This window comes from Diceros bicornis, chromosome 3 (genome assembly GCF_020826845.1).
Source record: "Diceros bicornis minor isolate mBicDic1 chromosome 3, mDicBic1.mat.cur, whole genome shotgun sequence".
In the NCBI taxonomy this organism is placed as follows: Eukaryota; Metazoa; Chordata; class Mammalia; order Perissodactyla; family Rhinocerotidae; genus Diceros; species Diceros bicornis.
The window spans coordinates 54,758,569-54,830,100 of record NC_080742.1 but is presented as its reverse complement, the minus strand read 5'-3'; the positions used below and the strand labels follow the sequence as shown (position 1 = coordinate 54,830,100).

General features: G+C 44.4%; 2 protein-coding genes across 3 annotated transcripts in view; both read left to right on the top strand.

Annotated features, from left to right (window-relative positions):
- The window catches only part of GGCT (gamma-glutamylcyclotransferase), a 7,017-nt gene extending 2,634 nt beyond the window's left edge, over positions 1–4,383 (top strand). Inside the window, exons 2-4 of the mRNA XM_058527697.1 lie at positions 1,266–1,411; positions 2,360–2,495; positions 3,626–4,383. Of these exons, the coding sequence (XP_058383680.1) occupies positions 1,266–1,411; positions 2,360–2,495; positions 3,626–3,769 (426 nt within the window). The 3' untranslated portion in view covers positions 3,770–4,383. The remainder of the gene's footprint in view (positions 1–1,265; positions 1,412–2,359; positions 2,496–3,625) is intronic.
- A 10,062-nt stretch (positions 4,384–14,445) lies between these two features.
- On the top strand, positions 14,446–71,330 carry NOD1 (nucleotide binding oligomerization domain containing 1). Of its 2 annotated transcripts, none has more exons than XM_058527690.1 (12): positions 14,446–14,520; positions 36,630–36,950; positions 38,032–38,206; positions 41,380–43,201; positions 46,572–46,655; positions 47,953–48,036; positions 49,135–49,218; positions 51,876–51,959; positions 52,868–52,951; positions 55,815–55,898; positions 66,431–66,514; positions 70,176–71,330. In XM_058527690.1, exons 2-12 carry the CDS (start codon positions 36,750–36,752, stop codon positions 70,246–70,248), a joined length of 2,859 nt encoding a protein of 952 aa, XP_058383673.1. In that variant the 5' UTR covers positions 14,446–14,520; positions 36,630–36,749; the 3' UTR covers positions 70,249–71,330. The 2 variants fall into 2 exon arrangements, with proteins under 2 accessions (XP_058383673.1, XP_058383674.1); XM_058527691.1 differs by lacking the exon at positions 70,176–71,330 and adding an exon at positions 66,673–66,741.
- The last annotated feature ends 202 nt before the right edge of the window (positions 71,331–71,532 follow it).

The following is a 71,532-nucleotide window of genomic DNA, read 5'->3' as shown; positions in this document are numbered from 1 at the left end:
CCAACATTTAAAGACCAGGCAGTGGAGGACAAGTTGACAAAGGGAATTGAGGTCATGGAACAGCCTGAAAGGAAGGAAGCAGATCAAGACAGGGTGGTTAACTATGTCAGAAGCAGCTGAGAAGTGGAGCAAGATGAGGAATGGAAATTGTCTGTTGGATTTAGCATTCGACAACCAGTTCCCAGTGTAGTTGTAACTTTTATCAGATCTGCTGATGTCCTGCCGGGGGTACTTGGTCCTAGAACATCCAGTAAACCAATTGGAGGTACTGGTCACTCAGACTAGCCTTTTTCCTGAAATGTCTGACAAGGTTTTTAAGAAAATAAAGATGACAAGAGTAAAATACAAACCTTAGATTTATTATCTGGTCCGACTTTTTTAACTTTATTATTTAGTAAACTGAGCTCTGGAAAGATGGAAGGAAATCTTCCTAGACCAAATAGCCAAGTAATGATTTTTAATCTTCCCCAGGACTCTGTCCTCTGATTACCCATCTCTGTGAGAGAAGAAGCTAAACTAGAAACCTGGCTCCATTACTTACTAGTTGTGAGACCTTAGGCAAGTTGCTTCATCTTTGTAAACCACAGTTTTTCTTGCTATTAAATGGGTATAATAAAGTTATTGGCCGGATGAAAATAAGAGTCCATATAAAGCTCATAGCACAGTGTATAGAACCCACTAATTTTCCAGTAAGTGTTACCTGCTCTTATGATTATTATAGATATATTAGTACAATTCATGAATATGAGATTAATGTTCATAAGTATACAAATCACCCTCCATTCCTAGCTCCTTTAGGACATTGTGATGTATGCTAGTAGGATACTCTCTACGTACATAAAAGTAGGGAGAATGTTATAACCTCAATGTAGCCATCACCCAGCCTCAACAATTATGTACACTATGATTGCCTCCAAGTTAAAATCTATGTGTAAGTAAGTAGACTGGGAAGTAATTTTCAAAAATGAAAATAGTTGTGTTAAGGCTTTGGGATTATGGGGTTTTCCCCCCTTAAACCTTTCGTTTATGGTAAGATACGTATACACATTCAGTATACATTTCATTTTTAAAGAAACATGAAAAAATACAGTCTTGAGATCTGGGTCCTCCTTTATCTTTGTATTTTCCACAGCTTCTTACGCATAGAAGGAACTCAAAGTTTATGTTTTAATTGCATGGAGTTCAAGGTAAATCTTTTTTTATTTTGAGGAGGGAAATTTTGGTTCAAGTGGATATTGATCATATCACTTTGGTTTCCTTTGTAGGATTTTAAGCTTGACTTTGGCAATTTCAAAGGCAAAACAAGTGAAACTTGGCATGGAGGTATAGCCACCATTTTTCAAAGTCCTGGCGATGAAGTATGGGGAGTAGTATGGAAAATGAACAAAAGCAATTTAAGTTCTCTGGATAAGTAGGTGGCTTCTAATTATAAGTTAAATAATTGCTAATTCAGAAAGTGGATTATATGCAAAGATGTGTATATATGTGCTGGTTTTTCAAAACCATATACTACAGACATATTCTTCACACTTTACAGTTAACGTAAGTGGTATAATGTGCATTTCCTAAAGAGAAAAGCCTAGAAGGGTCACACTTTCTGATTGAGATTTGGGAGGACATTGATGATCTCTTCTACAAAAGATGGAAGTCCTTATTTTCATTCTACTTGTCTTTTATAAAAATTTCTTTGTAGTTTCATATTGTGAAAAGTCTTGAAGATTTTTGTAGTTGTTACATATTTTTGTTGATTTCAAAAGCAGTCGTTCAGTTTTTATTAGAGCCAGTTGTAAAAAAATAATTCTTTAAGGTGGCAGTTGAATCGGTAAAAAGTAATAATTTGTAAAAACTTTAACAACATATGAGAAATGCTTTGATACTTTTTACCACTGGAACTCTCAAGAGTTGTGTGGCGGAGTATTTAATCCATAGAAAGTTGGCAGAAAAGAGCAGGACTTGAGAAGAGCAGGCTACCTGACATGCCTGATACTTTACCTCACTTGCAGAGAGAATAAGCCATCCTGTCTACTTTTTCCCGAGTGGATATTTTCTTGCTGTCAGAACACAGTCCGTTTTTTGTAGCCTACAGTGCAATGTTTCAGGGGTATAAAGATTGAAATAACTCCAGTGAAGCATGTTTTTGGATAGGATAAATATAGAGATCTGTTAGAAGTATACCAGGTCTCAGGTTTTCTAATTGAGATGCTAAGTTTACTTTTGATGTGGGTAGTATTTATAATATGTTCTACTTTATCCCAGAATCCTTGAGAAGCAAATACATCCATATATAGTTAACTTTTTAATCTAGTAAACTAACTTAGCTATGTCAAGTATGGTTAAAATGTGGCCGTTCTGGTTTCAGTCAAGAAGGGGTTAAAAGTGGAACATATGACCCAATAGAAGTTAATGTTTACACTCAAGAAGGAAAAAAAATAACCTGTCGAAGTTATCAGATGAAAAGTTATGAGTGCGCTCCTCCATCGCCCCAGTATAAAAAGGTAAGCTACTTACAAAGACTGTTGGTGACACCTTTTTAATTTTCACTAAACTAAACTAAGATAAAGAATATCTTGTTTTTAAAATGCTTTGTGTGTTTTAAATTCTACATGAACAATTCATTTTAATCAAAATATTTTTTAATACAAAAATGATAGTTATTTACTTAAAGTGCAAATTCAATAATGTTCAGATTTATTTGCAATGATAGAACTATAGGAACTATGTTCCTAAAACTTTGTTTATTAAAAAAGAGCTTTTAGAAACATGTGAGTCATAATTTTAGACATGTATTTTCTTTCATAAAGTAGAAAATAACATGTGAATGTGTTTTTAGTAGATTTATTCAATACATATGCTTTTGTAATCTGTTTTTTTCCTCCACAAAACAGTGTTTCCTGAACACTAAGATTCACTTTTATAGGGAAAAAATATATTTCTTATTGCTGAAATGTTTTCCATCCCTAGATGGAGAAAAAAAGTCACACTGCCTTTCAACATCAGGGAAACCACTCCCGCGCACACAGGAAAAGGATGTGGGATAGAGACCCCAAAATCCCTTTTCAGAAACCCAAACTTAGGTACTTGTTGGCAGACCCAATCAGGACATGGCACCTGGAGTGGGTGACCCAGTTCCTGGGCCTATCTGGAATTTTCTAGTATGGAGCCTAGAGGAATTAGCCTGGTATGGATCTGGGAAGTACCACTGAACACAGTTACCATTTATTCCCTCATGTCTAATACAGAGGTAGAGTAGACTCTGGGATTAAACTAAAATTGCTCCCTATAAACTTGAAATTTTTTTGAAGAATGATGTTTTTTCTTAAAAGATCATGCAAATTCTATACAATAAGTTTTTGTCTTAATATAAAAATATTTTAAATCACATTACTGAGTAAAATTGATATTCCTTGAGGATGTACCATGTGGCTTTGAAAACTCCCTGCACATTCATGCTCAATGTGAGAGGAATGACTCTCTCTCTATTTTGTTCTCTAATTGTTTATTCTAGAGTTATCTGACAGCTAATAGTTCATACTTTGATACTGCAAGTAAAGCTGTGGTATACTAAATTAAATTATGTTGCTAACTAAGAGGGATTTTTGTTGTTGTTTATTTTAACTATTTCTAGGTCATTTGCATGGGTGCAAAAGAGAATGGTTTACCACTGGAGTATCAAAAGAAGTTAAATGCAATAGAACCAAATGACTACAAAGGAAAGGTCTCAGAAGAAATTGAAGACATTATCAAAAAGGGGGAAACAAAAACTCGTTAAGAACATAATAGAATATGTCTATGAATGTTTTCTCCATGTGCTAATATATTTTTAATGTTTAGAAAAGGGATCTGGGATATCTCTATGTTTATATATTTTCACCAGTCCTCTGAAGGGATATCTCACTTGGGTGATTCTTTGTTTTCAGACTATGAAAAGAAACTGGCTTAGCAGTTAGACAATTGAAAAGCGGGCCTTGAACACCTGACAAATGGATGTGGATATTCCTTCTGTGAACACTGATTTATTTTCTTGAGTTGATCTGAAGTGTATTCTTGCTCTGTGACAAAGGATAGATTTGCAACTTAATGATGGTGCTGTTGAATCGCTCTGCTCTGGGATTTTTTTTACCAGCTTAATAAGAGCAAGCAAACTTCAGAGACCATTGATAATAAATTTTTTTTAATTTAAAAGATGGCATACATTTGTGACAACATGGATGGACATTGAGGGTATAATGCAAAGTGAAATAGGTCAGAGGGAGAAGGTCAAATACCGTATGATTTCCTTCATTAAGTAGTAGATAATAACAACAATAAACAAACACATAGGGACCGAGATTGGATTGGTGGTTACCAGAGGGGAAGGGGGGAGGGGGGAGGGTGAAAGGGATAATTCGGTACATGTGTGTGGTGATGGGTTGTAATTAGTATTTTGGTGGTGAACATGATGTAATCTATGCAGAAATAGAAGTACAATGATGTACACCAGAAATTTTTACAATGTTATAAACCAATGTTATTGCAATAAACAAAAAATAAAAAAAAAGAATAAATATTATCCTTGCTACTTAAAAAAAAAAAAATGGCATACTATTCTTAGAGGAATGAATGTATTTGTGGTTTAGCCTATAATCCCTACTAAACTACTACATTTCATTTCATTAGAGAGACTCAAATCATCACACATCCTGGGTCTGGTCTTGGCTATACACAGTCTACACTAGAAGATTTTTGCACAGATTTTGGAACCAGACAGCCTAGGACCAATTGTCAGTTCCACCACTTTCTAACTGGGAGACTTTGGCTTATTTGACTTGGTGCCTCAGTTTCCTCACCTATAGAGGGAAGACAGCCAAAACACCTATGTCTTAGGATTGTTTTGAGGAGTAAACATATGTATGAGCTTAGAACAGAACCTGACATATAATAAGTATTAGCAATCATTAATGTTCTTGTTAAAGAATTAAGTTTGTACAGGGCTGTCCTTGGAACAGGTTTTTAAAGTAGAAGAGTCAAGATTATGAGGGAAAAATGTTTTTTGGAAGCTACAACTTGATTCTTGCCTTATCAAGAAATGGTCACCTTCTTAAATTTATTTACTGAGTAAATGGAGGAGAGAAGAGTCATGAATAAAACAATACTGGTTATCAGAAAATCTCGTGTCTCTGTGGAATGCAGTGAGCTGGACCTTCGAAACAGGTTCCTGGAATGAGAGTGAACTAGTTGCAGGAGCATACAAGATTTGGTTTGTTCTCTTGGGAAAAATGACCAAGGGACTTTCCAGCTACAGCTGCAATTCCATAGTGAAGCTGACCCATAAGCTACAGTTAGACCGTGTTTTATAGCTGTTACCCCTCCCTATTTTCAAGTATACCCTCCAATATTCTAGTTTTCTCCAGTTCTTAACTCCTCCCAAGAAGAACCAAGTTTGTCAGCGACCCAGAACCCAGTTATGGTAATATAGTGAGCGAGGCTGAGTTTTGTTCTAGATACTAAAGATTGAATATTATTCTAATAATCTATCTCACCTAAAATGACAGCTTTCATTAAGGAATTTAAAACACTAACAATAAACCTTCGTGCTTGGCCTTGTAACAAAAACCTGGTAATCACGAGGAATGCTGTTTTTCTAGTTGTTTTCAGGTAGTACTTCCAGATGTCATATGTAAGGGATTTCCATTTCACCAGTGATTTTGGCCCTCTAACCACAATACAACCAGCTACTGGATAAACTATAAGAAACATAGTTTTTGAAAAGCATTTCTGGGCTTGCAAGAAAATCTTCAAGGTGTACCAATACCTCTCCTACAAAAGAAAAAAGAACACAAGCTGAGCTGAAAGGATAGACAGTACTGGTAAACAAATGGCCACAATGTCCTTGGGTACAAATGCCAGTAATAACCCTAGAATTAGACTACTAACCCTTGAGCGTCCTGCTGCAGGACAGGAAAACTGAACCTGACAATTCTGTATGAAACCAGGACCCTTGAGGAGAACTAAAATGGTCCCCAGTTGGTAAGCCTGGTGGCACCCAGCAGAGGCAATGCAAATCTTCTCTGAAAAAAGCAATCCTAATTTAGGTCCTTAGGATTTCCACTTAAAATTTTAAAAGATAGTAATAAGGAAAATGATACATCATGAATGAGGACAGAAAAAGCAAATTTAGATCCCCAAGGTTTTAAGATACTGAAATGATCAAAAACAGGGTATAAAATAAGTAAATATGGAGACTTCGGCTTCTGGGAAGATAGAGTAAACGTACTCTTCCCTATTCCTTTAGTTAAGTACAACTAAAATTCCTGAACATTATATATAACACAAACTGAAGACTGAAAGGTGGAGAGAAAGCAGACTAGCTAGGGATCTGGGGACCCGAGGCACGACATGGTGCTGAACTCCCCTGGGTTTTCTCCTGCCTCCTACATCTCAGACTTGTAGCTGAAGCCAGCAACCTGAAAGCACCCATGAGCACGGACCAAAAAAAAAACAGAAAACAAGAAAAGCCTGCTCTCTCTAACCAAAGGACTAGGAAAGGGACAATCTAGCAAGACAGAAAACTTTTAGAAAATAAATGCTCTACTCCAGCCAGTTGTGGACCTCCCACCTACACCCATGCCAGCAAAGGCCAAGAAGGAAGCCTAGGCTTTCACCCTCGCCAGGCTGTCATAAGGCACCCTAACCCTGTCCCTCACTGCCACCAGGGTAGTGTCAGAAAAGGCTAAGCAGGGAGCCACCCAGCAGTAACAAGCCCCCTCCCCACCCTCTGTAGTGAAAGTAGAGACCATGTGGGGAGCCTGGACTTAAACCCCCATCTGGCAGCGGCAAGGTGCCCCTCCCCCTCCCTTCGGGTTGGTGTCAGTGGAGGCCACATAGTGGGCAGTAATGAGGCATTCCTATTCCTCCTAGCCAAGGAGGTATCAGTGGGAGGCCTAGTGGGGAGTTGGAACTCCCACCTCCACTCAGCAGTAAGAAGGTGCACCCTCCCTTGGATGACAACAGAAGCTGAGTGGGAATCTGAACTTCTACCTTCATTTAGCAGTATTGAGGCACTGCCCCTTGCCTTCCTCTGCTGGCATGGTTTCAGAGTAAGCCAGCTAAAATAGATTTCAAAAAGATCCAGAGTCTCATAATATAATTTCCAGAATGTCTAGGTTTCAACTGAAAATCACTCATCATTCTAAGAAGCAGGAAGACCTCAAATTAAACGAAAAAAGACAATCAATAGATGCCAAAACAGACAGATTTTAAAGCAGCAGTCATAAAAATGCTTCAATGAGCAATGAGGATCATGCTTGAAACAAATGAAAACAGAAATTCTCAGCAAAGAAACAGAAGATACAAAGAAGAACCAAATGGAAATTTTAGAACTGAAAAATATAATAACTGAAATTAAAAACTCAGTGGAGGGCCGGCCCCGTGGCTTGGTGGTTAAGTGCGCGCGCTCCGATGCTGGTGGCCCGGGTTCGGATCCCAGGCGCGCACCGAGGCACCACTTCTCCGTCCATCCTGAGGCCGAGTCCCACATACAGCAACTAGAAGGATGTGCAGCTATGACATACAACTATCTACTGGGGCTTTGGGGGGAAAAAATAAATAAATAAAATCTTTAAAAAAAAAAAAAAAACTCAGTGGATGGGCTCAACAGCAGAATAGAGGGGACAGAGGAAAGAAACAGTGAACTGGAAGATAGAACAATGGAAATTACCTAGTCTGAACAGCAGAGAGAAAACAGACTGAAAAAAAATTAACAAAGCCTCAGAGACTGTGAGACTATAACAGAAGATCTAACATCTGTGTCATGGAGTCTCAGAATGAGAGGAGAAAGGGCAGACTGAAAAAGTACCCAAAGAGATAATAGCTTAAAAGTCCTGAATTTGCCAAAAGATATAAACCTGCAAATTCAAGAAGCTGAGTGAAGCCATGACAGTTTCATGTGGTTTAATCTAACAGATACCTAACTCCCAGGTTTGTGGGTGGGATTAGCAATAGGGTACATAAAATGCCCAGCACAATGCTTGGTATACAGCTGTTGCCTAATAAATAGTAGTTAACATTTAAAAAAAAAAAGGAGCTGAATGAACCCCAAACATAAACCCAAAGAAATCCACACCAGACACATTATAGTCAAACTTCTGAAAACTAAAGTTTTCAAAAATTTCAAGAATTTCTCAAAAATTCTTGAGAGCAGTGAGTGAAAGATGACACCTTACCTACAGGAGGAAAACAATTCAAATGACACCAGATTTCTCATCAGAAACCATGGGGCCAGAAGGAAGTGGCATATTTTTCAAGGGCTGAAAGAAAAGAGCTGTCAACCCAGAATCCACTGAAAATAGTCTTTGAAAAAGAAGGGAAAAATCAAGACATTCTCAGATGAAGGAAAACTATGAAAATTTGTTGCCAGCAGACCTACTCTAAAAGAATGGCTGAAGGATATTCTCTAAACAAGAAGGAAATGAAAAAAGAAGGAACTTTGGAACATCAGAAAGGAAAAAAATAACATGGTAAGCAAAAACATGGGTAAAGACTGTAGATTTTCCTTCTCTTGAGTGTCTTAACATTGAAGCAAAAATTATAACACTGTCATTTGTGGTTCTAAATACATATAAAGGTAATATTTAAAACAATTATAAAAAGAGGGAGAGTAAAGGGAAGTAAGTTTTCTACACTTCATTGAACTGGCAAAATGACACCAGCAGACTGAAAAATTATGCGTACATATAATGTAATACCTAGAGCGACAACTAAAACAGGTATACAAAGAAATACACTTAAAAACACTACATATAAATAAAAATGGAATTCTAAAATATGTTCAAGTAACCCACAGGAAGGCAGGAAAAAGAAAACAAACAACAAATAGAACAAACAGAAAACAATAAAATGGCAGACTTAAACCCTAACATATCAATAATTACATTCAATGTAAATGAGCTGAATACACCAATCAAAACACAGAAATTGGCAGAGTGGATTAAAAACATGACCCAACGTTATGCTTTCTACAAGAAGCTCGATTCAACTATAATAACTATAACAATATAACAATATTGCTTATAACAATAAGCAGTTTGAAAGTACAAGGATGGAAAAAGATATATGATGCAAACATTAATCAAGGGAAAGAGTGAGTGGCTATATTAATATCAGATAAAGTAGATTTCAGAGCAAATAAAATTACCAGAGACAGAGAGGCATTATGGTAGCCTATACCAATTCATTTTATGTAGCCAATATTACCCTGATACCAAAACTAGATAAAGACAGTAGAAAAACCAAACAAAAAGAAACCTACAGACCAATATCCCTAATGAATATAGGTACAAACATCTTTAATGAAATATTAGCAAATAGAATTCAGCCATACGTTAAACAAGTGTACACCATGACCAAGCGGGGTTTATTCCAGAGATGCAAGGCTGGTTCAACACTTGAAAATCAATCAAAGTAATCCACTGTATTAACAAGCTAAAGAGGAAAAGTCATGTGATCATATCAATTGATGCAGAAAAGCATTTGGCACAATACAACACCCATTCATGACAAAAAAAATTCTCAGAAAATAAGAACAGAGGGCAACTTCAACAACTTGATAAGAAGCATCTATAAAATACCTACAGCTAACATTATACTTAATAGTAACAGACTGAAAGCTTTCTCCCTAAAACTGGGAACAAGGCAAGAATAACTGCTCTTCTACTCTTATTCAACATAGTGCTTGAAGCTCTAGCCAGTGCAGTAAGGCGAGAAAAAGAAATGAAACGCATACAGATTGGAAAGGAATAAATGAAACACTCCCTCTTTGCAGAAGACATGATTGTCCCTGGGATTAATCTACAAAAAAGTATCCTTTAGAACCAATAAGTGAGTTCAGCAAGGTCACAGGATACAAGATAAACATACAAAAATCAATTGTATTTCTATTCACTAGAATACATGGACACCGAAATTAAAAATATAATACCACTTACAATTGCTTTTTTTAAACTGAAACTTTTTTTATTGAGATGAAATTCACATAACATAAAATTAGCCATATTAAAGTAAACAATTCAGTGGCATTTAATACATTCACAAAGTTGTCCAACCACCACCTCTCTCTACTTCCAAAATATTTTCATCACCCTAAAAGGAAACCACATATCCATTAAGCAGTTACTCCCCATTCCTCCCTACCCCCATTCCCTGGCAACCACTAATCTGCTTTCTATCTCTATGGATTTACCAATTCTGCATATTTCATATAAAAGAAATGATACAATATGTGACCTTTTGTGTCTAGCTTCTTTCATCTAGCATGTCTTTGAGGTTCATCAACATTGTAGCATATATTAGTACTTCATTCTTTTTTATGGCTGTATAGTATTCTATTGTATATGTATACCACAATTTGTTTATCCATCCATCCATTGACAGACCTATGGAGTGTCTTTACCTTTTGACTATTGTACATAATGCTGCTATGAACACATGTGTACATATATTTGTTTGAGTACCTCTTTTCAATTATTTTGGATTTATACCTAGGAGTGGAATTGCTTGATCATATTATAATTCTATGTTTAACTTTTTGAGAAACCACCAAACTGTTTCTCACATTGGCTGAACCATTTTACATTCCTACCAGCAGTGTATACAATTGCTTTTTTTAAAAAGGAAACATTAAGTGTAAATCTTACAAAACACATGTAAGACTTGTATGCTGAAAACTTCAAAACACTGATGAAAGAAATCAAAGATCTAAAATAAATGGAGAGGCATACCTTGTTCATGGATTGGAAGGCTCAACATAGTAAAGATGTCAATTCTCTCCAATATAGGTTTAACACGATTCCTATCAAAATCTAGGCAAAATTATTTTTCTAAAATTTATGTGGAAAGTCAAAGGAACCAGAACAGGTAAAGCAATTTTGAAAAAGAATAAAATGGGAGGAATTGACCTACCCAATTTCAAGACTGTATGATATTGGCAAAGAGATAAACACACAGATCAATGAAACAGAACAGAGAATCCAGAAATAGACCTACACAAAGGTGTAAAGGTAATTTAACGGAGGAAAGATAGCCTTTTCAACAAATAGTACCGGAGCAGCAATTAGACATCTATAGGCAAAAAAAAAAAAAAAAAAAAAATTAACCCTGCCTCAAGTCTCTTCTTATACAAAAATTAACTCAAAATGGATCATGGGTTTAAATGTCTGACATAAAACTATAAAACTTTTAGGGGAAAAAAAGGAGAAAATCATTGAAATCTAGGGCTTGTCAAAAAGTTCTTAGACTTGATACCAAAAGCATGATTCGTACAAGGAAAAGCTGATAAACTGGACTTCATCAAATTAAAAATCTTTGCTCTGTGAAAGATCCTACTAAGAGAACTAAAAGGCACACTAGGAGTGGAAGAAAATATTTACAAACCACATATCTGACAAAGGGCTAGTATCTAGAATACATAAAGAATTCTCAAAAATCAACAGTAAAAGCAAACAATCCAATTAGAAAATGAACAAAAGACATGAAGAGACATTTCACCCAAGAGGAGATACAGATGGCAAATAGGCACATGAAAAGATGTTCAACATCATTAGCAAATTAAAACCACAATGATATATCACTATCACTACACACTGATCAGAATGGCTAACATAAAACATGGTGACAGGACCAAATACTGATGAGAATGCTATGCAACTGGATCACTCACACATTGCTGGTGGGAATGTAAGATGGTCCAACCACTCTGGAAAACAGTTTGGCAATTTCTTAAGAAACTAAACATGCAACTACCATATGACCCAGCAGTTGCACTCCTGGGCATTTATTCCAAGGAAATGAAAACTTCTGTTCACATATAAACCTGTACATGAATGCCTATAGCAGCTTTATTCATAATAACCCAAACTGGAAATAATCCAAATGTCCTTCAATATGTGAATGGTTAAACGAACTGTGGTTAATCCATACCATGGAATACTACACAGCAATAAAAAGGAAAGGACTACCGACACATGCAACGACTTGGATGAATCTCTAGAGAATTATGCTGAGTGAACAAAAACCAATCCCAAAACGTTACATACTGCATGTTTCCATTTACATAACATTCTTGAAATGACAAAGTATAGAAATGGGAAACAGATTAGTGTTTGCCAGGGGTTTAGGAGGGGGCGGTATGAGGGATCTTTGCAGTGATAGAAATGTTTTGTATCTTGACTTATCAATGCCAACATCCTGGTTGTGATATTTCACTACAGTTCTGCAAGATATTACCGTCAGGGGAGACTGGATTAAGTGTACAAGGATCTCTCTGCATTATTTCTTATAGCTGCATGTGAGTTTACAATGATCTCAAAATAAAGTTTAGTTAAAAACAAACAAAAAATAGCTATGTGTGAAAATTTTTTAATTTTATTGAGGTCATATTAGTTTATAACATTGCAAAATTTCAGTTGTACATTATTATTTGTCAGTCACCACATACATGTGCCCCTTTACCCCTTATGCTCACCCCCAACCCCCTTCCTCTCTGGTAACCACTACTCTGTTCTCTTTGTCCATGTGTTTGTTTATCTTCCACGTATGAGTGAAATCATATGGTATTTGTCTTTCTCTGTCCGGCTTATCTCGCTGAACATAATACCCTCAAGTTCCATCCAGATTGTTGCAAATGGGATGATTTTATCTTTTTTTAGGGCTGAGTAGTATTGTGAATTTTTTTTTAATGACGAATCAGCAAAGAACAGGAGACTATTAAACATGACCAAGAAAACTAGAACTAGAACCAAAAGACTTAGAAAGTAAATATGTTATTGTTGAAATTAAGAACTTAAATGGATGGTGCATTGGTTTCTTATTGCTGCTGTAACAACTTACCACAAACTTAGTGACTTAAAACAACACAAATTTATGATTTTAGGGTTCTGGAGGTCAGAAGACTGAAATGGGTCTCACTGGACAAAAATGAGAGAGTCAGCAGGACTGTGTTCCTTCTGGAGGCTCTATGGGAGAATCCATTTCCTCGCCTTTTCCAGCTTCTAGAAACCACCCCCATTCCTTAGCTCATAGCTCCATGCCTCCATCTTCAAAGCCAGCAAGGCCAAGTCCTTCTCAGGCCTCCATCTTTTTGGTTCTTCTACTGCCTCCATCTTTCACATATAAGGACCCTAGTGATTACGTTGGGCCCACACCAGTAATCCACCATAATCTTTCCATCTCAAGGTTGGCTGATTAGCACCCTTAACTCCATCTGCTACCTTAATTCTCCTTTACCATATACACAGGGTCCAGGTGTAGGACAGGGGAGGGTGCTATTCTGCCTACCACAGATGGGTTAAACAGAAGATTCAAATATCTACAAAATAATTGATGAATGGAGAGACAGAACTGAAGCAGTTATTCAGAACGCAGCCAGAGAAACGGGATATGGAAAAGATGAAACAGAGTTTAAAAGACATGGAAGATAAAATTCAGAATCCTATTAGAAAAGAAAAATTATCTAATTTTTCCACCAGTTTATATGAGAGTAAACTGGAGGAATCAGCATCCTTAGACTCTTCATTTTGGTGCTTACAAGTTTGCACATTGTATCCCATCAATTTTCTGTTTGCAAAGTTTCATTTTTGAGTTAGGAACATACTTTTCTTTTCTCGGAAGTCAGCTTTCATGGAAATTTAAATATTCATGAGCATATGTGGTCATATGATTGAATGCACTTTAGTGTGAAAAAGCGACAACTTTGTATAGCATCAATATGCCTTATGTAGACCTTCCCTATTTAAAACAGTTAAAAAATATTTTATTGGGGAAATTTCTTAGCAGGTTAAAAACTTCTTTACAAGTCACTACAGCATAATGTATAGGATATAAAATGCACACTGCCAATAACAGATGTACCTATACTGCCAAGAACAGAAAGGAATTTTAAATTTTAAAATTTTTAAAAGTGTAAATCGAAGTATACGCTCTGTTGTAGAAAGTTTGATTACTTTGAGCTAGTTTTCATCGGGGAGCACGTGTCACCTTTTAACAAGAGTTTCACCATCATGCCCTGGCGTTGCCTCTGGTACAAGTGCTGGCTTGGCACTTTTAGGGGGACGAGCCTGGGCTCGCGGCGGCCGTGGCCGAGCTGGCGCCAGGAGTTCCCGAGTGTGTCACCCCTGGGGGAGCTCTCGGGCCGGCCTACTCGCCCCTGCGCAGGGTTTGGCCGCTGGTGCTCGGGCAGGGAGCGCCCCTTGGGGCCGCCCGAGGCCATTGCTTGCGCGGCGTCTGCCGGCTTCCCACGCCCGGCCCGGGCGAGCGGCCGCCCCGCCGCCCCTGCCCCGTCCGCGCCCGCACGGCCTAGGCGTCTCCGCGCAGCGCGGCGAGGCTCGGGGCCGCGGCCGGAGGGGCGCGGCTGCCACTGCCGCCCGGCCAGTTCCCGTTCCGGCCGGCGAGCAGCCCGCTCCCGCCCTGCCCCTGGCGCAGCAGCGGGCACGGCGCGCGCCCGGGCCTCTCGCTCCCGGCTGCTGAGCGGTCTGCAAGCGTGCCGGCCACGTAAGTCCCAGCGACGAGGGGTTCGCGCGGGGCGGGAGTTTCTGGGGTCCTGGGCGCCGCGATGGAGGAGGCGCAGGCAGGCGGGATCCCGCGTGCGGGCGGAATGAAAAGCTGCCCTAGAACGGTTCCAAGTGGAACAAGGCGGAGAAACCGGGGAGTTTGAGGAATGTAGCGAAAGTTCAGAGGGATGAACTTGAGCGTCAGCCGAATTGTGTATCCCGCGGTGGTCCAGGCAGGGCTTCGCAGTCCTGCCTGCCCCTCAGAATCACCCAGGGCTTTTTTAAAATCCAGATGCCCAGGCTGCATCCCAGACCAATTCCATCAGAATCGCTTGGGGTGGGACCCAGCCCTCTGTATTGTTTAAACTCCCCGGGTGATTCCAATGTGCAGCCAGGGTTGGGAACCAATGACCAAAGGGTGGCAGCCCAGAGAAGGTGGAAAGGCAGGCGGGGGGCCTTGATGGAGTCCAGCCCGTGGGATAAACGAATCCGGCTGCTCCCAGTGACCTGTGTGGCCCTGGGGACCGGGCAGCGGACTTCCCTCGGGCTTCCTGAGCCGCAAAGAAGGGGAATGAGGCAATGCTTGGCAGGGTCGCCTGAGTAGCGTGTTCAAAAGAGCCTCAGATATTCACGTAGTGTTTGGCAGGTTGTGAAAAACGTACGAATGCCAGATTGCAGTGCCCTCTTGGTTCTGCTTTCTGGGAAATGCCTCTATTGTCGGCATTTGAAATTAAGTTGAGGGAACTAGCAAACTGATGGCCTTTACAACTTCTGGGTTTTCTCCTTTAAGGATGAAGCTGGATGTGCTTGCCACAGGGTCGGGTTTGTCCCTCCTAAAAGCCCCCTATTTAAGATATACAGTGTCCAGGAACAGGAACTTCACCGTGGATATTAGAGAGGAGTGGATTTCGCAGCATGGACCCTGTCCTCACCCCAGGGCAGATGCTGGGGGCCGGGAGCTGTAATCCCAGCAAGCAGGACCACTGAACGAGAGACAGACATATGCCCGCAGATAAGAAAGGTGGATTTAAAACAAACTGCAGCAGAGAAATAGGAGAAGAGAGGACTTCCCAAAGGGTCTAAGAAGAATAGGTTTTATTTCTGTGGAGTGGAGAAATAAGTTCAAGTTTTGGAGCCCATCAAACTGGGCCCAAATTCAGACTCTGTCACTTCTGTGATATGTGACCGTGGGCAAGTTATATGACCTCTCTGAGCCCCTGTCTTCTTACCTGTAAAACGGGAATAAAAATAGTAACTCTGTCCTGGCGCTAATATAGTTAAATGAGATAATGTGTATCAACCTCAAGGCAGAGCAGGTGGCACATGGCAGGTGCTCTGTCAGTGGCAGTTGTTAGGCACAGTAGCGGTGATTTGTGTACAACAGTTGTTTATTTAGTACAGCCATAGTGAGGGAGAGTGCTTATCCAGAAATTGTCTCCCTGAAACTCCATTCCCCTGCTCTTCTGCCCTGCTCAGAGGAGGGCTCTGTGGCTCCTTCCCCCGAGGGCCTCTGGGTACTTTGAGGTCTGGAATCTCAGGCCACCAGCTTCTCCGCCTAGATGGCTTACTAAGACAGTTTTACACCATGTGATAGGAATGAAATTTCTTGACAAAAGAAAGCGGTCCTTAATCTTGAGACTTCCTCCACCCACCGCCACATATATCAAAAAATGGTCTCCCCGGCCGGCCCCATGGCTTAGTGGTTAAGTGCGCGAGCTCCGCTGCTGGCCGCCTGGGGTTCCGATCCCGGGTACGCACCGACGCACCGCTTCTCCGGCCATGCTGAGGCCGCGTCCCACGTACAGCAACTAAAAGGATGTGCAGCTATGACATACAACTATCTACTGGGGCTTTGAGGGAAAAAAAAAAAAATTTATTAAAAAAAAAAAAAATGGTCTCCCGAGAAAGCTGGGCTATCTCCAGGTCTCAGAATTGATGTGAGAACACACGTGGCTCTCCTGCTGGCAGCATCCTCAGGGCACATCCTGGCTGTTCCTGTTTTGCTCGGACTGTTGGCCTAGGGAGAATGAATCCTTCTTTGATGACCAAAAAGAGTCAGGAATTTGGGGAACAGGGGACCCACATCTTACGATTATTGATGCTGGTGTCCCAGCTCAACCTTTCACCCTGGTACCTGCTGTGCATGTCATTGACGATCATTTTGATGGTAACAGCAGCACTGTTAGATTAGACATTAGAAATATGAACAGCAACATAATGTTGGTGTAACGGTCAAGTGCTTTTACAGGGTATGTGCAATCTCTGATTTTTGCCTAAATGAGAGTATCAAAGTCTTGTCTCTTTTTATTCAAAGAAAAGGGTTCACTATTTCTTCAAAACCTAAGACATAAATCTACGATTTGAGGTTTAAGTTACCAGTTTCTTGTACAATTCTTCTTTTTTGGGGAGTTTAGGCAAGATGAAATTAGAAAAGCTAAAATTTGTACTTGTGCTGAATTTTTGTCATGCAGAAGCTGTAGGTATTTTGCAAGTTTCTGGAAGTCCTGTTTTCTTTTATCTTCTGGGCAAAGTCAGTTGCATCTCACACAGAAGCCTCCTTTCATCAGTCCTCAAGGTCTGAACTTGTTTTGAGGAAAACTCTTTCGTGCATCAAATGATCATTGAGGGCAAATGTTTTTTCCAAACTTGACTCTTGTAGTAAGAAGTGAGTAATCACTGCCATTTCAGTTAATTGATGGTTTTTTACCCAGTGCTAGAAAGTGTGACAAAGCAAGACTTCCTGGATGGAATTTTTACTCTTGTGTTTTATCTAGAACTGCCACAGACCAAACTGTGGGCAGAGATTATGATGCAGAGTTGGCCAAGGCAAGCTCGCCATCACCCCTCCCTTTTGCCATCCTCCCAGCCTTTGGAGCCAATGAGCCAGCTAGGCTGGAGATGCTGTCACTCTGAGGGGATCTTGGCCTCTGATGGAGAGGAGTGCTCTAAAAAGGAATGCGCTTCTCTAGAGCCAGCAAGGAAATTTTGTGTAACACGTCATTAAAATCAATAGGGTACTCTCTAGTACACTGCCACTTTGAAATTTGTTGTGCTGAGTAGTCATTTTCCTCTAAATTATAGAAAACTGTAGTTTGAAGGACTAATAAATAGTTCAACCTGAGGGCTCAGGTAATTGCAAAGTGAGCACCAGATTAGCACCAGGTTTTGGTAGGTTAATATTTTAATAAAACATGAAAAGTCACCACATCACTGTTATATCTTTGTTCGGGATGTTGATATCCCTTGCCCTTCTATGTGTCATCACTACCATACCAGGTTAGGGGCAGAAAAGAGTTGGGAGGATGTAGTGACTTGTGTTGGAGAGGGGGAAATTCCCCCCTCTACCCATCTTGTGTTCTTATGGCTGTACTGCTAATAAAATTGACGCAAGACCAGATTAACAGGAGAAAAACCAATTTATTACGTCTGCACGGGAGATCAGAAAAAAATGATGCTCAGAGATTGAACAAAGCAGGACGTTTATATATATTTTTACGTACAAAAAACAATAAATTTGTGAGGAATTGACAGGACAAAGAAACTTAGGTTTGGGGTATGTAATTAGTGAGGAATTTAAGCAGAGTTTAGGCTTGAGGTGATAAATTAGTAAAAGTAACAAGGTTTGTTTCTGTAGACTTCTTGACCCTGAATTCCGTAGTTCTGGTGATAAGGATGTCTGTCTCCTGGCATGGGGAGGGTACCTTTCACATAGGACATTTATTTCCTGTTTTGGGGGGGAACAGAGAGAGGAGTATCAAAACTTTACCAAGTCAAAACAAGTAGATTTAATTCAAAATAACCAATATGCCATTGTGGGGTATTTTGGGGCAACCTGCCCTGGGCCCCTACACTTGGTAGATCTTTTCAGAGCCACGTGTAACTGGGTAGGACAGTCACATATTGCTAAGGAAAATCTTTATATGGTAGAAGACCTGTGAGCAGATGATGATTTCCTTGAAAAAATATTTGTGTTGTTCTGATAAATATTTCCCAAAAGATAAAAGTCTAATGACTAAGAACTCCCCATGCTTTTTTTTTAAACACATTCCCCAATTGCTGTCTAGGACCCCAAACCAAACCTTCTAGAAGGAACTGGATGGAAAGCTAGGCTTTCCTATCCTAACTCCTTATTCAGGACAACAGGTGGGCCCCCCAGCATGGAGAGGGCCATTCCTGGACTCCATTCAACAAGGCCATTGCTTTACATTTAGTATGAATTCAGGCACACTGATGATTTCAAGTGGAAATACAAGATCTGTAACAAATACCAAAAAGGCAGGACTTTAATGGAAGAAACCATAGGTTTTAGTGTCAGAACTGGGCTTAAGCCCTTGCTTTATTCCTTAACTAACTGTGTGACCTTGGCCAAGATATTTAACCTTTTCAACCCTGTGTCGTCCTTTGTAACACAGTTATAATAATTCTTTCTTTATGGAGTGGTTTTGAGTATTTGATGAGATAATTGGTGTAAAGTACTTAGCAGACCACCTGCCTTTCGGTAAACGGTAATTGCTATAAGGATAAAGATTATGATGATTACTTGAGTTCAAGCACTGGTCTTGCCATCTCCTAGCTGTGTGGCTTTGTGTAAGGTACTTAACCCTTACGAGCCTCCATTTTTATATCTGTAAAGTGGGGATGTAACTCTACCTATCTGGAAGGGTTGGTTTGAGGCTTGATGAAATGAAATGAAATAATGTGTCTGATCTGGTAGACTCTAAATGATAATAGCAAACATGTAGATTTACTATGTGCAACACTGGTCCAAGGGCTTTAGGTTTTGGGGGTGTTTTGGGCTCATTTAATCTTCCCAACAACTCTATGAAGTGGTTATCATTTCTCCCATTTTACAGATGAGACACCTGAGGTTCAATGGATTAAATAACTAGCCCAAAGTCAATGGATAGTTAAGTGCTACACCCAAGATTTGAAGCAGTGTCCTCATTCCTACTCACTGAACCAGTGCTCAGTGAGTACCCCTCCCTCTCTGCTCACCCCACCTCCCCACACCTGCATTCTGTAAGTGACTTGCAGATGTGCTTATCTTCTTTCTAGAGCTGTATTTCTGGACACAGGGCCCCAGATTCCAAAGAACTACCTGCTTGTGAAGTGAAAGTGGGTCACCTCCCCCCCTCAGATTTGCAACTTTTAAACCTCAACCATTGTTTACACTAGTTGATCTAATATCCACTGGGTGAAGTGGGGGCACCCTGATACTGGTATTGACTAGCGTTATTAGAGTGGATTATGATGTTTGTTTTGAGATAAATGTCATCTCAGTGCACTTTTTTAGCCTGGGTGTGATAAAACATACCTTCATCCAGACAGGTGTGTAGCATATTTGGGAAGACAGAAACTAGGCCTGGAAGTTCCCAGGATGGGGCTCAGGTGGACATGACAGTATTTATCAATATCTCATCGAAAGTGCAGTGGCCTGTGCCAAGTATATTACCTTTTAATAAATTCCTTACTCGTCTTCTCTCTTCTTTACACCCCAGCAGCTTTCGCCTCTTGGGGAGCTCTGGTAATCTTCCAAGAGGCCTGGGCCAGTGGAACTCAGGCCCAGGTAAGCAAATTCTCCGTTGAGTGAGTTGTGGATGCTTTAGCATTTCTGATAATGAGATGGCAATTGTTTTTCTGGCTTTCCCATGGGTACAAAGTGCTTTGCTGGCTCTAAAGCCTGGTGTTGAAGGCTGTTAGAAAGCTATTTGTAGCTCCAGGTTCCTCCTGGCTCATTGGGGCTTCAATTCTTCAACACATTAATTCAACAAATACTATCAGAAAACCTTGCTGGTGCCAGGAGTCTACCAAGTATTTGGGATATGGCAATGAATGAAACAGACCCAGCGCCTGGCTAAATGGAATTTGCAGGCTATTCGAGGAGGAAGGGGGGTAAACACACAAATAGTTACACATTGGGGTAAGTGCGTAAGTGAAAACAGCAGTATGTTATGAGACAGGGTATCCGAGCTGTACTAGTATTAGGGGAGTCTGGGATATGCCCCTCTAAGAATGAGTCTTTTCAAGTAGGACTTGGGAATGAAGAGGAATTAGAGTATGCCAGATGCAGGGAACAGCATGTTTGAAGGCTCAGAGGTGGGAAAGAACTGGGTGTGTTGAGAAGGGTGCAGAGAGAGCTAAAGAATGAACCAAGCTCAGGTCAAGCAGTCTCCTGGGCTGGGAAGGATTTGGAATTTTATTCTAAAAGGCAGTGGGAGGCCTTGAGGCGTCCCCCCCCACCACCACCTTTTTTCTATGTTAGTAATTTACAAGAAAAAGATAATTAACGACCCCTATTTATTAAGCTTTATAAATCTTGTCTTAAGGTGTGAGACAGTTCTGGAGAGGGAAATTATGGTTTTCAGTTTCTAGATGAAGGAGCTGAAGGTCAGAACAAAGCAAAAGATGACAGACCCAGGATTCGGAGCCCACAGTACACGCTCCGTGATTTTCTGGGGCAGATGTGTGTAAATGCGTGTGGGCCTCCTAGGCGTCAGCATCCTTCAGCAGGAGCCTCGATGGATGGATGAGGGGGATTCCAGTCCTTCCTGGCTCCCCGGAAACAGGAGCAAAAGGCCCCAAAGAGCAGAGGCAGGTTGGGAGCTTGGGGGTCAGAGTGTCAGGGTCGCAGGTACAAAATGCTGGGAACCCCCTGACCGAGGGAAGGAGTGTCGGACAGTTTTTCATGCTAGTCTGTTCTGCTCCCTCTCGCTTTAGCCCAAAAGCCCTGAAAGGGGTGCTTTCCCCGCCCTGTTCATCTACCGGGGAATTTGCATACAGTTAAAAGGCGCAGGGTTTGGAAAAAATAAATTCTTCTTTATTTGGAGCTTTCAGGACACAGAAAAAGCCCCCAACTGTGTGGAGCCGAGACCTCACCCTTGCATGCCTGCTTGCTTTGGGGTGTCTGCACTACCCCCTTTCTCCTCACTCCTGTGAAGTTGTCATGAGGTCACAGAATGAGAGGTGACGGCTGGCTGGGTGGGCCTGCTCCCTAAGATAGGACCACACTGGGTGATGAGGGCTCTGGAGCGGCCCAGGCCCAGGGTGTGCCGCCTCTCGGGAGAACTCGGCATCTTCTCAACCTCTCAGCACCCTTCAGGGTCACCCCACACACATCCCAGGTACCCTCTAGCTGAGCTCCGGGGTACATTTGTGTCCCAGACAGTTGCTGACTGTGGATTCAAGTTCAAGTGGGGTGAATGAAAGTCTCCAGCTAAGTCTTTTCTCTGGCAATCAGCAGAGTATTTACTCAAGGCCAGATTTCAAGTCTCAAGTCTCAAGGTGACTAACATATTTTGTTCTCATGGAATGCCTTTCATTTGAGAAGCCCCAGACACTTTCTGTGTCAGTCCTAAATGCCACCCCCAGATATCCTCCAGCTTTTGGAAGCATTTTCTTCCACATAAGCACTTAAACCCACTTACAGGGTTCCAGGTCTGGGTTTCTGGTTCAAGGCTCTGTTGTCTTCTGTTGACTTTCTTTAAGACATTTTTATTCACTGGCTCCTCAGAGATGAATACCAAGCAGGGTGTTCTTGGAACTTTGTTTTTCAAAGCCTGGATAACACCAGGAAAGTCGATCAATAATTGCATATCATCCCCATAAAGCACTATGGGTGGCATTGTCACAAAGCAACAAGTGATTATATACCGAGAGAACGTATAGACAGTGCTCTGGAAATTGAGAGCTGGGCTCTGGTTAAACTTTTTAAGGCAGCAACTAATATATAAACAACTGGAGCAATAGAAAATACTGGTGTCTGCAAATCTGAATTTTTCCACTAATAGATTTATCAAGTGACATTCCCTAAGTGAGTCTGTGAGCTTTGGAAATCTACATGTTGGTTCAATGAGCATTCATGAAGCACGTCCATAAGTGCACTGTGCCAGATTCATTCATTCGACAGTTTTTTATCTAGCATCCTCTATGTGCTGGAGATACAGTGACTAACCAGATGGACACCGTCCCTCATAGCCAAATGCTGGGCCTCAGAGATGAATCAGACAGAAGTCCTAGCCTAGCCCGCCCTCTCCTTGATCGTGATCAGTGCTTACAATGTGACCAGTGCTGTTCTCAACACCACATGTGCATTACCTCATTGAATCCTCACAGCACTGACCTATGAGGTCAGTGTTACTGTTATCTGCATTTTACAGAGAAAAACACTGGAGCACAGAAGGGTGGGGTGATTTGTTCAAAGCTAGTGATTGGAACCAGGTAGCCTGGTTTTAGAGTCTTGGCCCTTCACTGCCACCATCAATCAATGTGAAGGGAGAATTTAGGAAAGGAAAAAACTCAAGTGCCACCTCCTCTGAGAGAGGGAGGGATAAATTACCATGGGAATTCCCAGCAGGGAGAGAGGAGCTGAGGGGAAGAGCAGGGTGAGGTGGGGCCCCTGCCCTCCCCCCGTTCTGACAGGCATCAGTCAGAACTGCTGGTGGATGGGGTGAGACTCTTGGCTGCTGAGGGGGCTACTCTAACCAGAAGTAAACAAAAGAAGCATTCGCCTCTGTGCCAGGAGACCTGGGTTCCAGTTGTGGTTGATCCAGAAAAATCTCTGCCCTGCCCAGGGCTTCAGTTTCCTCATCTCCAAAATGAGAGCATTGGACAATGTTCTACTCCATTCCAAAAGTCCATGTTTCAGCAGAGAAGGGAGGGGCTGGCTCTGCATGCGTTCTCAACGGCTTTCTTGACCAGAAGAAGGAGATGCTTGGGTCTGAGTGGTGTGGAGTCAGACATTTGACTTCCCAGAAGGCCCAGGCAGCTGTGCAAGGAAGTCTGCACTCCGTCATCGTCCACTTCTGAGGGCTTACGTCAGCTCTGTCTGCATTCCTTCCTTTGTAGGCAGGGCAGCAGTGTCTGTATCTGGAAATCAAACTCTATGGTACTTGCACAAGAGAGAAAGAGAGAAAAGGAGGAGGAGGGAGAGAGGGAAAAAGACAGAGAGGAGATATTGAGAGAGACTGATTTTTGTATCTGCTTTGAAATTCGGAGGGATTAAGTGCTTTCAGATACTTAAAGTGAGTGTTAATGGAGCTTAAAGATTCAAATAATGATTGTAGCCTCATCCATCTGCTAAATTTTCTCCAGAGGGGGCTGTTAGTAGTTTTCTGGTCTGGCAGAAGCATACGGGATTGGGCTTGTTTCCCAGGTTAAGAAGTTGAAAACAAAACAAGAAAAATAAATAGACCAAAAAAAAGTACACGAGATAAGGTTTTATGGAGACCCATTAAGGAATGGTGGCTTGAGTTTGTCTAGTTTCCGAAGCCTGGAAGCATAATTAGAGCTAATGTTTTTGTGGATTCTGTAGTAGGAAGTAGGACCCAGTTTGAGTTGACCCATCTTGTGTATTCTCTGTGCAGCTCTATCAATGTTGTATAAAAATGTGCTTGGTGTTAGCTTCCTGTTGGATTGCTGTTGGGCTGGGTTAGTCCACCCACCTCATCATGGGGCAACTTGAAGAATGGCGGAGCCGTGCTGTTCACATCACCGCTTTGGATCCCTGAATATCCAAGTGGTTCACGTCAACAAACACGGTATAATTTTCTTCATCATTGTGAAATTGGTCTAAGGAGGCTGTGGATCCCATTCACCAAAATGAATCTTATTCAAGAGAAAAGTAGTTTCCTGGAGGAGAATCCAGATACAATCTTCAACGTTCGTGGTCATGTGTGTTCAAGTGTTGCTGGGGTTTACAGCCAGGTTGGTGGAGCCTACCCTATCGACATTTTGCAATCTGGGTAATATCATCTCCGAGGTAGGCAGGTACCTGTTTGTGGTAGGCAGGGAATGATGGCTTTATTTTACCTTGTCTCACATCTGAATTCAATAAATAAATATCAATTATCAATTCGATTGTCTAAGACTATGGTAGACAGAATGTTTTAGAAACCCTATTGTGCATGGCTGGTTGTGGCTTTGCCAGAGATGGTATTTGCTGGTTAAGACCTTAGTGGTAGGATGTGCTTTTAACAGAAGGGGAGAAAGAATCCAGAATGGTTTCCTTGCTAATGGTAACCATTTGGGTGGGGAGCAGATATTAGTGGGAAAGTGTGAGGTCCTTTTGGCATCATCCACCAAAATTAAAACATCAGTCAGGGTCAGAGTGTCACACAGAAGGCACTTGAGTCAATATTGGTTTGAAGTGTTCAGAGGCTTGTGTTACATGAAAGGAAGGGGAAATACAAGACAAAGGAAATGAAATACTTGGTAATCATGGAGCATTTCTTCAATATGGTATTGCTTGAGTCCCAAGATTTTAAAAATCTGCTTGAAAGTCAGTTTTGCTGCCTCTTTTGCTCTGTATTTTTTTTTTTTTTGTGGGAACTCACTTTTCGCTTTAGATTCCTTGTTTCAAACGAGGCTTTGTGGCAATATCCATGGGTTGACAGCCTCCTACTAAATTGAAGACAAAATAAAACTGTTCCCACCCACCATCCCATCAGCTTGATTGCAATGTTTCACCAAACGTGAAGAGCTTTTCGTTTCTTTACAGGAGAGAGTCGTAACATCATCTGAGTTTGGGTTTTAGTGAACCGCCATTCAGTTCAACGGGAATTGACCATATTTGCTCTCCGAGTGCAAAGTCAAAGTTCCCCAGAACTAGGTGATTGCTGTACCTGCCTCAAGGTGTCCTAAGATGCCCTGATGATTAAAAAGGCCCTAAAATAACTTTAAATTATGCAAGTATATATCCTTTTTATAAAAAATCAAGACATTACAAATAATGTAATGGTTTCATCATGGTTCCTACTGAGGATTCTGACAGAAGTGATGACAGTGGCCTCGGCTGAGATGGCCGTGGTTCTGGTGCAGGGGCACATAGCTGGGTGGAGGGAGACGACAAGATCTGGACCCACAACAAGCACATGCAGCCACCTCACTACAAATTGAGAGTATGCATGGCTTAGTGGGCCTTTTATTCTTTTTAATACATTTGCATTTTCTTTTATAGATTACTTCTAAGTCAGAGGTAGGCAGAGAATGATGCTTTAACTTATCTGAACTCTTAATTCAATAAATAAAGTGAGTTTTATGGTATCTGAAAAAAAAATTGTGGTGGCTTCTCTTTACCACAAGTGGTCTTTTGATGTCGTGGGTTTCTGTCCTGTAGAAACTGCTGTCTTGTGAAGGAAGGGAGAGGGCTGTGGGAAGCACCCGGGGGCAGACTCTTTAACAGTTCCTGCTCTGCCTCCAATCAGCTATCTGACAACTCACTTGGTTCCTCTGGACCTCAGTTTCCTAGTATGCTGAATGCTTTTCTTGTCCAGAATTACGGTATCTGTCAGAATGGGCTAGGTGGTGCTGCAGTGACAGATAACTCTAAAATTTCAGTAGCTCAAACAACAAAGGTTGATTTCTTGCTCACACTCTATGTCCATCTCAGGTTAGCAGGAGGCTCTCCTCATTGTTATTTGTGGGCCTGGGCAGACGGAGCAGCCACCACCTTGAATGTTGCTGGTCACAGTGCCAGAGGAAAAAGAGAGTTGCACACTGATAATTATGCCTTGATGCTGAAAGCTTCCTGCCCAGAGTAACTCATTCCACTTCTGCTTACATTTCATGAGTCAAAGCAAGTAACTTCAAGGGGGTGGGGAAGTGTAATCCTACCTGGTACCCAGGAGGAGAATCCAAACTATTTAATGAGCAGCATACCTCAATCACACGTGTTGTTTTTCAAGGAAGGGGTAGGAAAGCGTGCAGACACTGTCCAATGGTTCATAAAGTCATATCCTGTAAGCCAATCCTTTCTCTCTCTAGAAAATCATTGACCTTTTCCCATGGCCTCGAAGGTTCCAGAGAGCAGCAGCCTGTTTGGGAACTCACATCTTGAGAAATGAACAGACTTGGGGAGGGTGGGTCAGGATAGGAGCAGAAGCTGACGGCCCTGGGCCAGCACCTGGGTGCCGCATAGCTGGCTTGGTTTTGTTTGTGTTTGTATTTGTCTCCAGCCTATATGCTGAAAGCGTTGGTGGCAGAAATACTTGAAGAATGGCCTGACTCCATAGGGGTCACGGGGTTGTAATTCTAAGTTAGCATCTGATACATTGTTAAAGAATGTTTTAAGGCATAGGACTCAGATCTGTTAGGAATCTTATGTGCTGATATTGCAACACCAATTCGCAAAAAGCTGTATCATTTATTTTGAGATATATATATATATACACACACACACAAAAGAGTGAATAATGATTCCCAATAATTGGGTGTCTAAGAAAAGAGTAAAACTGTGATGCCAGTGTGGATGACAGGAAATGATTTTCTTGGGGTTTCTGTTGTTGATCTAGCCCGGCTGTCAGTTGGGATGGAGACCAAACTCGGTCTGCTCATCCTGGGAGTTGACGTTCATATTCACACTGTGGGCGGGGTGACCTCTGTGCTCAGGCTCTGCTGGACGATTTTGCACAGTAAGAAGCCACTGCTGAATGGACGTGTTTGCTAGTGTCTTTCAGGGCACAGGGGCACACTGAGGTTACCTCTGCTCATGGGGTTTATTATTAGGATACATGAGACAAGGGATGACATGCCTGGGTGGCCGTGGAGACTGTGTCCCTCAGCAGTGGGCAGCCTGGACCCACCACTCATGTGCTATGGGTTATTGGGACTCAGCGTCTCCCTGGGTGTCTCAGATTCAAACTCCCTAAGAGAGAGGAGCTCTAACCCCTTCTCCCTGTCACCTTCCACTGCAGAGGGCGCCAGTGGGGCCCAGGGAAGTCTTTGGGAGAGCAACAGACTGCCCTGGCTCTCTCCGTTCATTTCTCATTCCACGTGCTTACCACACCTGTAATCCCTTGTTCTGTGTCCATCTGCTCTGCTGGATCATAAGCTCTGTGAGGGTGGGGAGCTGCTTCACCTCTGTGTGCCTCAGTTTCTTCATTTGTAAATTGCCCGTAACAATGACCTCTGCCACCTACATTGTCCTGCGGATTGAATGAGATAAGAGTAAAGATTAAATGAGGTGAGGATTACTGAGTATTTACTGTGTGCCAGCCCTGCTCTGGGCACTTGGTGAATATTAACTCAGCCCTTACAGCAACACTTGGAGGTAGAGACTCTCACTTGGAGGAAACCGAGGCACAGAGAGGATGGCTAACCTGCTAACGAGTGATGGAGTCTGGATTCACACTCAGCCCGGCTGACTCCAGAGACCCCGCCCAGCCCTGTGTTATCCCACCTCTTACAGTGAGTGGAGGCATTTGATCCATGCTGGCCCCCTAGTAAAGCACCTACTCTGTGCTAGCGATGGTCACTCTGTGCCCTGCTGGGGGCCCCCACACAGTGCAGAGCTTGACCTTGGCTCTCTGGAGAAGGATGCATGAGGCCTCGGCATCCTGGAGTCTTTGCAGCATCCCCACACTGGCCCGCCCCTGGCAGCCCTTCCTCTGGTCCGGTTGATGATAGCATGTTGTTGTGTGACTGGCAGCTGGTGGAGGCTGCTGGGCAAGGCATCCAGATGTGCCCTGGCAGTTCAGGCAGGCAGGGCCCGGCCACGGAAGGGGCTACGATTTGTCATCATCTTTAATCCTGTTTGGCATGTGGAATTTCTCAGGTAATGAGACTTAAAAGAGCAGAGAGTGGTGGGTGGCTCTTACTCTTCTTTATAAAATAAAAACCAGATAAGCAAAGCATCCATCCGAAACCAGCTTCTGCCCTCAAAAGAGGGCCTTGGTGGTTACAAAGAAACATGAGATCATGGAAAAGGTACACAAATACATATAGCGTGATGCCAAATGTGTGAAAGATCCGTTTAGGCCTAGCGGCTCATGGAGAAAAGCAGACAGGGTATACTCCAAAATGCTAGTAGTGGGTGATAGGCGACTTGTTTTTTTCTCTAAACTTTCTTTTTTGCATTTCTCAAATTTTCCATAGTGAGCAGGCATGCTTTTGTACTTGGGGAAAGTTATTAAAATATAGAAAGGAACATCTATGAAGATGGAGAACATCTTTGTACAATGTTTTTTGTCTTAGCATCTCAGTTACAAGGAATGCACATTTCCTTTCAGGGTCCTCTGGGATAGTGGAAAGGAAAGAAAGAAGCAGGCCTAGGATAAATCCCTCTTTAGAAAATGAAACTGAGTATGGTTGGGGGGGGATGTGTGTGTGTGGTTTCTCTGGGGCCTGCCCGTGATTCTGGGACAGAGACAGGAGTAGAAGTCAGTCTGTGCTGGGGAGGCCCCGTTGCTCTCCAGAGGCGGGACTCCTTTCTCTGAGGTGTCCCGGCGACCTCATAGCGTGCATTCTGACAGCAGATTGGCCACAAGGCCTGTCTAATCCCGGGGCCTCACTTGTCTTCTCCAGACTTTTGGCTCACACAGACCTCCCTCTGTTCTAGAGGTCCAAGTTCACCTCATTCAGAAGTCTTTGCTTTGTTTCCTCCGCTATCAGCCTCTTCCTTTCCTTCTGTTATTTTGTTTTCTTTGCATTTGGTGATCTGGTAGGTTCCCGTTGGCCACACTGTCTGTCTTGTCTGTAAGCCCCCAGAGGGCAGGGGTGCAGTTGGCTTTATTCGCTCTATGTCCCATATGCTCCATAAATGCAGGAAGGGTGAAAATGAACAAATGAATGAACTCGAGGTCCTCCACGCTCCCGGGGGCCTCTCCCCTTCGCTGTGCTCTCCTCCAGCTGAGAAGGCTCCACCGATGACACTTTTGCACTAAGACTGCCTTGAAGTAGTGCTCTCCTGGAAGGTGTGGCTTTCTACCACTGCAGGCCCACTTCCCCTCCTGCTTCTGGTGGCTGGCCAGCAGAGAAGATTGTGGTGCCAGCCAGAGAACACAGGGACCTACGCTGCCCGAATGCTTGTTCTCATCTGCTTGTTGTTCTACACAAGTAAGCTAGTAGGATACAGACCTGGTCAACAGTACTGGCTGATGCAAGCTCAAAAACCAGTCAAAGTCTGCAGCAGCGTTTCTGATGATTAAACCCAAGCACCAAAATTATGGTTTGGGATGGGCTAAAATATTTACTTTTTTTCTCATTTTATAAATGAAATAGGCCTTATCAAAGATCATTTGGAATATGCCCCCGAAAATCTAAGTAATATAAATCGCCTGTAATCCCACTACTCAGAAATAATCACAATTAATGTTTTGGTGGATTTCCTTCTGATCTTTTTTTCTTAGTGTGTATGTGTATTTATATGAATATGTATAATGTATGTGTGTGTATATGTGTATAGAAACTGCTTGAACAGATTAGAATACCATCCATGTGATGAAATTTCCTGTATCCTTTCAAAACCTTTTCAAAGAATATTTATGACTAAGAGTAAATATCCATGGTAACATAATAAATTAAAAGCATGATACAAAATGATAGACTTAATTTTTATTTTTCTCTTCTAGTATATACATATAAGGCTATAGATTTGATTTCTCTAATCATATCTCACAAATTTTGATATGTTGTATTTTCGTTATCATGCAGTTCAAAATATTTTCTAATTTCCATTTTTATTTCTTCTTTGACCTATGGGTTTGGGGATTTTCTAGATATTTTTAAATTTTTTACTTCTAGCTTAATTCCATCATAGTCAGAGAATATATTCTGAATGATTTCAGCCCATTAAAATTTGTTAAAAACTTGCTTTATGGTCTAGAATATGGTCGGTTTTGACAAACGTTCCACGAGCACTTAAAATGCTATTGCTGTTAGGTGTAGTGTTCTACAGACGTCAATTAAGAAACTTGTTAATTGTTCTGTTCGGATTCTTCATATTCTTACTGGATTTTTTGTTTGTTTGTTTGTTTTTGTGAGGAAGATTAGCCCTGAGCAAACATCCATGCCAATCCTCCTGTTTTTGCTGAGGAAGACTGGCCCTGAGCTAACATCCATGCCCATTTTCCTCTACTTTATTTGGGATGCCGCCATAGCATGGCCTGACAAGCAGTGCATTGGTGCGCACCTGGAATCCGAACCCGGGCCACCAGCAGCCGAGTGCACTCACCCAACTGCTACGCTACGGGGCCGACCCCCTGCGTTTTTTTTTTTTGGATCTGTTTGTTCTTTCAGATATTTTGAGAAATGTATTAAAGTCCCCCACTCTGACTGTGGATTTGTCTATTTCTCCTTTTATGTCTGTCAATTTTTGCTTTATATATTTTGAAAATATGTTACTAGGTGCATACAAATTAAAATTTTTGTATCGTCCTTTAGAATTGATCATTTTATCATTATGAAATGTTCCTCTGCCTCTAGTAACATTTCTTCCCTTAAATTCTACTTTAATTTTAATAGAGCTATGCCAGCTCTCTTTTGGTTAGTGTGTACCTAGTATTTCTTTTCCCATTTGGGGGAATGAATAAATGAATGAATGAGTTAAACTGTCATTTTATTTAAGATGTGTCTCTTTAAGGCGCATGTAGTTTTTTCTGTCAAATCTGCCAATCTACGTTTTATAATTGGTGTTATTTAGTCCATTTATATTTAATTGAATTGTGAATATACAGGAGTCCCCCCTTATCCGTGGTTTCAATTACCTCTATCAACAGGGGTCCTAAAATATTAAATGAAAAATTCCAGAAATAAACAGTTTGCAGGTTTTAAATTGTAAGCCCTTCTGAGTAGCATGATGAAATCTCGTGCAGTCCTGCTCCCTCCTACCCAGGACGTGAATTGTCTCTTCCTCCAGCATATCCACTCTGTGTATGCTACCTGCCCATTAGTCACTGAGTAGCCATCTGGGTCATCAGATTGCCTGTCTCGGTGTTGCAGTGTTGTTTGTGTTCAAGTAACCCTTATTTTACTGAATAATGGCCCCAAAGTGCAAGAGTAGTGATTCTGGCAATTCGGATATGCCAAAAAAAAAGCCATAAAGTGCTTCCTGTAAGTGAAAAGATGAAAGTTCTCGACTTAAGGAAAGAAAAAAAATCATATGCTGAGGTTGCTAAGATTTATGGTAAGAATGAACATTCTATCCGTGAAATTGTGAAGAAGGAAAAACAAATTCTTGATAGTTTTGCTGTCACACCTCAAATATGTATGTGTAGGAAAAAACATAGTGTATGTCGGGTTCGGTACTATCCGCGGTTTCAGGCATCCACAGGGGGTCTTGGCACGTCTCCCCCGTGGATAAGGGGGGACGACTGTGTTTGGATTGATATCTGTTGTCTAGTTTTTATTTGTCTCACCTGTTTTGTGTACCTTTCTCTCCCTGCCTTCTTTTAGAATTAAGTGTATTTATTCTTCCATTTCTTCCTTTTATTGTCCTGTATTCTTTTACTATTTTTTTAGTGGTAAACTTAGAGATTAAAACCTGACTCTTTGAATTATTGCTGATATAAAGTAGTACTTTTGCCTATTGCCAGAAAATGCTTTGACCTTAGAACACTTTAACTCCGTCTACTGCCTTCCACCTTTTGTGTTATTGCTGTTACACATGTTACTTCTACGTATATTTTAGACCCCCTAAGATATCAATATTGTTCTGTTCGGTCAATACACTTTTATATTTACCCACATATTAAAACTTTCTGCTGCTCTCATTTTGTTTTTGTCTTGGGATCATTTTTCTTCAAGCTGACAAACTCTATTTAGTATTTATTTTAGTGTAGCTAGGCTGGCAACAAAGTCTCTCGGTTTTTATTTACCTGGAAATGTATTTTGCTTTGACTTAAAAAAAATCAACTTCATCCAAGTATAATTTTATACACTAACGTTCACAGATTTTAAGTGCACAAGTTGATGATTTTTGACAAACCATATATATGTATATATGTACGTGTGTATATATGTATATAGGTATCCATATATATACATACGCACACACATATATGTGATATATATATATAGCACTCCAATCAAGATAAAGAACATTTCTGTCTCCCCAGAAATTTCTCTTATTCTTTTGTGCAGTCAATTTCTCCCCTGCTCCTTTCCCCCTTCCCAGAACACCACTGCTCTGATTTCTAGATCAGACTTCTAGAGTCATATGAATGGAATCATATACTATGTCCTCTTTTGAGTCTGGTTTCCCTCACTGAGCATAATATCTGTGATACTCATTTATGTTTTATTAGTATTTCATTCTTATTTATTGTTGAATAGTGCTCTCCTGTATGAATGTACCCCAATTTGTTGATCTGTTGACCTGTAGTTGGCCTCTACGGGAGCCAAAAGCTACTCTATCATAGCTAGAAGTGGAAGCCCCTTGTTTAAAACAACCCACAAAACTATCAGAACCTCTGAATCTTTTCAGAAGGCAGATTTCTAGAATGTGAAGTTACTAAATTAAAACTTTTCACAGGCTTTTGATACATACTGTCAAATGGGTTTCCAGAAGGTTTCCACCAATGTACATTCCTACTTGTGGTGTATGAGAGTCACTGTCTCACTATACTATCAATAGCATTTTTGTATCTTATTTTTTTGTCTTTGTAAGCATACAGAGCTGCAAAATTACATCTAGCAGTTGGAAGGAATTTTACCTCAACTATAAACCAGTAGGTCCCCTACTTATTTTCTGAGTTTGAAGAATTATCAGTGACCTCACTTTTTTAACCACTCATGTCACTGACTTTCTGAGAAAGTCAATTCAGAGTCATTCCTGGCATCACTATTTCAGAAGGAAGAGGGGACAGGGCAGGAGCTCAGTGTCTCCCTCCCCCAGCCTGCAGTGATTCCTCTAGAGCTGCACTGTCCAGTACAGTAGCCACTGGCCACGTGTGGCTATTGAGTACTTGAAAAGTGGTTGGTCCAAATTGAGGTGGGCTGTCAGTATAAAATACACACCGAATTTCAAAGCCTTAGTATGAAAAAAATGAATGTAAAATATGTCACTGATATTATATTGATTACATATTGAAATAATATATTGAATACATTGGGTTAAATGAAATATATTTTTAAAATTAATTTCATTTGTTTGTTTTTACTTTTATTAAGGTGGTTATTAGAAAATTTTAAATTATACATGTGGTTTATATTTTATTTCTATTCAACAGTCTGCTTTGTAGTCTTACAGAATTCTTCTCTCTCTACTTCGTTTTTCCTTTGACTGTCTTCCCTCCCCCAATCCGTGTTTCATTTTCTTCAGAGAAGCTTCCCTGGATCTTCTCTTTGAGGCTGTGCCAACTTTATATTTAGTTTAGAAGATCAAATTGCAAGATGGGACATGGGCACAGATTTCCATAAGGAGCGTAAGGAGGTGGATTGACCCTGGGATTCTCTTACCTGGGAACCAAACCTCTCTGAGGGCAGATCAGAAAGCCAGGAAGAAGAGGAGTGGGTGGGGGTGCCCTCTAACCCCCTAGGCTCCCAAGGGGCCCCCTCCCTCCTCGCCAACAGGCTATACCCCACTTGCCTTTGACTCCCCTGATCTTTTCGACTTCGTCTCTCTGCTTGGCTTTCCATCTTTTCTTCTTCTGTGCATCTTGTTTTCTGGCCGCCTCCCCTGGCTTGATGTTGTCTTTGGTTGTTTCTTGGAGCTTCCCCACCAGGGTCTCCAACGTCAGTCCTCACTGCTCTGAAACACTGCCCCGGGAGAGCCCACCCATTAGAGCAGGCCCAGCTCCCCAAACCTGACTGTTGCCCAACCTTGGTCTCCTGTTTGCCTGAAAGTGCAGGTCAGACCCTCTTCACCAGCCAGACCTACCCTTTAGCAGGTGAGGAAAGGATCCCCCTCAGGGCCAAGAGATCCCTGGCTCTCTTTAGTGTTTCTTGTAACCAGATGCCCATAAACTGAATTTCTCTATGGTGTCCCATGATGTAGATCTGGTCCATCCCTGGATTCTGTTTTCTCTTCTGCCATCCACATCTTGTTAAATTCCTGCTGAATTGAGCTAACTGCAAATCTGATTAAATCTCAAACCAGGGCTTTGGAAGTTACAAAACAACAGCCTTCTTGCCAGCTGGCTGACGTGTAATTCTTTGCTTAGGTGGCCATAAATCAGGAGACTTTCCTTAAGTTTCTGCCTTTGATGGCAAGAAGTGGAGATGTCTGTGGGGGTATTATGGAGAAAGGCTGGGAAGAAAAGTCACTGGTTTTGTGGGAATCACAGGCTTGGAAGAGACAGGAGCTGTGACTAAAACGAGAACCTCATTGTAGACAGATGAGGATTAGGAGAGGAGGGATGAATTGTAACACCCTCCCACGCCCTCTAAATGGGGCCATGGCATGAAGAAACACTGAATCATGAAGTGGGAAGGTAGTTCCCTTGCCAGTTCTCTCAGATTTAGGATTATCTTAAAGAGAATGTCTCAATTTTGTGCTACAATGTCTTTAACACTTCTCAAATGCTTCTAAGAGAAAACAGGCCTTGGACCTAGAACCTTTCCAGGCAGCACTGTGAGACTCACTTATGGCTAAAAAAAGCCCAACCGTGACTATGTTGCCTGAATGACTGACATTTAGAACACACTGTCCTAGAGAAAGAAGGTACAGAGAGTACTCTGAGATTCTAGAGTCCTGGATTTAAAAATTATCCTCTTGCCAATTTCATTCATTTGTTCACCATTCGTTACAGTAGAATTTTCAAAGAAACCTTTCTTTTCTTTGATTTTCCAGAAAGAAATTGGAAACTGAATATTTAAGAAGTGAATGTTGTTTTAAAATATTCTGACTTACTTCAAAAAATGATACCAGAAACTTAAAAAGGTATTATTAACCACCGACTTAAATTTAATATTATCAACTAGTATCCCTTAACAGAACCAGTTTTCTAAAGCTATGGATCCTAAAGTGGATCATAGAATTGACCACAATAGAAAAGGCTGAATTAGCATCTAATAGATTAGCACAATTTTAGTGGAATAGTAACTAACCAACCATTTTCATCCCTTTAAATTCTGTTTGGTAAGGATCTCTTGCCCTTCTGTTTCTTAGAATGTTAAATTGTACTGTCTGTCTCTTGCTCAGTCACTCAGATCATAAAAGGAAAGTTATTGTATAGGGTCCCGCTGAGCATCTTTATACAGCTTGCAGTGTTTAGCAACTTGATGGGTAACAGAAGAAGAAATGGAAGCATGTCAAAGAGCAGGAGATTCATGTGTGACCTGGTGGAAAAAAGTATTGAGAACCACTGCGCTTGAATGTTAACAGACGTGGGCTTATGAAACACACATTAATGATGCTGACAGTGTTTAGAGGTCTATGAATATTTTTTTTTTGGAGCTCTACAAAAAAATTTTAAAACTATCTTTCTGGAACATGTGGGTTTTCCCACCTAGGTGAAGGACTAAGTAGCCAGTTCAAGGCCTTTCTACTTCCAGAATTATGATCTATTTTATATACACAAGAATGACTGGAGAAGTGGCTCAAGGATCTTATGCTATATGAAAGCAATCAGTGCAATTTGGGGGTAACTCTGATGAACCCAAGCTATTGTTTATACCCACGTAAAATAGCTTGGGCCTCTGTTCCCACCCAGACGGGAAGTTCGGCACGTGCACAAGGCTTTCCAGGACTTCCAAGGAGGTGGCATCTCCTGGTCACCTACCGCTTGGAAGTCCACGTCACCTCCCCCTTCTGCTCTTGCCCCCCCTCTGTCCTGCTTCACGCCACACACGGCCAGCGCTCCTCCTTCATTCCCCAGGATGCTTGTATATAACAGACTTTGCCGAAGGTATAAGGAACAGTGGAGCGGGGCTTCCAAAACAGAGGATCATGACTGAGACGTCACTCTTCCCAGGTTCCTGGGCTCTGGCTACCACAGCAGACTTCATGCTGACTGCCTCTCTCCTCAGGCCGTTTTGTGCTCAGACCCTCTCTCCTACCAACTCCCACAGTTCCTCTGCTCCCAATTCTGGCCCTCTCCCCTCTTAGGATATGCGGAAACCTCCAATCCCAATTAGCCTAATTATGCAAAAGAATATATCTTTCCATCTCTATCCCAGTCTAGGGTTGAGGCACACTTTTGTTTTTTTAAAAAAATAATAATAATAATTAAGAAGTGTTGCTGAACAAAAGAGTTGTCTACCTCTGGTCGTCTACCCTAGTAATGTAACCCAGGAGCAGAAGCAATTAAATTAAGATTTTTTTCTTTACTGTATCTCAGATCAATGTCTTAAGCATGACCCCTTCCTGCTCTAAGTAGAGAAATTCTAGGACCAAAGGGAGGGGGAGGAATGTTTCCATGGCTCTTATTTTGTTGATGATTTCATTTGTCTCTTCAGCGGCTGCACTGAGAGGCAGGGGCCTTGAGGGCCGGCCCTGGATCCTGACTGCCCTTCTGCCAGGAAGACACATGCAGCCAAAGATGAATTTGGGAAAAGTAGCGGCTTGCTCCTTTAACCATGGAAAAGCAGGGCTACAGTGAGATGGAAATTATCCCATCAGAGTCTCAGTCCCACATTAACTTGTTGAAAATCAACCGGGAGCTTCTGGTCACTCACATCCGCAACACTCAGTGTCTGGTGGACAACTTGCTGAAGAATGACTACTTCTCGGCAGAGGACGCAGAGATCGTGGGTGCCTGCCCCACGCTGCCCGACAAGGTGCCAGGGCAGGGATCGGAACTGGCAGCATGCGAGCCTTCATAGCCAGAGGGGCTTCTCCCATGTGGCCTGAATAAGGCGCTTTGGGAGTTTAGTACATTGGGCAGAGTTTCCCATTGGGGTCATTGATAGAGTATAACACTTGAGTTACCAGCTATTTACACAGTTATGTATTTTACTTCTGTGTTCACGTCGAGAGCAAACTCCTCTTACCTCTCAGCTCTCCTTGCTGCATGTATTTGTTCCTAAACAACTCGTTTTTCAGTTCACTTTAAATTAGTAAGAGGGAAAAGAAAATGAGCATAAAACACTAGCAGCGCTATTCGTTCAGTGCCTTTAAACTCGAGAGCTGCCCCCTGCTGGCTCAGACTCTGGTTGGGGAATGACCGCATCCCAAGCTGGGTCCAGAAAAAGACTTTCCACCCCCTACTGTGGGAAGTCTCAACAGCCCGTAGTTTCATCTCAGCTATGTGTCATCTCCTGAAAAATAGAACTGGCGAGACCAACAACTCCTTGTTGGTTAGAGGTGTGACAGAACTTGTTTGTAATGTGGTCCTGCTGGGCTCAGAGGAAACCTCCAGAAGGGTTTCTGGGGGAGGTGCTACAGTAGCACACTCATGTGATCTTTTTCCTGCCTTTTTAATAACACATAAAGCCGTTTTTAAAGGATAACTTACATGGGGTCTGTTATCCCCTCGCTGTATGGCCCTGCACCCACCTCATTGTGCCTCAGGGGTGACTTTCTCCCCTCAGCACTCATTCCTGGAGAGCAGTAGTATTAGGTTAAGAGGGAAAAGGAGACAGAGAATTCCAGGGGTGGGCACGGCTCTAGTTGTGAGTCTGCCCTTTTAATTTTTAGGGTCATGGAAGCCTCCTGGTTTCTTAGAGCTGTGTGGTTTTATTTCTTGCTAAGGCGGTCCATTGCACAGCTCTGGGCCTTCAATGTGTAGCATCTCATGCCAGCTGGGTGGACAGTCAAACTTGAGGCTGTAGTTAGAGCTCAGAGCCCTGCGTGCGGGCCCTTCTGGTGGGAGGACACCCCTAGTGCCACCTAACACCCTCATGCTTGTGTCACCACCAGGTCCGCAAAATTCTGGACCTGGTACAGAGCAAGGGCGAGGAGGTGTCCGAGTTCTTCCTGTACGTGCTGCAGCAACTCGCAGATGCGTATGTGGACCTCAGGCCTTGGCTGTCGGAGATCGGCTTCTCCCCTTCCGAGCTCATTCAGAGCAAAGCTGTTGTCAACACCGACCCAGGTCAGTCAGCCCCAGGGGGACTGCAGCCACCAAGCAAGCAAGGCCCTGGGGTTTGGAAATGCGGTAGTGTGTGGGCCCAGCAGGGCACAAAAGCGTGGCCCACCATGGCCGGCCCTGCATTCCACCTCAGGCAGCAGGCCCAGGTGCTATGTTCCTTTTGGAAAAGGAGAGCTCGTCCCTGTTACCTAAGTGTAGCCCAGGGGCCTGTGATTGTACTGACCACATGTACCTGGTCTGATGTATATAGGCGCCCGTGGAAGTGTGGGAATGGTCTCTGTTCTGACCTCTTGCTTACTTCCTATTCTGACATAAGTAGACATTTCAATGGTTGCACAAATTCAAGGTTACATTTTTTTTTCCTTGTTAAAATCTTACCAAATTTGATTCTAGGCAAAGTATTTTTCTATCAGCCCTGGATGCCAGTCGTTATTTCCAAAGCACCAGGGCACCCCATGAGCTGACTGATTAGTTCAACAGGTACTTATGATGTACCCACCATATGCCAAGGCACTGTGCTGGATGCCAGGGGTGCATTGGGGACCTAGATATTATTCCAGCCCTCAGGGAGGTCAGAGGCTAATGCAGGAGCCCAACAGTAAAGAATCATATGAATATATAATTGCACGTGGTGATAAGGAGAATGCAGTTCAAGATGCTGTGAGTGCACGTCACTGGGGCCACGATCTGGTCTGGGGGCCGGCAGTCTTCTATCCGCTTGAGCTCCCTCCACTCTGTGGGCAACATACCAGCCCCAAGGTCACAAACTCTGATTTTTAAAGAATCCAGTTTGACCTTGAAAACAGAAACAAAGGACAGTGTCCCAGCTAGTCAGGTGTGTATTTAGAGGAGACCCGGCCAAGTGGCAGTGTGGGGCCCAGCTCTCGCTCCTGCGGCCCCAGCAGACACCTGCCGGCCTTTGTTAGCTTCTTGCTCTTGCTGCTTCTTCCCACCACACTGTTTCCTTCCCCCATAAAAAGGAAAATATTCCGGGGCCGGCCCGGTGGCGCAAGCGGTTAAGTGCGCGCGCTCCGCTGCGGCGGCCCGGGGTTCGCTGGTTCGGATCCCGGGCGCGCACCGACGCACTGCTTGGTAAGCCATGCTGTGGCGGCGTCCCATATAAAGTGGAGGAAGATAGGCACAGATGTTAGCCCAGGGCCGTCTTCCTCAGCAAAAAAAGGAGGAGGATTGGCGGATGTTAGCTCAGGGCTGATCTCCTCACAAAAAAAAAAAAAAAAAAAAGGAAAATATTCCCACGATGGATAATTCTTTCAAAAGACTTCCCCACTGGTTCCTTCAGCCAGCTGCTTTAATAGCCTTTAAAGTATAATTCACTCTACGAGAAGCCAGGTGTGAAATACTACGTATTGTATGATTCCATTTACATGAAATGTCCAGAAAAAGCAAATTGATAGAGGGGCCAGCCTGGTGGCGTAGTGGTTAAGTTCACTTGCTCCGCTTTGGCGGCCCGGGGTGCACAGGTTCGGATCCCAGGTGCGGACCTACGCACCACTTGTCAACCATGCTGTGGCAGGTGTCCCATATAAAGTAGAGGAAGGTGGGCATGGATGTTAGCCCAGGGCCAGTCTTCCTCAGCAAAAAGAGGAGGATTGTCAACAGATGTTAGCTCAGGGCTAATGTTTCTCACAAAATAAATAAATAAAAGCAAATTTATAGAGACCGAAAGCAGACGAGCAGCTGCATAGGGCCAGGGCTAGGGGCAGGGATTGGCTGCAAATGCGCTTATGATGGAGATGTTCTAGAACTAGATTATAGTGATGTTTGGGTAACTTTGTAAATTTACTAAAAGTCATTGACTAGTACACAATGTCTATTATGAAATAGCTGAATTTTATAGTATGTAAATTATGCCTTAATAAAATGGTAAAAAATATAATCAACTTTACAACTTTTAAGCAGACAACCAGATTGGACTAAGTTGATGCGAAAGGGTTATAGATGAATCTGGAAATGTGCATGTGTGTCTAATTTTTGTTAATTGAATTATAATTAAAATCCAGAAATGATTGTAAAGGAATTCATAGAACCTCTTTTGCTTGGGGAAGGACCACCTCCCTTCCATTTTGTAGCTCAGGTTTGCTGAGGGTGTGGCCCCCACGTAAGCACGGTAATGCGTTAATGCCCCTGCACGCAGGCACAGAGCTCAGCCTGGGCCATGTGCTAAGCAACAGTGATCCCCAGGCCTCAGCTTGGGAGCAGGGCTGGTGTGCTCTGCAGAGTATAAGAAGGCTGGTTTTCATCTTAGTTTACTCAGTTGTGGTGTTTTAGATGAGGCAGGTTAATGTCGAATGTTGTATCTTATCGCCAAGAGACTACCTGTTGCTTTAAGAGCAGTGTAATAAGCAAAAGAAAGGTTAGGGCCGTTTCCTTCTCAGCAATACGCAGTTCAGTGGGAACTGGCTCCAGCTATTTGGTTTTGTTTGTTTGTTTGTTTGTTTGTTTGTTTTTGTGGGGAAGATCAGCCCTGAGCTAACATCCATGCTAATCCTCCTCTTTTTGCTGAGGAACACCAGCTCTGAGCTAACATCTATTGCCAATCCTCCTCCTTTTTTTTCTTTTTCTCCCCCAAAGCCCCAGTAGATAGTTGTATGTCATAGTTGCACATCCTTCTAGTTGCTGTATGTGGGACGCAGCCTCAGCATGGCCAGAGAAGCGGTGCGTCAGTGCGCGCCTGGGATCCGAACCCGGGCTGCCAGTAGCGGAGCGCGCACACTTAACTGCTAAGCCACGGGGCCAGCCCTGGCTCGAGCTATTTGAACAGGACCCTGGGGTGATGGTGGGGCAGCAAGGTGGGGCAGCACCTGGCCCTCAAGTTTGAGGGGGCTTCAGTTTATAGCTGGAGCTCAATGACAAAAGAGGAATAAGGGAGCCTGTCTCAGACGCTCATCTCAGTGAAGTTTGTTGCCCTCTGGCTGGTCAGACAGAGGGGTGGAGGCCCGAGGACCCGCAGATTCTGGAGTGCTGGCCCTTTGCATTTGAGGAGTCATTGACCTTGGTCTCAGAGTCCAGGTAGTGGGTGTGTTTGTCTGTGTGCTTGCTTCTCCTCCTGAGACCTCCCTGTTTGATGCCGTTTCTGCCTCTGCCTCTCTCTCTCTCTGCCTCCACCTCTCACCCGGCTCTTCACTCCCTGGACCCCGCCATTACTCTCCCTCCAGTGAGCAGGTACACCCAGAAGCTTCGACACCAACTGGGCCACGACTCCAGGTTCATCCTGTGCTACGCCCAGAAGGAGGAGCTGCTGCTGGAGGAGATGTACACGGACACCATCATGGAGCTGGTTGGCTTCTGCAACGAGAGCCTGGGCAGGCTGGGCAGCCTGGCCTGCCTCCTGGACCACACCACGGGCATCCTCAATGAGCAGGGCGAGACCATCTTTGTCTTTGGCGACGCCGGCGTGGGCAAGTCCATGCTGCTGCAGCGGCTGCAGGGCCTCTGGGCCACCGGCCAGCTGGACGCGGGGTTCAAGTTCTTCTTCCACTTCCGCTGCCGCATGTTCAGCTGCTTCAAGGAGAGCGACACACTGTGCCTGCAGGACCTGCTCTTCAAGCATTACTGCTACCCGGAGCAGGACCCCGAGGAGGTGTTCGCCTTCCTGCTGCGCTTTCCCCACACGGCTCTCTTCACCTTCGACGGCCTGGACGAGCTCCACTCAGACTTTGACCTGAGCAGCGTGCCTGACTCCTCCTCCCCCTGGGCGCCTGCCCACCCCCTGGTCCTGCTGGCCAGCTTGCTCAGTGGGAAGCTGCTCAAAGGGGCCAGCAAGCTGCTCACGGCCCGCACGGGCATCGAGATCCCGCGCCAGCTCCTTCGGAAGAAGGTGCTTCTGCTGGGCTTCTCCCCCAGCCAGCTGCGGGCCTACGCCAAGAGGATGTTCCCCGACAGGGCCGTGCAGGACCACCTGTTGGAACAGCTGGAAGCCAACCCCAACCTCTGCAGCCTGTGCGCCGTGCCCCTCTTTTGCTGGATCATCTTCCGGTGTTTCCAGCACTTCCACAGTGCCTTCGACAGCTCCCTGCAGCTGTCCGACTGCACGGTGACGCTGACCGACATCTTCCTGCTGGTCACTGAGGTCCACCTGAACCGGACACAGCCCACCAGCCTGGTGCAGCGGAACACGCGGAGCCAGTCAGAGGCCTTCCACGCTGGCCGGGGCACCCTGCGCTCGCTGGGGCAAGTGGCCCACTGGGGCATGGAGAAGAACCTCTTTGTCTTCAGCCAGGAGGAGGTGCAGGCCTCCGAAATGCAGGAGAGAGACCTGCAGCTGGGCTTCCTGCGGGCGGTGCCAGAGCTGGGCCTCGGAGGCGACCGGCAGTCCTACGAGTTTTTCCACATCACCCTCCAGTCCTTCTTTACTGCCTTCTTTCTCGTGGTGGACGACAGGGTGGGCACTCGGGAGCTGCTCAGGTTCTTCCAGGAGTGGGCACCTCCTGGGGAGGCAGCAGCGTCCTGCTACCCCCGCTTCCTCCCTTTCCAGTGCCTGGGGGGTAGCGGCTTGGTGGGGGAAGACCCCTTCAAGAACAAGGACCACTTTCACTTCACCAACCTCTTCCTGTGCGGGCTGTTGTCCAAAGCCAAACAGAAGCTCCTGCGGCGCCTGGTGCCCGCCGCCGTCCTGCGGAGAAAGCGCAAGGCCCTGTGCGCACACCTGTTCGCCAGCCTGCGGTCCCACCTGAAGAACCTGCCCCGCCTTCAGAGTGGGGGCTTCAACCAGGTGCAGGCCATGCCTACCTTCATCTGGATGCTGCGCTGCATCTATGAGACGCAGAGCGAGAAGGTGGGGCGGCTGGCGGCCAGGGGCATCTGTGCCAACTACCTCAAGCTGACCTACTGCAATGCCTGCTCGGCCGACTGCAGCGCCCTCTCCTTCGTCCTGCACCACTTCCGCAAGCGGCTGGCCCTCGACCTGGACAACAACAATCTCAATGACTACGGCGTGCGGGAACTGCAGCCCTGCTTCAGCCGCCTCACCATCCTCAGGTGAGGCCGCCAGGCTCAGGGAGCAGCCAGTGGGGGCAGGGTGGGCCAGGCTCGGGGCACTCCAGCACTAGCATCATGGAGCAGGATCTCCTGGATTACCCCAGGACTTGTGACCACTGGTCTTGGAACATCCAACCTTCTCTCTCAGGGTGGCAGAGGGCAAGGAACAAAGCTTCAAAGTCAGGCAGACCTGGATCAGCCCCAGCTGAGTGTCCTCAAATAAGTTGCTTAACCTCTCTGAGCCTCAGTGTCCTCATCTGGAAAAAGGAGACGTTCATATCCTAGCAATTACAGTAATAACAACCAGCATTTATTGAGAATGGGTGATGTGCAATACAAATATTACCTGATTTAATCCCCTTACCAACCCTGTAAGGCAGGTACTGTTATTATCGCCATTTTGGCAAATGAGGAAGTGGAGGCACAGAGAAGTTAATAAGTTGCTCAAGGTCACCCAGCTGGGCCATGGTGGATCCAGAATCATAAAGAACCTACCTTTTGAAATTCATGTGAGGCTCAGAGATAGCCCATGAAAAGTTTCTGGTACATAGAAGTTTTAATGACTGCAGAAAAAGCAGACTTTGTGCTAATTAGTGTGGGGGAGGAAGAAATTTTACTTTACCCTTTTAGGTTCTTCTGTCTGGTCTAAGAATTAAATTGACATGAGACAGATTAACAGGAGAAAATCAAATTTAACTTCGTATGTACAGCAACCCCACATACATGAGAGGGTCAGAGACAAAAAGGTAAAGTGAGGTATTTATGCCATCTTGAGCTAAGGAATGGGATAGAGGTCTGAAGCTTCAGAGGGGAGGAAGATAAGTCACAGGACAATAAGAAGAGCAGAGGTTCAGTAATTAGAGGTTTGCCCTGCCATACAGATAGGTCATAAAAATTTATTTCTGGTAATAACTCTTATTATGGGCAAGGCCCCAAATTTAAATTCTCTAAGGGAGAGGTAAAAGTTTCTCTTGAGCCCACAGGGTATCAGTTGCCTTTAGCTCAAAATATTCCACATGCCAAAGTGGCACATCTTGGGGATGCCTGTTCTGAAGCCATTCATTGGCATTAGTTTCCATGATCAAAGCCAGCAGCCCTGAGCTGCCAGGGATCTCAGTAAAGAATGCTGACTCTTATTTAGTTTCCTGTTTGATGGTTTAGAGGAACGAGAGGCCAGTCTGCTTTCTTCTATTAGCATTTCCTGTATAAAGTATACCTTGTAAATCTCTACGGGGGTTTCAGTTCTCCCTTACTTGGCTCATGCATTTCTGAAGAGCAGAGGGGATTTAAAACTGATTCTAGGTACCCGTTACACCAGTGCCAGAGTGTGAATTGTGTGGCGACAGTGGAATATAGGGAGCCCCAGGCTGCCCTGGCCTGGGCGTTAGAAAGCCTGGAGTCTATTCTCTGGGCTCTCAGCCAGCACCACTCCGTCCGCGGCCTTGGGCAGTCTCACTCTCAGTGACTCCCTGTGCTCGTCTCATAGGATGGAGTACACCAATGTGGTGGTCCTGCCCCAGCCAGCTCTCCCCAAGGGAAGTTTTCCTCCCCACCAGTAAAGGAGAAAGCAGGAGGAAATGGGCGTTTTGAGCTCCCTGAGAACATCAGTTAGGATTAGTTTCGGCTGAGAGTTAGAGCAAACTTAAAATATTGGTGGCTTAGATAAGTTACAAGCTTATTTGTCTCTCATGCAAAAGTCTAGAGGAGGGCAGTTCAGGGCCGTTGTGGTGCCTCCATGCCCATCAGAGCCCAGGCTCTCTTCTGCCTTGCTGCCCTGCTGTCCTCTCTACCTGACTTCCACTTCTTGGCTCAAGATGGCTACTCAAGCTCCAGCCATTCAGTTGACATTTTAGCCACCAGGAAGAAGGAAGGGCAAAGAAGGACACACTCCATTCTTTTAAGAAGACTTCTCAGCTATTGCTAATAAGACTTCTGCTTAGATTTCACTGGGCAGAACTTAATTACACATGCCCAACTGAAAAATGGGGGATTCTATTTCTAAGCGAGTATAGATATTGGGAGTGACTAGTAGCCTCTGCCACCCTAGGATGGCCATACAGTGTATGTACACACTGCCCCAGCACCAAGGTGAGTACTGTGGGGGCAGGGGTCCAGAGTGTCTGACTTGATCATTTTGATGTGGCCTAAAAATCAAGCTTTTGCCTGTTCAGCCTTTTACTTATTACAGAGGTCAGCTTGTGGGCCCAATTTGGCCCACGGCTTATATTTGTAGGTAAAGTTTTATTGGAACACAGCCACACTCATTCGTTTACATATTGGCTGCTTCCCACAAGAGTTGAGTAGTTGCAGTAGAGACCCTATGGCCCACAGAGCCTAAAATATTTGCTATCTAGACCTTTACAGGAAAAGTTTGCTGACCCCTGGTCCGTTACCTCACCCAACCCGTGACCCTCGCGTCATCCCTCACGCCCATCCATCCTGAGCCTTATGCTGTCCTGCAGCTTCACCTAAATGACGGAGTGGAGGATTGAGATGATCAGAGTAGTTTGTTATAGAGATTACTTAGTGGTAAAGAATCATTTCACATTTTAGCCACATCAAAATATCCCGCTAGTGCAGGGATCTCACAACGCAATTCCAGCGTGCAGCTGGCCTGGTCCAGGAGGTCTCCATCAGCCCGAGGCCCTCTTTCCCTGCCCCGCTCTCTAAGCCCGGCCTGCTGAGGCGGTATTTGCATTACAGAGGAGCTGGAGAGTATGGTTGCCGAGATCTGCCTCCTCTGCTCATGGCTGGTCATTTCTCCATTGCCCGTGGCAATTTCCCACACAGAGCCACACCACGTGAGCAGTCTCCCTTGACACCTTTTCAGGTGGCAAGTCAGGTTTAGCCCGTTTCCAGATAGGGAGGCTGTTGGCATCGCGTGTGGGACAGTTCGTGTGGGGACTGTCCTGCCTTTTGCAGGACACCTAACATCTCTGGCCTGATGGTGGAGCGTTCCTTCCCCCAGCCTCGTAACCACTAAAATGAACTCCACGTTTCCAGATCCCATGGCCCCCGCTGTGCAGTGGGAATCACACAGAGGTCTGGCTGACATGCAGGCCACCCACAAATGCAGAATATCAGAGGTGGCTGTCCTCACGTGTCCTTCATGTGTCCCTCATAGCTATTGTGTTGAATCAGGGCCATGCTGTAGTCTCACCCATGGGCTGGTTCTGGGTGGGTCTGTCGGCCCCATGCTGACCAGGCTCTTTAGGGGCTGTTTGGCTGACTGCCACGGCCATTCTCCCAGGGAGCATCTATAGCAAGGAAAACTCCAGGACCTGTAGGCTTCTGGATCCTTGTGGAATTAATGCTCCTTCGTAGTGAGCAGCTGCTCTGATTTGTATCTTTCTTTGCTGTTTTGTTTCAGACTCAGCGTAAACCAGATCACTGACAGTGGAGTAAAGGTGCTACAGGAAGAGCTGACCAAATACAAAATTGTGACCTATTTAGGGTACATATTTCTCAAGAACGCAGGGCCTGCTACGTGGTGATAACACAGGGCAGCAGGAAATTGCCGTGCATGTGGGTCACTGGGTGGTTGAGACCGATGGCCAGGGGCACCAGGAAGAGCACTGGACTGGGAGCCAGGCAGGAGTCCTGGGTTCTACTCTTGGCTCGGCCAGCAACCCACTCTTTGAACAGTCAGGAAATGTCGCCAGCCTCAGCCTCTTCACTGTGTAACTGGGATCCTAGTGTAGGCAAGTAGTTTTACAAGTGGTGACTGGAGGAGGCAGGGAGAGACTGTGGGGATGTGTTTATAAACGTTAGAATACTGTTTATATATTAGACTTCACGACTGTGGGTCCATGGCCCCTCCTCCAGAACCCTTAGGGCAAGACATGGATCAGAATTCAGTGTACGTGCTACATTGTAGTGACATGACCCATGGGGTCTAGGGCAATGGCCCATTTTCAAACACTTTACTGTTTCTGCAGCAAAGTGTATGAATATTCAAAGCAAGTGGGATAAAGAACATAAATAGCTGCACATCAGTTGCTAACATAGTTATGAGAAAGTTGGGGTTTTCAGAGCCTTGGGGATTTTGGAGTTTGAGGTAAGGGATTGTGGGCCCAGCCAGCCAGCCCCGCGACCACTCTTGACTCTGTAAGCGGGAGCCAGTCGGTCAGCTTCTTTGGGCCTCAGTTTCCACAGCTGTGAAAGGAGGACAGTGAAGCACATGATCGCAGGCTGCGCTTCAGCTCGGGAGCAGCGCATGACAGCGGGACGCTCGGAACCTCAGTCTAGTTACCGCTTTCAACTTCTTCCTGCCTTGTCGTTGCATTGGTATCGTGTGGTAAAATGATTAGAGGTGGACACTGAAGAGGTTCCAATACTCAGAAAGAAACATTTCCCTCAAGATGCTGATCGTAATCTTAATCCCCAAATCCCCATCACCTGCTGGTTATCGAGCATTGTGTGCGAGGGTCGGGAATGATCTCACACAATCCTCATGACAACCCTGTACGGGAGGGAACTGTAATTCTTACCCTGCGGTTACAGAGGGAGAAAGGGAGGCACAGAGAGGTTAAGTAACTTGTCCCAGGTCATAAAGCTGGGAAAGTGGTGGAGGTGGCTCGGAACCCAGCCTGTGAGACCCTGGAACACCAAAGTCTGGTCCATGTGCCCTTCCTTTCTCCTTTCAACCCAGACTTCAGAAATCAGCAGGCAGCGCATTCTCACTTAACAAAAGTGATCATTAAGGTGACATCGGGAGTCATCAAGTCTCATGGCTGTGCTTTCTCTCGAAGCTTATACAAAAACCAGATCACGGATGTGGGAGCCAGGTACATCGCCAGAATCCTGGATGAATGCAAAGGCCTCATGTACCTTAAGTAAGTGGGGCTGGGCGTGGCAGTGTCCTTGGTAGCGTCTCTGGGTCACCCTTCATTATTCAAAGAACAAGTGTTGCCTAAAGAGCTCTCACCCTAACACCTTCTTCTGCTCGCCCCAGGGCATATGTGTCAAGTTAGGAGGCCTGTGTGTGGAAGGTGAGCTGTGGGTGAGGCTTGGATTTTGGAAGGGCCACCTACTATTGGTGGGGGGAACGCTGGGCATTTTGATTTCATTAACTGTTGACAGAAGGAAGGCCACAGCTATCCTCTTTCTGGAGGTCTTCCCCTCCCCACCCCCGAGGAAGTTCTCCATTGTCTTAGTCCATTCGGGCTTCTATAACAAAATACCGTAAACCAGGCTGCTTATAAACGCTGGACATTGGTCTCTCACAGCTCTGGAGGCTGGGACAAGGTGCTGGCAGATTCGGTGTCCGGTGAGGGCCTGATGCCTTGTTCACAGATGCGGCCTTCTCACTGTGTCCTCACCCGGTGGGAAAGGGGGCAAAGGAGCTTTCTAAGTTCTCTTTTAGAAGGGCACTGGTCGCATTCCTGAGAACTCCGCCTCCGTGACCTCAGCACCTCCCAGAGGCCCCGCCTCCTAGTAAAATCGCCTTGCGGTTAGGATTTCAACATATGGATTTTGGGGAGGACACAAACGTTCACACCATAGCACCCATCTAGTTGCAAGCAAGAGCTTGATCCTTGGTACTGGCATAGAAGTGCCCTGCCAGCGGTGACAGAGCATCAGGCTTAAAGGCCCTGGTGCTGCCCTGGCGATGGGAACGCACACCTTGGCCTCCCTGGTCTGTTGATGGAAATGACTGATGCTCCAGAGGTCATTTAGAGAACGCCCAGGAAAGCTCAGGTCCCTGAATTTCTGCAGAGATTGTGACCATCCCCTGGAGAGGAATCCCACCTGGCTCTCCTCAGGGCTTCAGGTCCCTCCCTGAGGAAGCCCAGGCCCTGGCTGCTGTGGGACCCAGGAGACTGACGACACCTCCAAGAGGGGCCAGAGGGGCTCTGTGCTGGGGACGGGGGTGGGGGCTGACGTTGGAGTCCCTCAGCTGGAGGCTGATGTATGCACGGCTCTCTCTGCAGACTGGGAGAAAACAAAATAACGAGCGAAGGGGGAAAGTGTCTCGCGCTGGCTGTGAAGAACAGCAAATCCATCTTTGAAGTGGGGTGAGTCGAGGCGAACGCACGTAGGTGTGCATGATACAACCTGTTCTGTGTCCGTGAGCGCCTGCTGGTCTTTTTCTACATAAACAGACCAAAAGGCCTGCCCGGCAAGCTGTGGGGCAGAGGCCAACGGCAGCTTTTGTCGCTGATGCCCTAGGGGCCCCGCTGGCTTCTGCACGGGAAACATTGTGGGAAGTCCCAGGGTTGACTGCAGCTTCAGTTGCACAGACTTTTATGTCATTCATGCAAAAATCAGCATCATCACCGTCAGCAAATGGAGGGAGCTGTTCTAGCCCCGTGTGGTAAGTTTCCACGGGCAGATGTTCTTCGTTTTAAGAATTTTACATATTCTCTGGAGGGTTTTTTTCATTCCATTTTTTTTATTGTGGTAAAATGCACATAACATAAAAGTTGCCATCTTAACCATTTTTAAGTGTACAGTTCAGTGGCATTGAGTACATTCATCTAGTTGTGTAACCATCACCACCATCCACCTCCAAAACTCTTCATCTTGTGAAACTGAAACTCTGTGCCCATTAAACAACAATTTCCCATTGTCCCCTCACCCCAGTGCCCTGCAGCCACCCTTCTGCTTTCTGTCCCTATGAATTTGACTACTCTATGTCCCTCACATAAATGGAGTAATATGGTATTTGTCTTTTTGTGACTGGCTTATTTCATTTAGCATAATGTCCTCAAGGTTCGTCCAGGTTGCACTATGTGTCAGAATTTCCTTCCTTTTTAAGGCTGAATAATAGTCCATTGTATGTATATACCACATTTTGCTTATCCATTCATCTGTTGGTGGACACTTCGTTGTTTCCACCTTTTAGCGATTGTTAGTAATGCTGCTATGAACATGGGTGTACAAATATCTCTTCCAGACCTTGCTTTCAAGTCTTTTGGCTGTATACCCAGAAGTGGAATTGCTGCATCAGATAGTAATTCTATTTTTAATTTTTCTTTCTTTTTTTTTTTTTTTTGGTGAGGAAGATTAGCCCTGAGCTAACATCTGTTGCCAATCCTCCTCTCTTTGCTGAGGAAGATTGGCCCTGGGCTAACATCCGGGCCCATCTTCTTCTACTTTATCTGGGACGCTGCCACAGCATGGCTCAATAAGCGGTGCGTAAGTCCGCGCCCAGGATTCAAACCTACGAAACCCAGGCCACCCAAGTGGAGCGAGGCACTTGACCACTACGCCACTGTTTTCCATGGTGGCTGTGCTGTTTCACATTCCCACCACCAGTGCAGTTCCAGGTTCACCACATTCTTACCGATGCTTGTGATTTTCTGTGTTTTGATAGTAACCATCCTAATGGGTGTGAGGGGTTATCTCGTAGTTTTGATTCTGGAGGCTTTTTAAAGCTTTTTATATTGTTATATTTTTTTGTCTGATTGTAAAAGAAACACTCATAATTTTATTTATAAACTAAAATATGAAAAACATAATAAAAATCATCCTTTCAGAAATAATTATTGTCAACATTTGAGGTCAGTTAAGCTTTCTTGCTCTCTCTCACACCTGTGTGTGCTCTCCCTCTACTATGTGTTTAATGTAGTACAGGTCAAACTATATGTACAGAATTTTATTCTACCTTTTTCACTTAATTTCATGGCACGAGTAGTTTTTTACTTGATTAAAAATGTGACACCATTCAATTGTATAGTACACACACTTTTTACACAAAACATTGAAAACTCTCATTCCAGGGTTTTAACAAGCCATCCCAGGGGCGATGTAGGCGGGTCGCTGGCTTGGTGAGAGCGTGTTGCTGAGGCAGCCCCAGTCCGTTGTGATGGGCCCGGCAGACCTGCTGTGCTTTCTGTAGACAGTGCCCTCAGCCTATTAGGAATAGGCCAAGGGCTGTTCTGAGTGTGCTGCATATATTAACTCACCTAATCCTCACAACAACTCTACAAGTGAGTGCTCTTATTATCCCCATTTTACAGACAAGGAGACTAAGACTCAAGAGATTCCGTAATTCGCCCAAGCATGCCCAGGTGCTAGGTGGCAGAGCCTGGATGTGAGCCCAGCATCTTACCATGCAGACCCTCATTTTAGCCAGACCCTCTCAGGTTATCTGCTCTGGGGGAGAGAGTATACTTTGTTATTGCAAGTCCCCGTGAAAACCACAGCAGTCCTCCCAGTTCAGTTTGGTAACGTGCTGTTTACACAAAGGGAGCATTGCTGATAAGGTTTCTGATTGTGCTTTCTGATCTTTGCTTCGTGGGAGACCACCTCTGTCTCCACGAACGTCTCTGACCCCTGCACAGAGTTGAACAGATGGTGGGAGTCCAGCCCCTCCACAGGCCTTGCTCTCAGGCGGCTGCAGACCTGTGTACTCTGTGGGTGACGTTTCTGGAACATGATGAGCTCAGGCTCTCTGACTGACAGCTCTCCGAAAGCTCAGGGGTGAGATTTGGCCTCTAATTGTGCAACTTGCTGATGGACTTCTGCTGCCCCTTATCCTTACATTTCCCTTTGAATTCGAAATCCAGAGCAGCTCACTGAGGGGCTGGTGTAGGAATTCATGTCTAGGCCACAGCTCCAGGGACAGAGCAAAAACATCTGCCCCCTGAGTATACAGTCAAGTTTTGGCACCCAGCAGAAAATAAGGGGTGAGCGTGAGCTAACTTTTACTGTCTTGCCTCTCCCTCAGGATGTGGGGCAACAGAATTGGTGATGAAGGAGCAAAGGCCTTCGCGGAGGCTCTGAGGAACCACCCCAGCTTGACCAACCTGAGGTGAGCGCAGCCTTCCGAGACTAGCTGTCCGGCACCTCTTGTTTGCCAGGGAGGAGCCCAGGGGAAGAGGGGGGTTGGCATTCCTACTGGGGGAGTATTTGTGTGTGTGATTTTTCCTTTTCTTTGTTAAATGTTTTTATTGACATATGAGAGGCACAGAGGAAAGTCCATTACTCTCAAATGTTCAGCTCGGCGATTTGGTATATGCACATACCAATGTCAATCACCACCCAGATCAAGACACAGGACATCACCAGCCCCTCGGCAGTCTCCCCATGCCCCTTGGGGGTCGGGGAGGAATTCTTAAGTGCAGATAAAACTGAAAGGGACACTAGGCAGCAGAGTCCTGTCCCTTCCTCATTCTCAGGATGGCACTGGGACAAGAGGGAACCCTTCGTCTCTGTAGACAGACGTGCTCCTCCTGGCCCTCCTTTAGGCCTCTGGCCAAATCTCTGAGACTTGTGTGTCTTCCTATTGCCCATATCCTTCCTGCCACTGAAAGAGAATCCAAGATGGTGGGGGCAGTAGCAGAGTTCCTTCTTTGTGAGAACAGAGGAAACTTCTTCAGATCTCATTGATGGGCACCTTGAAATGTCAGCCCTCGGAAGCAGAGCTCGCCAGCACTCCTCAGCCTGCAGTCTGCACTGTGACCAGGTCTCGCCCATGTTCCATTTCCTGTCTGGCCTCTCCTTGAGCAGCCTGTGCCTGTCCTCATGTTCTGAGCGTGGGCTCTGGAGCAACAAAGCCTGGGCAGCGACTGGCGAGGCCGAGCACTTCTGCTTCCTGCCTCAAGTCAGCCTGGGCAGGGGCCACCTCCAGGAGGAGTCGTCCTGGCTGTTTTGGTTGCTGAAATGTAGCCACATGTAGATCTGTCTCTAATAATCTACCCCAAGTGTTTTCCTTCCTAGTCTTGCATTCAACGGCATCTCTACAGAAGGAGGAAAGAGCCTCGCGTGGGCCCTGCAGCAGAACGCGTCTCTGAGAATATTCTGGTAATGACCAGTCATTTTGAAAGGTTGGGTCTCAGGGATCATTCCAAAGATGGCACACAGCCTGCACTCTTAAGTGAAAAGCTGCCTCTCAATTGAAACGGCTCTAGGCCTTTCCTCAAAGTTTGGCTGATAATTTAATTTTCTTCTAGAGGAGAAAATAGCCATTCCCAGAAGCACAAACAGGTACAGAAGGGGGAAGTGGGCCCCAGGAGCATGAGTTCGAGGCCTTAGCCTTCTTTGCCAACCTAGGCCTCAGGAAAACCAGAAGGCTGGGCGTTCTAACTGTCAGGAACATCCTCAGAACACCCTCAGACAGGCCTTGCAGAGTCCAACTTTCATGTCGTGGCTCAAAACTTTCTCCCTTCCTCCTCTTAAACCGCCTTCCTCTCTATGCTGCCTCCTCCTTCCCCAGGCAGCCACATCAGGATTTGGCTGTCCTGCCCCAGCTCACCTGTCACCTGTCACAGGAAGCCCACCGTCCTCACCCCCTCTCTGCACACCAGGGGTCTAATTAAGGGAATGTTGCCTTATGACAGTGCTCTTTTTTTGGTTCCTTTTTCTTTTGGTCATTTACACTGTTTTGATTTTATTTATTTGTATTTTATTTACTTGCCTGTATTTTAAATTGGGTGAGGAAATTGTATTATACATCTCTGTATCCTCCTCTTGCAGCTCAGTGCTCATGAGCTATTGGCTAAATTAGGTCATGAAAATAATGAAAATGTCCTCATTATGAGAGTTCTGATACCAGACCTGCTGGCCAGTAAATGCATTTTTAATTCCTCTCCCTCAGAAAACCTTAAGAATATGTGCTTGTTTGAAAAAATGTAAGAGACTGAAGTCTGAAAAGTAGGAAGTGAAAGTACCTCCTCCCTTGTGTTTTCCAAATATAACTTTTTTCTTCTAGCCTTTGAAAGTATATTCTAGCCTTCTAGCAATTGAATGTATATTCAAATATCTATCTATCTATATAGATATAGATATATCCCTTTTCTTACAAAATAGAATAGCATTTAGCAATTGGCTTTAAAAAATATCTTAACCATATACTGTCCATATTTTACATGTCCCTTTATGTCAGGGTTTCTCAGTCTCAACGCTGTTGACATTTTGGCCCAAATAATTCTTTTTTGTGAGGGGCTGTGCTGTGCATTGTAGGATGTTTAGCAGAATCCCTGGCCTCTATCCATTATGTACCAATAGTTCCCCCCAGTGGTGATGATCAAAAATGTCTCCAGAGGGCTGGCCCTGTGGCCTAGTGGTTAAGTTTGGTGCACTCCGCTTCAGCAGCCCAGGTTTGGTTCCCAGGCACAGACCACTTGTCAGCAGCCATGTTGTGGTGGCAACCTACCTACAAAAAAAAAAAAAAATAGTGGGGCTGGCCCGGTAGCATAGTGGTTAAGTTCGTGCACTCTGCTTCGGTGGCTGGGGTTTGCGGGTTCAGATCCTGGGCGCAGACTGATGCATCGCTTATCAAGCCATGCTGTGGTGGCGTCCCATATAAAGTAGAGGAAGATGGGCATGGATGTTAGCTCAGGGTTAATCTTCCTCACACACACACAAAAAAAAAATAGAGCAAGATTGGCACAGATGTTAGCTCAGGGTGAATCTTCTTCAGCAATAAAAAAAAAAAAAGTCTCTATACATTTGCAAATGTCCCCAGGAAGGGGAAATCACCCCGGCTGAGAACTAATACTCTACATGGATAATAATAATGTCAATACCCAGCATTTCTTGAGTGCTGACTGTATGCCACACGTTATTCTCAGCCGTTTACATGTATTAACTCACTCACTCTCACACGCACCCTATAAGGTCTATACCATTACTGTTCACATTTACCAGTGAGAAAACTCAGGTCCAGAGAAGTTAAACCACCTGCGTGATGTCGCCCTGCTAGTAGGTGATACACACCCGGCACGTCTGTCCCCAGAGCGCCCTTACCCACCTTGCTCTTCTGCCTCGTTCTTTGTGCTACCTCATTCTCTCTAAGGGCTGCACAACGTCCCATCGAATGTACAGTCACAGTTTATTTTGCCAGTCGCCTCTATAGACAGATATTTAAATTTATTCACATTACGTTATGACCAATAATACCACAGTCAACACTGCCTGTGTAGATCCTTGTGTGTACATCTTTGCACACTGTAGGGTCAATTTTTAGAAGTCTGATCATTGGCTCAAAGTGTAACCATCTAAAATTTGGATGGACACTACCAAATTGCCCTCCAAGGAATGATTTTTAATGTTCTTTCTAGTCCGTTTTTCTTATTCATTCTTTCACCCACTGGCACAACAGGGTTTAGTCCTATTTCCATCCAGAGTTTCTAGCCCTCTGCTTTATCCAGAGCACTTCTGGTTTTAAGGACAATTGAGAGACTTCCTGAACTTTCAGTCACTGAACTTGGGTCCTTCTCAAGAGGCCTCAGAGCAAAGCGCTGAACACATTTTAACATGCAGTCGGCAGACTTTTCTAGGTCTTCATTCAACTGACTTTGGTAACACGCTGTCAGTGGCATTCAAGGGATCTCGGGGGCTGGAGGAGACCGAGAAGCAGGCATGTGCACCCCTGTCTTCTGTGAGATCTGAGGGCTCAGCAAGGATGGAGAGCGAGTACGGGCTCCTCTGCAGCAGCAAGACTAAGAAGTAGGAGCTTGGGTAAAGGATTTGCACCAGAAATGATTCACTGTTTATTTTCTGGGGCTCAGAGGCTGGGCTTGGAGCATGGCTGTTTGCTGAGTTCTCAGCAAGCGGTTAGCAGCGTAAGCTGGAGATACCTGAGCTGGAATCCCGCTTCTGTGAACTCATTAGAAAATGTGTGCCATGTAGGGCTCTCCTGAGTAAACACTTCTTTCTTTTCTAGGCTCACCAAAAATGAACTCAATGATGAAGTGGCAGAGAGCTTGGCAGAGATGTTGCAAGTCAACCAGACACTGAAACATTTATGGTAACTCAGAGAACCTTAGAATTTCAGACTGTGCTCCTTTTTAAAAATATTTTTTGAGATAAAAGGCACCTACCATAAAATTCACCCTTTTAAAGTGTACAATTCATTGGTTTTTATTATATTCACAAGATTGTGGAATCCTCACCACTGTCTAATTCTAGAACATTTTACCTATTCACCTCCCTGACCCCCCAAAACCTGTATGCATTAAGCACTCTTTCCCCATCCTTCTCCCCCAGTCCCTGGCAACCACTAATCTACTTTTTGTCTCTATGGATTTGCCTATTCTGGGCATTTCGTAGAAATGGAGTAAGACTACATGTGGTCTTTTGTCTCTATTCCTTCACTAGCGTACATTTTCAAGGTTCATCTACATTATAGCATGTATCAATTTTTCATTGCTTTTTGTGGCTGAATGATATTCCATTTTATGGATATTCCACATTTTGTTCTTCCATTCATCACTTGGTGGACATTTGGGTTGTTTCTACTTTTTGACTATTATGAATAATGCTACTGTGAACATTCATGTACGTGTTACGTGTCTGAGTTTGAACAAACATTTTCGTTTCTCTAGGGTATATGCTTAGCAATAGAATTGCCGGGTCATATGGTCACCCTACGTTAACTTTGCAAGGAACTGCCAAACTATTTTCCAAAGTGGCTGCGCTACGTGACATTCCCACCAGTAACGTATGAGGGTTCCCATTTCTGCACATCCTCGCCAGCACTTGTTATTCTCCATCATTTTGAATCTTGCCATCTCATTGTGGTTCTGCTTTGCGTTTCCCTGATGACTAACAATGCTGGGCGTCTTTTCCTGTGCCTGTTGGCCATTTGTGTATCTTCTTTGGAGAAATGTCTCCGCATCCTTTGCCCATTTTTAAATTGAGTTTTTTGCCTTTTTATTGCTGAGTTTTTAGAGTTCTTTATATATTCTGGGTACTAGACATTTACTAGATGTATGATTTGCAAATATTTCCTCTCATTCTGTTTTTCGCTTTCTCGATAGTGACCTTTGAAGCACAAAAGTTTTAATTTTGATGAAGTCCTATTTATCTGTTTCTTCTTTGGTTGCTTGTGCTTTAAGTATCTTACTGAGAAATCACTGCCTAATCCAAGGTCACAAAGATTAAACCTAAGTTTTCTTTTGAGTGTTATAGTTTTGTTACCGCCCAACGTGGGGCCTTCTGCTCGCCACAAGACGTGCCAATAGTCAAGAGGCAAGGTGGTAGGAGAAAAAGGACTTTTTTATTACAGCTTGCTAGCAAGAGGGAAGATGGCTGACTCATGTCCAAAAGACCCATCTTAAGGGGGCACAAAATCTTAGAGCAATTATATAGGCCACTGGGTTATTGGGGAGGGGGTTAGGAATGTTGACCTTCTGGTGTTCCAGACTGGGAGTGCCACACCAGATCTTTCAGTTTTCATTGATGATGGCTATCAGCATAGACTCTCTGTTCGGGGGTCATCACATTCCTAAGGAACTCAAAAGAACAAAGTTATCATCTTATCACAGCTGGGAGGTACATGCACAAGCAGGGGTGGTAAAATCTGCAGAGCAGTTAGACCTCCTGGAGGGTGCAGATCCAGCTGGGTTAGTTTGTCAGAGGTCATTCAAAGTTACAATAGAGTTTTTCTTTTCTACAATATAGCTTCCCTATGTCAACCTTGTCTTGAGCCGGTATCAGTTCCCCCCCTTTGCTGTTTAACCCCTCAATCTTGAGGGATATCCTGTTGTTCCATCTTATTGAACCAGTCTCTTAGTAAGATGGTGATGCAGGCGGGCTCCCAAAGTGAGGCCTTTATTGTGGAAGCAAACAACCAGGTAATTAATAAGACAAAAAGAAAAACAAAGTTAATGGCGGGAGAAAATTATAAACCAGTTTCTGAATCCAGGGGACAGCCAGTTGAGAAGATTTCTAGATGTCAGCGCCAAAGCATCTTTGCAGCTTAAATGTCCCTGATGATGTCATTGGGTACTCAGGTGCCTTTCTGAGTGGCTTACACAGCAACAGACATGAATCTCTCTTAAGTTTATATCAAGTCCACCAGTTTCAGTTTGCAAGGCTTCAGGGAAAAGGGCAGGCTCAGTTCTCAGTGATTCCAAGTGAAAATGATGGAAAAAAATTGAAACATTAGTTTGGAGATTTGTAGCCAGATATTTCAAGAGACTAGAAGAATTCAGGATCCAGTCCAGTGAATGGATATAAAACAGAAACCTCAAAGACAATTATCAGAACTAGAACTTAATATCCATGAATGTGTACTATAGTTTCTATTGAAACATATATTTTCCTCTCTAAAATCATCCTCATTTTATCAAAGATAGCCAAATTAAAACTAACCAGTTTGCAAAATAAAATAAACTTGGCCCAATTATTTACATAAGTACAGCAAGAATAGCCACTGATCATATAGGCTCTTTTAAATCTGCTTTGCTGGAACTCTTTATAAAGAATCTCAGATTGAACTTTAAAGGCCTCTCAAGGCCAGGAAAGCCAAGCCAAGGACTTTGTCATCAGCCTTTGCCTGCAATACCTACAGATTTGGGTGAATTCCTCTCTTCTCAAGGTCCCCCGAAATATTTCAAGGTTCCTTGCACCTGCCAGATAAGTGACATTCCTTACTTATCCATAAAGTAAATGCTGCTTGGAACACTGAACATAAGGTACCAGGCCAATACTTTCACGTGGCTTTATTCCATAAAGTCCAATCTTTGTCTCTCAGAAGCTGTCTTATCACATTCCAGTCAAAGCTTTGGTAATATAATAGATGTTTCACAATCTTATGCAAATAACTATATTGCCATGAAAACAAGAATACTCCCTTGCTAAGAGTTTCAAAATCCTGGAGGGATCAGGCAGGGAGAAAAAGATAAGTGTTTCAATTCTGCGTACAAAGGTATAATTTACCACATTGCCATAAGTCATAGCTATCTCAGGAGAAAAGAGAAAAAGTTTTCCTTAAATCTAAAAAAACAAAACATTTAAAAAAATAAGCAATATTGCAAAAAAAAAGTCATAAAATTATAATCATCTCCATCAGTTAATTCAGTCCAGTGTAATTGATTCTTCATCTTAATCTTCTGTTGGCAGTTTCATGAAGTCCACAGTTTCTCTGTTAGAGTCCTGTTATTTCTTACCCAGTTCAGTTTTCTAATCTGCAGGTTCATCAGAAACCTGTATGCTGGAGTAAGCGCCAGAGTCCTTTCCATGAATTTCTCTGAAGATGAAACATATTTTGCAAAAGCATCAAACAATAACTGTCTGTAAACAACAAGACCCCAAAATAGCAATTGACAAAGAAATATGGTTAATTTTGTGACATACAATACTTTAAAATAATAACCAGAACCAGACTGATAACCAGGACAGATCAGAATTTCAGTAGCGTTATACAATTTCAAAGCACCTATATCAATAACATTCACCCACACAGTATCACCTAAGAAGGTTTATCATCACTTATTTGACAATGCTTCCCATGTAATTTAACATACCGAATAAGCCTAATAAGTTTAGTATCTTCCTCCTTGTAGGAGGAGAGCAAATATCTTTGAGAAGTTCCAGGGGCCATTTGAAAATTCTCAAAGAAAAAAAGTCAAAAGAAAGACTTTATTTAAGATATGAATTTTGGGGAGCTTGTCAAAAAAAAATATCAAAAGGTTTTAAGACACTTGATCAAATAGGAAATAATGCTCACTGCGAAACAATGCTCAGTTATCCATTTAAACAGTCAAGGGCAAACAGAGAGTTAAAATAGTCAAAAAAAAAAAAAACAATAGAGAAACCTCAGTCCTTTTGAACATAGGAAATTATTTCAACACAGTTTTTCTGTCTTTTAGGTAGGCTTACTCAAAGGTAAAGAAAATCTTTTATAACCTCTTTATCAAGTTCAAGAAAATTATCCGTTTAAGAGAAAAGACCAAATTTTAATTTTGTACCAGCTTACTTCTGATATTAAAACTCATTTACTTAATTAAATTCATTTTAACCTCAGCCAACTTGACCATGCATAAAACTCTTTTTCCAGAATTCCTCTTCCACAAATCTTCTATAACTTTCTTTTTACACTCAGAATTTGTCCCATGCCTTCCTGTCTTCCCTTCTAGTACTTTGGGACAAATTTATCTTTCTTAACCAACCAAACAAAATCTTTCCATTCTTTGTACCTTCTTTACTATACACATCTTACTTTCTTTGTGTACAGAGCTGTTTTCTTTATTAATTTTTAGTAACTTTAATCACATATATTAATTAGAATTTTTTTTTAACCCTTATAGACTTTGACTTCTAAGTAAAAACTAAGTAAGCAGTTATAAACTTTCTTTTATGTTAGCATTCTGTGGCTTGGCAAATTTATTTCTTGGCAAATTATTGGCAACACTTTTCATAATTTCTGGAAACATGTTACTTTATAGTACATTCTTTTAATAAAACACAAGTGTTTACTAATAGACCCAAAACACCTTTTCTGTAATAAGCCAAAAGTAGATAAACTTAGATATGTTTAGCAATAATGTTTCAGTATTTTATCTTATTTGAAAATGACCCAGATACTCAATGAACTTGTATCAAAAACTCTAAAGTTTTAAGTTACCAAAAGGAATTTTGGAAGCTGTTTTTCTCAAGTATGCAGACCACAAAACATAATTATTGTACCTAAAAATTCTTATTTTCCTCTATCTAAATCATTTGTGTCCAACAATTGTCAATCAAACCAACAAACTTAAACCAGCTTTCATTTACCAAAGATTAATTTATATCATGTTAACTTGAAAGACATTTGGGTTAACTGCATTTAGAAATGATTTTTTTAAGTGCCTATTTCAAGTTAATTGAAGAGAGCTCTTAATTTTGACCATACCATCCGGAGGTAAAAGATCACATATAGGAAACATACATATACACACATACACAGAGACTGCACAGCTATTACTGCCATAAATCAGGTACAAGACTCCCCAGTTATGAATTCAAATGTTTGTTTTAAGCTTTTTTTTCTAATATTCATAGAGAAGACACTCGAGATGCTAGATTTTTGGCCAGGTGCGCTCCTATGGCCATTTTTGGCCTTTTTACTCTTTTTTTCCCCTTCAGTCTTAGAAATTGGTGATGAGCTAGATAACACTTCCCAGAGAGGGACGAGGCGATAATCCTTTTCCAGATGAAGGAACTGGGTGGACTCTGAACTGCCTCTGGAGCTGCTTTTCCAGTCGTACAAGGGTTTTTTTAGGACACTTGCTCTTACTTTCTCAGAAATTGGGTTGTAACTGAAATGACATTATGGGTTGATCTGCCTGTCCAACTACATCACAAAGGCACAGAGGAGCCACTCAAGTTTTCCCCAAGCTGGAGTTTCTGGGGAATATCTGCCTTGTCAGTTTTTAATATCCCAATAGCTACAAGCATTTATGGCTTAACTATGGACATGAGGCGTCCCCAAAAGAGAGTGCAAAAGGAGTAGCCCTCACAAGATCCAGAAAATTCACTCCAAAAAAAAAAACAGCCCAAGAAAGCAAAAGCCTTTGCTTGAGAGGTGGTAGTGCACCAACAAACAACAAAGATTGAGACAACAAAGGTCCCTGATGGACTGGGACCCCCTCATGACCAAAGAAATCACAAAGCCAAGTTCTCAAGATATAGCGCGAGACAAAGAGAGAAAGTAACCTCGTCCTATATGCACATTAACAGCTTTAGCTATGCTTTGGGCCTCTTGGAGCCAGACTAATACCTAGGGGGGAGGTGCTGCGGGGTTGGGGACTATGTATGCTTTACAGAGTGCCTCGTCATTGCACGGACATTTTCTTGAAGTTGGCAGGGGACCTGTGTCATCTACCCCATTCCATGACCCAACTTATCCTTTCACGGGAGACTTCTTGAGGTGGTGACCACTCTAATGGCTTTTAACTGCTCGAGCCGCACCCACCCATATTGCAGCTCTTTAGGCTTCCAAGATGCCCTGTTAGCAATCGCTTCCACCTTATGCACACACTCCACAGGCGGGGCCCTGCGGCAAAGTCTACTGTGGCCACCCAGACAACAGGTTTATGGAGCTGCCTGCATCTTGCTCTAAGGGTTTTCCTTTATGACAAATGACACAAAAAACAGAAACAAGGGAAAATAGTGACTGTCTCCGGGAGGAGAAGGATCAATAAACCAATGAATATTCAGTAGCTCCTACTGCTTACCTGTAGCTGAAAGTCGCCCAATTCAGGAGAATGCAGCCTAAGGGGTTTCAGGTGGGGATCAAATTAGTGTTTCCCATTGTTTCAGAATTTAGACATGACTGGTGAAAAGTATATTTATGCTGCAGCTACAATCAGATTGCGAAAATTTAAAGCATCCCTACAATCAAGAACTTTACAATGAATGCCCAGACAAGGCTTTCTTCAAATAGCCAATATAATTCCCCTGAGGCTGACGGCAGTTTGGTAGGATTCTTAGCCACAAACAGGAGTGCAACCCGCATTTCTGTCCAACTATTTCTGACTGCAAAATGAGGTGCACCCTATTTTCGTCTAACTGTATTTTGGGATCCCCCCACAACCTGACAGTTATCAAGCCAAGCCCTCCGGACACAAAACAGGCTCGGTGAGATTCTGCGGTCCTCTGTAAACATTTACACCTTTTGGAAACTTTTGGTGGAAAGGTGGAGGCCTTGACTCTTTAAAGATTAAAGATTTTTCCTTGTTCCTTGGTTTGGAGGCTCCAAAAGATCCCAAAATGGCCACTGTAATTTTAAATTATCCCGGGTTATCTTGCCAGCTATTCACAGTTATCTCCCTTTTAGAGGAGGCTTTATCAAGGTGGCCACAACAAACAAGGTCTGATAGTGAGGTAGTGGGAGCAGCGCCCGCAAGAATAATCAAGGGGTCGGCTCTTTCCCTTATGTGTCCCGGTACCCACAAAGTTCAGGTGATGTAAGCCCCGGATGAGCTGCCACTGCCGATTGCCTCACCATGAACAATGAGGGCCCAGTAAGATACGTTCTTCAGGAGGGGTCCCTATGAGGCCGTTGCACATCATGGGCAGACAGCCTGACACCTCTGTAAAGTCCCCAGTCACCTGGGAACATCCCAAAGGACGAGAGGGAACAGTGCCTCCTTCTTCGGAATCAGAAGACTCTCATAAGATTAGTCTAAAAGGCAGTTTGTTACCGTCATGGAGAAACTCAGTCCCCAAGCAGCCAATTTTAACAAATAACACAGTCAAACATAGACAAACATGAACAGATAAAGAAATCCAATCTCTGGGACTCTAACCCAGGGTACTCGGGGACCCTACCCTGGGGTTCGGGACTCTAACCCGATCCTTTTGAGCCCCAACAGCTGTAACCTTTATATTGTCTTCCACAATCCTAGCCTTGGGATTTTAACCCAGCAACCAAATCTCATCAGTGGGGCCTCTAACCCACAATCCTGACAAGATATTAGACAATTTTAGGCACAGGCGCATCTTAACAAGGTCATTCACCCGAATCCAAAAGACGTCTGATCCTGGAGCTCTTTACAGACACACAGACACAGACAAACTAGACACTGGTTCCTAGATTCTGGGTGAAGTCCTATGCCTCTTCCCACTCTGGCAGGGCACCCTATTTACCAGATAGTCTCCCTTCTCAAAGAGGGGACCCCAGATGGAGGGGAAGGAAAGTTCTCAGTGGTGGACCCCCGAGGTGACTTACCCTACTCCAGATGTGAGCCCGTCGACCCACTAGATGTAGCCATTTCTCTTCCTACCACATCAGCGTTAGGAGGCAGCCGGTGTCGGTACGGGAGAGCAGATAGGGCAGATCCCCAAGACAAAGAGAGCCTCGGCAGCCACTAGGGACTCACCCATCAGGCCGCCCATCCGAGGTCGGCTGGCCACGAGCAGGACTTAACGTCCCATCTGGGGTACCAAATTGTTACTGCCCAACGTGGGGCCTTCTGCTGGCCACAAGACATGCCAATAGTCAAGAGGCAAAGTGGTAGGAGAAAAAGGACTTTTTTATTACAGCTTGCTAGCAAGAGGGAAGATGGCTGACACATGTCCAAAAGAACCATCTTAAGGGGGCACAAAATCTTACAGCAGTTATATAGGCCACTGGGTTATTGGGGAGGGGGTTAGGAATGTTGACCTTCTGGTGTTACAGACTGGGAGTCACCACACCAGATCTTTCAGTTTTCATTGATGGTGGCTATCAGCATAGACTCTCTGTTTGGGGGTCATCACATTCCTAAGGAACTCGAAAGAACAAAGTTATCATCTTATCGCAGCTGGGAGGTACATGCGCAAGCAGGGGTTGTAAAATCTACAGAGCAGTTAGACCTCCTGGAGGGTGCATATCCAGCTGGGTTAGTTTGTCAGAGGTCATTCAAAGTTACAATAGGGTTTCTCTTTTCTGCAATAGAGCTTCCCTTATGTCGACCTTGTTTTGAGCCAGTATCAGTTTCACGCTTACACGTAGATCTTTGATCCACTTGGAGTTAATTTTTGTGTATGGTAAGAGGTGTCGGCCTCCACCTCCGTTCTTCTGCATGTGGATATCCAGTTTCCCAGCACCACTTGTTAAAAACACTCTCTTTCCCTTCTGAGTGGATCTCACACTTTTGGCAAAAATCAGTTGGCCATAAATGTATGGGTTTATTTCTGGACTTTCTATTCCAGTCCATTGGTCCATATGTTTATCCTTATGCCAGGACCACACTGTCCTGATTATTGTAACTTTGTAGTAAGTTTTGAAGTCCGGAAGTGTGAGTCTTCCTGCTTTGTTCTTCTTTCTCAAGATTGTTTTGGCTACTCTGGGTCTCTTGCATTTCCGTATATGAACGTTAGATCACCTTGTTAATTTCTGTAAAAAAACCAGACTGTGCTACTTTTACATCTGGTTTTTTTGTTTTCTTTCTGGCCTGTAGATTTTCTTTTATGCCCTTCCCTAGGTGCCAGGCCAGCCCCTCCAGGAAGAACAGAGCTAGAAGAGCGCTGGAGAGTGAGTCTTGGCTGCTTCGTGCATGCACAGACCACACTGGCCCCAGTGAAGGTAGCCCCAGCGGGCACTTGTGGCTGAGCACTGCCAGGCTTCTTAGCTCTCCGCCTACCCGGCCTCTTGCCAAGTCTTGGCTGGAGGTAGTTCACCCTGTCCTCAGCAAGGCGGAGGTGGCGCCGGTGGTAGCAACCGTGAAGGTGATTAGAAAACAGCAGAGTTTAACTGAATGCAGAACTCTGTGCCCACTTCCAGATTCTGTTTCTGCTCTTTTTGCAAAAATGTCCAAGTTACACTGTGGTTGTGCTTACCAGGTCACCACCTCTGCCACTGAGCCCAGGGGTCCCAGCTGCTGCACAGCCATGCAGTCCTGTGTGATTGGGCAGTCATGGTGACAAGAGCTCCCTTCCACCCGGCACCATGGCAGAGACTGTGAGAACCACTTCACACATATCCTTCCATTAAAACCTCACACACCCAGGGTCGGGGGGGAATTCTCTTATAGTTATTCCCATTTTACAGATCAGGCAACCGAGGCACAGATAGCTTAAGCTTATTTCTTTAAGGATCTGAGTTGAAAAGTGGGGAATGGTATGTGCAGATGAGGAGAGATTTTAACCACTATGCTCTGCTGCCCCTTTAAGGTGTGGGCCCCTTCATGCTTAATTTCTATAATTTCATCAATCACAACAGCATAGGCCCTCATCTTCCTGGTAGGGCTGGCTTCTTGGGTCAGTGCCCAGGATTTCTCAGGGTCAAGTTCAGCAGAAGCCTTATTCTACAAATAGCCAGGAGTGAGGAGTGAGCCTGCGATGAAGTGTAGACACATCACTGCCTTGTGCTGCATTTATTCCTGGTTGAGTTGGAAGCATAGCTGCCCAGGGGAGCATTTCAGGAATCGCCCAGTCTTCCTAGCTGTATCTGAAAGCTTTCTTTCATTAGGATGACTGCTACCCAACATATTTGGGTTACTCTCAGAGGCCCCATTATTGATGCTTTCCCACGGGACCCATGAGTGGCGGCAGAACTGTTTCTCCTCCCTCCCTCTAGGATGTTGGAGAGGACATGGGACCATCTTAGAAGCCTTTGTTTCCCCCAAAGAAGAGAATGGCCAGTTGGTAGCTACTTAACTTTAAAAACTCCCTTGCCTTTCCCTAGCCGCCTGGAAGGAGACATCAGACTGTCTGTTCCCCAGATGTGTTTCTTAGACTTTGTTGTTCAGACTGGTGGTCTCCAAACATTTTTTATTCGACATACCTGTAATGAAAAATGTCAAGCACACACATGCACATATATATATTCATGTAGTAAACTATCTATATATGAATATACAGGTATATTATGCTCACTATAAAAATATACAAAAAAATTAAACATTTTATAGGATGTCCTTTATTCTGGTGGATCTGATCTAAACAATCTTAGCCAGATTAAAAGTCAGTTCTTCCCCTGACCCTGTCTCTTATCCCACCATACCCTTACAACTCTCTGACAACTCCCTAACCAAGGAGGCAGGTTTAATCCAGTATTATGTATTTGGTAAATATATGTTCTTCTCGCAGGCTTATCCAGAACCAGATCACAGCCAAGGGAGTTGCCCAGCTGGCGGATGCATTACAGAAGAACACTGGCATAATGGAGATTTGGTAAGACCCGTTCACCACTTGCTGTAATAATAGTACCAACAATGATTACTTAGTCAGGACCATTGACTGTGTGCCAGTCACAATGTTGGGCAATTTCCATTTATTCCTCGTCTTTCCAACAATCCTGTAAAGTAGGTGGTATTATCTCCACTTCACAGATGTAGAAACTGAGGCCCGGACTGGGGAAGTGAAACTTGCCCAAGGTCACAGCTAAGAGGAGATGCTGGAATTGGGCCCAGACCGCTGACTGCAGAGTTTGTGCTCTCCTGCCCAGCACCCTGTCCCGTCTACCACCTGGGCTTGCGTGGGGGCAAACAGCCCCGAAAAGAGATTCTCACTGGAAGTGAATCACTCTGGGACTCACGAGACTGAGAGATGGACGTGCTGGTCTGGAATCTGGGGCTCGTTCTTCCCCTTCTCTGGGCTTCCCGGGCTTCAGGAGACACTTCCAGGCTGGATTTGAGCTGATTTGTTCTCTTTCTCGACTTCCTGTTTCTGCTTTGAGGACTTACTTATGGGAGTGGAAGGAAACCACGTCAGCTGCTTTACTACGACACCGAGCCCCATTCCACTTTCTTTCCAAGACACAGCCCCGAGGTGGGACTGGCCTGGAGACTGCAGGGGTTTTCTGTCAGTAGCTACAGTTAACAGCAGCGGTGTAGGTGCCGGGGATGTGGCAGTTAACCGGACAGAAAGGGCCCTGACTGCTTGAGCGTCCTGAGGAAACCCACTGAGAACAGAGGGCCCTGTGTCCCTGAACCCAGGCTCCCAGGTGCTCTGGAATTTGTTCTCTACCTCCGCCTGGCCGGAGACAGCCCTGCAGAGCATGAGGCTCTGACCCATGTGGAGAACTCAGCAGGGGGCAGAGCCGGGCCCCTTGAGGACACAGACCACAGGAGTTCACGCTCCCACTGTGGCTCCCTGAGATTGGCGGAGCAGCCTCACTGTGAACCCAGACGCTCAGCTTGGGGGGTAGTTACTCATTAACTACTTTCTTTCTTATGGCTGGGGAGAAGAATTTTACAGCTAAAAAAAATTAATCGAGGTCCAGCTCCCTGAGCTCGGTTCCTAGAACAGTGTTTTCTAAACTTTGCTTTGGAACTTGTTAGTGGATGATGAAATCACTTTGAGGGGTTGCAACCAGCATTAGTTAAAAAATGAGATTGAAAAGAACAGAATAGCAGAGTACACTGTGCAAAGTATGAAGTATGATTTCATACTCTTATTTCAGGTGTGCGTGTGGGTGTGTGTGTGCGTAGATGCTGGTTCACAATGTAAAACGTAACTCGTATTTGGGAGTCACAGGTCAAAAAAACTTGAAAAACACTGTCCTAGAGAAGAAGACTGATGGAGGATACTGTGGTATGTGTGCAGCGAAGCCGAGCCCCTCCTCAGCCGGGAAGGCAGTGGGGAGCTCGCAGGATTTCGGTTTGCATTCATCTCCAGCCACCTTCACCTCTATGATCCCCTCCCTAGAAGCACTCCATTCTTGCTGATCCTGTTGTTTGAGGACAGCAGAGCGGGAGGGAAGGGGGCGGGCCAGGCCAGGCTGCAGGTCGGTTTGCAGACGACAGTTGGCCTCCACTTTTCTCAGAGGCGGGTTAGGGCAGTCGTAAGCCCACGTAGCTGCTTTAATTCTGTCAAGCTTGAAAATGCATTTGCGGCCTCCCAAGGACCACTGTTCTACACAAGCTGCTGTTTGTGCAGCGCCAGGGGTCTGACTTCAAGGCGTGCTATCCAGAGCCTGAAGGAGGCACTTGTGTCGGGGGTGGATTCAGAGAGAGGGCAAGGGCGAGGGCTCAGGTGCTGGCCCAGGAGCGTCTTCACTTCAGGCCATGGCTTGTCTCATGTGTGTGACTTCATGGGACCAGGCTCTGCAGGGGTCCTGGCCATGTCGGCCCTGTCCGGGGGCTGCCACACCAGGCAGCAGGGCTGTGGTCGAGCTGGCAGGGGAGCGGGGAGGAGCTCTGCCTGATGGACCATCTCCATGGACTCATTATCTGTACTGACATTTATTTCTACCTCGTCCCTATCCAAAAAGAACGTGAAGTCTGAAGTCCCTTAGTGAGTTCTGCCTTCAAAGACAGAAAGTAGAAGTGGTCAATGACCTGGCATTGTAAGTTACAGCATTTATCACACTCCATTGTAACAGCTTTCCTGAGGCTGTCTCCTCCAGACTGGAGCTCCTTGAGGGTAGGTCCTGTGTCCCGGTCACTGCTGTGTCCCCAGGGACTAGCACTGCATCTTCAACTATTTGTTGAATAACCAAGTGCTTGAGTGCCAGGCACTGTGCCAGCACCGAGAACCCCGTGGTGAACACAACGGACCTGCCCTCATGGGCTTACCATGTAGTGAGGGAGACAAACGGTAAAGAAAACAATCATTCAAGTTAATATTAATTACAATCGTGATGAGTGTTATGAAGGGGAAGCTAAGAAGGGAACCTAATACAGATGAGGTTCAGGGAAGGTCTCCCTAAGGAAGTGGCATTTCAACTAAGCCATGAAGGATGAATAGGAGTTAGTCAGCTGGGGTGGGAGGGAAAGTGTTCCAGGTAGGGGGAAGCACATGCAAAGGCTCTGAGGCAGGAAGCAGCATGGTGTCCTTGAAGAACAGCAAGAAGCTGATGTGCCCTGGAGTTCAGACAGTGTGGAAGAGGGGGCAACAGGAGGTGGAGGAGATGGGCAGAGACGAGACCATAAAAGATCTGTGGGTCACGTTACATATTTTGGTCTTTATCCTGAAAGCAATGGAAAAGTCATAGAAGGGTTTGAAGCAAAGAGGGAAGTGATCAGATTTGCATTATAAAAAGACCCCTCTGGCTCCCCTAAGAAAATGGGTTGGAGGAGGCCAGAGTACATGTAAAGGGAGCAGTCAGTAGGACATTGCAGAGATCCAGAGATGAGATGATGGTTGCTCAGACCAGGATGTGGTGGTGAAGATATGGAGAGGTTCCGAGGAGGCCTTCTAGGGATGTTTAGGGAGTAAAATAGAACTTTGTGATAGAACTTTGGAATATGGAGATGAGGAGGAAGATGTCAAGGTTGATCCCCAGGTTAGTAACTTGCACAACTGGATGAAGAGTGGTACCCCTCAGAGACCTAGGGAACCCTGGGGAGATGTGGCCAATTTGAGGTGCCTGGGACATGTCCAAGTGAAGATGTCAGGTAGGTCAGTGGCTCCTGAGCAGAGAGGTCTGGGCTGCAGGTCACTGACATAAGGATAAGGCCAAAGCATAGATGACGTCGCCTGGAGGGAATCCATTATTTAGAGGTCACGTGGAGGAGAATATGGTGAAGAAGACTGAGATGGAGTGGCCAGATTTAGGAGAAAAACCAGGGAGCATAATATCAAGTCAGGGGAAGGTAGTGTTTCAAGAAGGAGGGAGAGGGCCGGACAGCCTGTGAAGGTCAAGAAAGACAAGGCCTAAAAGATGTCATTAAATCCAGGTTCATAGAGGCTATTGTTGACCTTAGTGAGACCTGGTTCATAGGGTGATGGTAGCTGGAAAGGATTAATATTAATATCAGACAAGTATTCAAATAGAGCGCCTCCCTTCATTTCAGGGTCGTGTGAAGCACAAGAGGGTGTTAGGAACACAAGCTGGGAAGAACGTACGGCAGTCCCTAACATTTTACTTGTGTTCTTTTTTTTCCAACAGCCTAAATGGAAACTTGATAAAGCCAGAAGAAGCCAAAGTCTTTGAAGATGAGAAACGGATTGTCTGTTTCTGAGAGGATGTTGTCCTGTTCGTGGGTCTCGGCCCTGGGAGGCTCCCTGGCAGCAGACTCCACTGTGCAATCACCTGTCTTGGCTGTCTGAAAGGGCTCTGCTGAGACGGGACCCTCAGGAGCCCACTGTCTTCGTGATGCAAATCACCCTCCATGCGGACGCTCTGATTGGCCGACTCTGAGCAGCTGTTACAATTTTGCAGGAAAAGCGTGTGCCTTGTGCGCCGTTTTAGTTCCTGTCAGTATACTAGGAAGAGACGTTAACGCACATCCATGCTTATTTTAATCTGAAACTGGAGGAATAAGACTTTGAGCTCATACAAACACCTGGCCCTTAGGCCAGCGGGCGTGAGTTGGTCCCAGCTGTCTTCCTTGAAGAGTTGAGGACGTGGTACAAAGTTGGTGCCAATCTTCTTGGAGAAAAAGTGCTCAACGAACAGGAAGTGTTTTACCTGAAATAGTCTCTCCTTCCTCACTACTTCCCCATGTGTTGTTATTCCCACTTTACAGCTGTAGATACTGAGGTGTTACAGTGCGGGGATTTCGCTTACGGGAGGTTTATAGGGAGACGGTGTTGAGAAAAGGGCTCATCACAGGGTTTTTAGCCCTGGAGTCTCACTGTCTGCTGACAGCGACCACTGGATGCCCTCGTAGCCAGTCTAAGAGAAAGGACGGTGCCTTCGTAATGTCGAGTTTCCACTCAGGACTTTGGCCTGGCTAGGCTGACCTCCTCCTGAAGGCTAATACATGGCAAAGGGGCTCTGCCCTGAAGGAAGCATTAATGCCCGTCCTCCAGAAGGAATAAGGCATAGCTTGCCCTTGTGGCCCTGGCATCCAAACAGAAGCTTCTCTCTCTCTCCTGCCTTCTTGAGGAAGGGCAGTCTCTTCCTGCTGCTGAGTAGTTGTGAGGGTGACTGAGTTGGAGCCAAGACTCAGGCTCCAGCTGAGAACCTGGCTAGCATGCGTGATGGACACCTACTACCACAGTGGGCACGTGGATGCTAAAGGGGGAAGGGTGGTGATATTACCAGATAACTTGTTCTTTTGCCAATTCATTTGTTAATAAAATACTGAAAACACTCACTATTTCTAATTGCCTGAGTCTGGGGTTTTTCAAATCACGCTCTGATCCCAGAACCCCATGCTTGACTCCCTTGGGAGGCACGCACTGCATTGGGCGGGGCCCTGGGGTGACGTGCTGTGGGGAAAGCCTGATGAAGGAAGGCCACAGGCATCGTCAGTTTGATCCTTTGCAGGCCTCTCCACCTAGCAAGGGACCAAAAAAAG

Excerpts from the sequence above, each read along its gene's own strand:
- NOD1 (XM_058527690.1), top strand. The coding sequence starts at position 36,750 with ATGGAAAAGCAGGGCTACAGTGAGATGGAAATTATCCCATCAGAGTCT. Across the intron at positions 36,951-38,031 it reads GCCCCACGCTGCCCGACAAG|GTCCGCAAAATTCTGGACCT; the intron begins GTGCCAGGGCAG and ends TGTCACCACCAG. Across the intron at positions 66,515-70,175 it reads ACTGGCATAATGGAGATTTG|CCTAAATGGAAACTTGATAA; the intron begins GTAAGACCCGTT and ends TTTTTCCAACAG.